The 72,089-nt window shown below is 40.2% G+C and overlaps 2 pseudogenes; one reads left to right on the top strand and one right to left on the bottom strand.

The window, feature by feature from the left end:
- Mug4-ps (murinoglobulin 4, pseudogene) lies at window positions 20,180–63,559 on the bottom strand (annotated as a pseudogene).
- On the top strand, window positions 64,888–64,998 carry Gm44173 (annotated as a pseudogene).
- The last annotated feature ends 7,091 nt before the right edge of the window (window positions 64,999–72,089 follow it).

Below are 72,089 nucleotides of genomic sequence, written 5' to 3'. Positions count from 1 at the left end.
CTGTAGGTACACATGGGAGGCAGGAGCAGGGGGGAAGGTGTTAGATCAAGCCATTTGACCTCTAGTAACTGAAGAAAACGGGGAGATCTGTGACGCCATCAGCCACAGAAGGCTGAGCTGGCAAAGGTTCCTCTCTTAAAGGAGACAGAGGTGGTGTATGAGTTGTTAGATTAGCTGAAGGAGTATGGGAGATGGATTCTTTAAAAACTGCTCTTCCACTGATGGCAGCCATGGAAGAGGTGGAGAGGCAAATTTCTTAAGAAATCGCTCTCCCTCAGACACTAAATGCTGGAGATCTGGCCATTCAGGGTTGGTTCTAAGACTATCATTAATGAGTGAGTAGTAGCTAAAGGCAGTAACAGGTATCTTTATAGGTCCAAATGCTTCATAATAATATTTGAAACAATCACCAACTCTGCACCACTGTTTCTCATCAGTTGTCCACTCTTGAGGGAACATGGACAAATGTCTCCTACAGAATCTGAAACTTTTATTAAATCCTTTTTCTTAATCCTAGTTCCTTGTGATTTGAGTGACTCCTTGAGCCCTATCACAAAAAGGGACTGCTTAGAAAATACTCGTCCCGCCCAGGAGGCTTTTGCCTCAGGATCAGCAGAAGCCATCTTGGTTCAGGGACTCTACGGAAAGTAGTGTGCACAGGTGAGAGTGTGCACACAGAAGCGAACAGCTTCTGGGACAGGCGGGAGCCAAAGAGCTTCTGAGGCAGCGCCCTTTTCGGGCTCCAGACATCTGACCACCTTCCTGCCCAGAGGACAGGTGTCCGCCCAGCCCGGGAGGCTTTTGGATCAGCGGGAGCCATCTTGGTTCTGGGACTCTGCCGAAAGTAGTCTACACAGGTGAGAGTGTGGACTACAGAAGCTGACAGCTTCTGTGACAAGCCAAAGCAACACAGCTTCTGGGAAAGGTCCTGTTTTGGGCCTTCATCTTCAGCCAGGAGGGAGGTCCGAACACCAGATATCTGTGCACCTTCCCTGTAAGAGGAGAGCTTGTCTGCAGAGAGTGCTCTGACCACTGAAACTGAGAGGAGAGAGATAGTCTCCCAGGTCTGCTAATAGAGGGTAACAGAATCACCAGAGAAACAATCTCTAACCAGAGACAATTATAACAACTAACTCCAGAGATTACCAGATGGCAAAAGGTAAATGTAAGAATCTTACTAACAGAAACCAAGACCACTCACCATCATCAGAACCCAGCACTCCCACTTTGCCCAGTCCAGGGCACCCCAACACACCTGAAAAGCTAGACCCGGATTTAAAAGCATATCTCATGATTATGGTAGAGGACATCAAGAAAAACTTTAATAAATCACTTAAAGAAATACAGGAGAACACTGCTAAACAGGTAGAAGACATTAAAGAGGTAGCACAAAAATCCCTTAAAGAATTGCAGGAAAACACAACCAAACAGTTGATGAAATTGAATAAAACCATCCAAGACCTAAAAAGGGAAGTAGACACAATAAAGAAAACCCAAAGTTAGGCAACGATGGTGATATAAACCCTAGGAAAGAAATCTGGAACCATAGATGTGAGCATCAGCAACAGAATATGTGATACAGAAAATGTACATTTACACAATGGAGTACTACTCGGCTATTAAAAAGAATGAATTTATGAGATTCCTAGGAAAATGGATGGACCTGGAGGGCATCATCCTGAGTGAGGTAACCCAATCACAAAGAAGCTCACACAATATGTACTCACTGATAAGTGGATATTAGCCCAGAAACTTAGAATATCCAAGATATAAGATACAATTTGCTAAACATATGAAACTCAAGAAGAACGAAGACCAAAGTGTGGACACTTTGCCCCTTCTTAGAATTGGGAACAAAACACCCATGGAAGGAGTTACAGAGACAAAGTTTGGAGCTGTGACGAAAGGATGGAACATGTAGAGACTGCCATATCCAGGGATCCATCCCATGATCAGCTTCAAAACGCGGACACCATTGCACACACTAGCAAGATTTTGCTAAAAGGACCCAGATATAGCTCTCTTTTGTGAGACTATGCCGGGGCCTAGCAAACACAGAAGTGGATGCTCACAGTCAGCTGTTGGATGGATCACAGGGCCCCCAATGGAGGAGCTAGAGAAAGTACCCAAGGAGCTAAAGGGATCTGCAACCCTATAGGTGGAACAACATTATGAACTAACCAGTACCCAGGGCTCTTGACTCTAGCTGCATATGTATCAAAAGATGGCCTAGTTGGCCATCACTGGAAAGAGAGGCCCATTGGACTTGCAAACTTTATATGCCCCAGTACAGGGGAATGCCAGGGCCAATAAGTTGTAGTGCATGGGTAAGGGAGTGGGGGGGGGGTATGTCGGACTTTTGGGATAGCATTGGACATGTAAATGAGGAAATACCTAATAATATATATATATAAAAGAAAGAAAATACTTGTCCCACATCTTACCGTATTTCTCCTAAGATCTGTGCCATTATATTTTTTCCCTCTGGACTGTGTCAGTACAGGTTGGACCTAGGAATCATGATGAACTACAGTCGCTCTCTGATGCTTCTCAAGATAAGTGGGTAGGCATACCCTCCAATGATGAACAGCATTCTCTCCTCTCTAATCTCCTTGGGTTTCTGTTGGGGCGCCAGTTTGTCCCAACCCAGAGTAAAGTCAAACAGGGTCTGAGGAACCACCTCTGTAGAGAATCAGGGACAAGAAACACAAAGAACAGACAGCATGTATAAGGTAGGACTATTAGCCATGCCCTGTGGGAGGACTGTCCATTGATATCTCTTCATGGGTTCCTTAAAATTTACAGAAGGAACACTAAAAGCAAATCTTTCACAATCCTTGGGATACAAAGGAATAGTAAAGAAACAATCTTTCAGATCTATCACAATTTTATAATATCCTTTAGGATATTATACTACTGGGGACAGAAGCCCAGGTTGTAAAGGTCCCATAGATACCATGGTCTCATTAACCTTTCTTAAATCTTGTAATAATCTCCATTTACCAAATTTTTTCTTGATAATGAAAATAGGTGTATTCCAAGGGTACTGAGCTTCTACTAATGTACTGCCTCTAGTTGCTCCTGCACTATCAAAGAGGCAGCTTCTATCTTTTCTTTTGGTAAAGACCACTGATCCATCCACACCGGAATATCCTTAAGCCATTTAATTTTATCAGCGTGGGATGCAGGCAAGATAGTGGCCACTACTGAAAAGTCCTCAAACCTCTAGTGTTAGAATGAGGCTTAAGATCTTCAAAATTCTTAATTCCTTGTCCCTTCTTTTTTAGCCCATGACCAGGCAAAAGTCCCTGTTGAGCATCTGCTTAGTCATCATCTCCTTAGGACTGCACATTATAATGCCCATCTTTGATAGGTTTACAGGCAAATTTGACATAATATATGGCTGAATTTGTCTGGATTTGCCTTCTCCATCTCTCCAGGTTAGCAATTTGGAGCTTCGTTTTAGGTTACTAGCATAACCAATTCCTTGAATGTGAGTAAGTGTATCAGTCACAGGCCAAGCTGAAGGCCAATCCTGTCCTCTAATAATTGGCACATCAGCTCCAGTATCTATTAATCCTTCAAAGCTTTTTCCTTCAAATGTCAATTTAAGGTTCGTTCTTTGACTAGTAATAGATTGGACCCAATTCACATCACAGGAGTCAAAGCCACCTTGTCCTCTCTCATTCGTAATGAATCTAGACGATGGCTGATGTAAAGGGACAAGTTGAGCAATTCTTTGATTAGTGTGTACAATTATGACACCATGAGGGGAAGCAGCTATGATATTAATTTTCCCCTCACAATCATTATTTATAACTCCTGGATAAATCTGCAGATCTCTTACAATAGAACTGCTTCATCCTAAAAGAAATCCACAAGTTTCTGCAGTTAAAGATCCAATGACTACAGTAGGCAGAGTTTGAATTCCCATTTATGGGGTTAATACTGCGTGGGTGGTGGAACAGAGGTCCAATCCTGCACCTCCCGGGTTTGACATGACAAATTCGAAAACTGATCTCTTTGGCTGGGCATCAGGTTCATTGCCCCATAAGCTGTTTGCTGTGGGTAGGTCGGGGCCTTGGGCTGGACACTCCTCTCATTTCCCACAACGGATGGCCCAGAATGCCTGGCTTGGGTTTGCATTGCTTAGTCCAATGATTGCCCTTCCTGCACCGGGGACAAATTCCTGGGACACAACCTGCTTGCACACTCTCGGCCTCTTTATTCTTATGACAATTTCTTTTAAACTGACCCAAACTTCCACACTTAAAACATGTATCATTCCCTCGTTTCCATGAGAACATTGCTTGTACAGTGGTCCCTTGCAAAGTGGTGCCAAAAGCTAAACCCTGATTATATGATGGCCCGATATCTGCACAAAGACAGACATATCCCACTAAATCTGTTCGTCCTTTGTGCAGCTGGGTAGCAGTGCAACACATTGTGTTAGCATTCTCATAAGCCAATTGTATAATGAACGAATTCCCGTGTCAGATTTTCCAAGGATTCTAGTAGCTTCTATTAATAGCCTATCCACAAAGTTCTGGTAAAGCTCATCAGGACCCTGCTGAATGCTGGCTTCTCCCACCAAGATCCCCTCTAACCGGTAATTGTCTCCAACCATGGTGGGCAGCCGCCGCATTCTGCGTGTACACTCCAGTGGGAAAACCAATCTTATTAGCCTGGCCTTCGTAAGGACCTTCTCCCAGAAGCATGTTACTATCCCAGTCTGGATTGCCTGTCTGACCATTTAAAGCAGCACTTTTCTTACTGGCATCTCAACATTCAGCATCGCAAAGCAAGAAATCTCCTCCTGACAAGGTAGCCTTATATAGTCTTCCATTCTAGGGAGGTTAAGTGTGACTCCATGACCATATCCAGTAATGCTTGTGTGAAAGGAGCTGAAGGACCACATTGCACAACAGATGTTTTTAACTCCTTAATCAATTTGAAATCCAAAGGCTGTTATTGTCTGAATCTAGTATCTTGCTGATCAATTACCTTGACCACATGAAAGGCTAGGATATGAGACATATTCTGTCCTCTCCCATGAGCCTGACTCACAGCTCTTTCTAGCGGCACTTGGTACACTTCAGAAGAGTTACTCCTCCCGGTATCTGACATTTTTTTTAGCTCCCAAAGCTTATTAGTCAGCTTCTGCAGCCTAATTTCAAACTCTAATTTGCTTAATTGTGTGTCCCTTTGAGTAGCATCTCCCATGGTGGAGCGGGAGACTTGCAAGAAGGCCAATCCTCAATAAAATATTTGGCAGCTCCTCTTTCTGAGTGATCTTCTTTGTTTAAAATTAGCTCATCTTCAGAGTCTCTATATTTATCAAATTTAGAGTTGAGAGGACCCTTTTCTGAGAAGGCCCTCTCTGATAGTTGCTCTTCCTGAGATTCTACAAGCTCTGCCTGGTTACTGTCTGATCCCTTTGAGATCACCTTTTCAATAGTATCTTTTACGAGTGCCCAGAGGCAAAGGCTGAAATTATCTGCCTGAGTGATGTTCAAGGCTTCACCAATTTTCTCCCAGGTTCTGATATCTAAAGTTTCTTCTTCCTTGAACCGTGGGTAACAAGAATCTATCCTATCTAAAAAATTTTCTACCAATTGTACTTCAAGCCCTACTCCTCTTGCCTGAAGCCGCTCTTAGAAGCTGTGGACAACCGCCTGATTCATAACTTCAAACCCTACTTCTCTCACCTGAGACAGCTCTTGAAAGCTGCAGACAACCAACTGATTCCAGTTTCTAGTTCAGAATAGTTCGCTGCTGACCTAAGTGAATCCAGTGTTGGGTTAGCTCTGATTCAAGCTCAGTCCATATCCTTCTGCACCTCCAGCAACATTTTAAAAAATGAAGTTTTAAGCTAGTGCTAGCATGTGTACCTGTTTGTTGCTCTGATGCCCAATATGATCGATCCTTTTCTCTGATTCTTTCCTTCCCTTGGAGCTCCACAGCAAGCAGTGTTCCTTCAGCGTCTTCCTGCCATCCCTGTTTCAAACAAGTTGTGGAGGAAAGGGTTTATTCAGCTGACACTTCCATACTCCTGTTCATCACCAAGGAAGTCAGGAGTGGAACTCAAGCAGGTCAGGAATTAGGAGCTGATGCAGAGGCCATGGAGGGATGTTCCTTACTGGCTTGCTTCCCCTGGCTTGCTCAGCCTGCTCACTTATAGAACCAAGACTACCAGCCCATAGATGGTCCCACCCACAAGAGGTATTTTCCCCCTTGATCACTAATTGAGAAAATGCCTTACAGTTGTATCCCATGGAGGCATTTCCTCAACTGAAGCTCCTTTCTTTGTGATAACTCCAGCTGTGTCAAGTTGACACAAAACTAGCCAGTACAATTGACTTCTTGTCAACTTGACACACAAACACATCACTAGTAAGCCTAAACCCTTACATTCTTATTCATCCCCAAGGACTAAATAACTCTAAACTTCCCACAGTCTTTACATATTCTTAAATTTTCAATCTCTTTAAAATATCCATCTCTTTTAAAATCCAAAGTCTTTTTACAATTAAAAGTCTCTTAACTGTGGGCTCCACTAAAATAGTTTCCTCCTTCAAGAGGGAAAATATCAGGGCACAATCACAATCAAAGGCAACAATCAATCTCCAACCATCTAATGTCTGGGATCCAACTCATGATCTTCTGGGCTCCTCCAAGGGCTTGGGTCACTTCTCCAGCCATGCCCTTTGTAGCACACACGTCCTCCTCTAGGCTCCAGATGCTTGTACTCCACTGCAGCTACTCTTCCTGGTTATCTCATGGTACTGGCATCTCCAAAACATTGCATTACCCCTTCAGTCCTGGGCCATCAATTGCAACTGAGGCTGCACCTTCACCAATGGCCTTCCATGGCCTCTCAAAGTACTGAGTCTCAGCTGCTCTGTGTGACCCCTTCATGCCTTCAAAACCTGTACCACCTGTATGACCCTTACACATTACCAAGTCCCACTGCAGCAGGAGTAAAACCTTGGCAATCTCTGGAACACAGCCTCTTTGAGCTTTCAGAAAACTCTTTCCAGAAGATGTCACCTCAACGATGCTGGTCTCTTCTTAATCACCGCTAATTTCTTAGCTCCAGCTAACCAGCATCAATAGTTCCAATAATGCAAAGGTTTTGCTTTAGTAGTTCTGGTGTCTAATCACAGCTGATTCCTCAGCCCCAGCTAACCAGAACCACAGAATAATCAAGCTCCAAAATAGCAATGGCCCTGAAAAGAGTCTGAATAAACCCTTTCCTCCTCAACTTGTTTCTTGGTCATGATGTTTGTGCAGGAATAGAAACCCTAAGACAGATGTGTTCTTGCATTCGATTTGCAAGAATTTTATTGAATATTTTTCATCAATATCCATAACGGAAATAGTCCTGGAGTTCTCTTTACTTGTTGGTTTTTTGTGTAGTTTATGTATCAGAGTAATTTTGGCTTCATAGAATGAATTGGGTCGTGTTCTTTCTGTTTCTATTTTGTGGAATAATTTGAGGAGAATTGAAATTAGGTCTTCTTTGAAGGTCTGACAGAACTGTGCACTAAACCCATCTGGTCCTTGGCTTTTTTTTTTTTTTTTTTTTTTTTTTGGTTGGGAGACCATTAATGACTGTTTCTATTTCTTTAGGGGATATGGGAATGCTTAGATCATTTATCTGATTCTGATTTAACTTTGGTATCTGGTATATGTATAGTAAATTTTCCATTTCATCCAGATTTTCCAATTTTGTTGAGTATAAGCTTTAGTAGCAGGATCTGATGATTTTTCAAATTCTCAGGTGAGAATTCTTTGTTCAGCTCTGAACTCCATTTTCTAATGGGGTTATTTGATTTTCTAGAATCCACCTTCTTGAGTTCTTTATATATATTGGATATTAGTCCCCTATATGATTTAGGATAGGTAAAGATCCTTTCCCAATCTGTTGGTGTTTTTTTTGTCTTATTGATGGTGTCTTTTGCCTTGCAGAAGCTTTGCAACTTTATGAGGTCCCATTTATCGATTCTCGATCTTACATCACAAGCCATTGCTGTTCTATTCAGGAACTTTTCCCCTGTACCCATGTCTTCAAGGCTTTTCCCTACTTTCTCCTCTATAAGTTTCAGTGTCTCTGGTTTTATGTGGAGTTCCTTAATCCACTTAGATTTGACCTTAGTACAAGGAGATAGGAATGGATCGATTCTCATTCTTCTACACGATAACTGCCAGTTGTGCCGGCACCATTTGTTGAAAATGCTGTCTTTTTTTCCACTGGATGGTTTTAGCTCTTTTGTCAAAGATCAAGTGACCATAGATGTGTGGGTTCATCTCTGGGTCTTCAATTCTGTTCCATTGGTACTTGTCTGTCACTATACCAGTACCATGCAGTTTTTTTTTTTTTTTTAATCACAATTGCTCTGTAGTACAGCTTTAGGTCAGGCATGATGATTCCACCTGCACTTCTTTTATCCTAGAGAAGAGTTTTTGCTATCGTAAGTTTTTTGTTATTCCAGATGAATCTGCCAATTGTCTTTTCTAATTATTTGAAGAATTGAGTTGGAATTTTGATGGGGATTGCATTGAATCTGTAGATTGCTTTTGGCAAGTTAGCTATTTTTACTATATTTATCCTGCGAATCCATGAGCATGAGAGATCTTTCCATCTTTTGAAATCTTCTTTAATTTCTTTCTTCAAAGACTTGAAATTCTTACCATACAGATCTTCCACTTCTTTAGTTAGAGTCACACCAAGGTATTTTATATTATTTGTGACTATTGAGAAGGGTGTTGTTTCCCTAATTTCTTTCTCAGCCTGATTATCCTTTGTGTACAGAAAGGCCATTGACTTGTTTGAGTTAATTTTATATCCAGCTACTTCATTGAAGTTGTTTATCAGGCTTAGGAGTTCTCTGGTTGAATTTTTAGGGTTGTTTATATATACTATCATAACATCTGCAAAAAGGGATATTTTGACTTCTTCCTTTCCAAATTGTATCCCCTTGATCTCCTTTTGTTGTCGAATTGTTCTGGCTAGGACTTCAAGTACTATGTTGAATAGGTAGCGAGATGGTGGACAGCCTTGTCTAGTCCCTGATTTTAGTGGGATTGCTTCATGCTTCTCACCATTTACTTTGATGTTGGCTATGGTTTGCTGTAGATTGCTTTTATCATGTTTAGGCATGGGCCTTGAATTCCTGATTTTCCAAGACTTTTATCATGAATGGGTGTTGGATTTTGTCAAATGCTTTCTCCGCATCTAATGAGATGATCATGTGGTTTTTGTCTTTGAGTTTGTTTACATACTGGATTACATTGATGGATTTCCATATATTGAACCATCTCTGCATCCCTGGGATGAAACCCACTTGGTCACGATGGATGATTGCTTTAATGTGTTCTTGGATTCAGTTAGTGAGAATTTTATTGAGTATTTTTGCATTGATATTCATAAGGGAAATTGGTCTGAAGTTCTCTATCTTTGTTGGATCTTTCTGTGGTTTAGGTATCCGAGTAATTGTGACTTCATAGAATGAGTTGGGTAGAGATCCCTCTACTTCTATTTTGTGGAATAGTTTGTGCAGAACTGGAATTAGATCTTCTTTGAAGGTCTGGTAGAACTCTGCACTAAACCCGTCTGGTCCTGGGCTTATTTTGGCTGGGAGACTATTAATGACTGCTTCTATTTCTTTAGGGGATATGGGACTGTTTAGATTGTTAACCTGATCCTGATTTAACTTTGCTACCTGGTCTAGAAAGTTGTCCATTTCACCCAGGTTTTCCAGTTTTGTGGAGTGTAGCCTTCTGTAGAAGGATCTGATGGTATTTTGTATTTCTTCAGGATATGTTGTTATGTCTCCCTTTTCATTTCTGATTTTGTTAATTAGGATGCTGTCCCTGTGCCCTCTAGTGAGTCTAGCTAAGGGTTTATCTATCTTGTTGATTTTCTCAAAGAACCAACTCCTCGTATGGTTAATTCTTTGAATAGTTCTTCTTGTTTCCACTTGGTTGATTTTACCCCTGAGTTTGATTATTTCCTGCTGTCTACTCCTCTTGGGTGAATTTTCTTCCTTTTTTTCTAAAGCTTTTAGATGTGTTGTCAAGCTGCTAATGTGTGCTCTCTTGGGTGAATTTTCTTCCTTTTTTTCTAGAGCTTTTAGATGTGTTGTCAAGCTGCTAATGTGTGCTCTCTCCAGTTTCTTCTTGGAGGCACTCAGAGCTATGAGTTTCCCTCTTAGAAATGCTTTTATCGTGTCTCATTTGGGTATGTTGTGGCTTCATTTTCTTTCTTTCTTTCTTTTTTTTTTCATTTTTAAAAGACTTTATTACAGGGTGTGTGTGTGTGTGTGTGTGTGTGTGTGTGTGTGTGTGTGTGTGACGAGCAGGTGTCAAGGTGGTGGGAATTGGTCAGACCACAGCTTTTGAGAGTGTTCTCTACTTCTAGCAGGTCCTGAGGATTGAACTCAGGTCATCAGGTTTTGTGGCAAGCACCTTTACCCCCTTAACAGACTCACTGGCTCTTCAGGCTAAGATCTTGAAGTCTTATCTCCTAGGCATATCTGTATCAAATTTTCAGGTCCTGCATGAAAATCTTTGATCGATTATTTCAGTTGACTTTTGCACAGGCAAGGGATATGGGGTTAGTTTTGATTTTCTATTTGTTGACCTCTCATCACAGGACACCTGCTCTCTTTTGATCGGCAGCACCTCTCCCTGTCCTACATTCTTTTTTTTTTTCCATTTTTATTAGGTATTTAGCTCATTTACATTTCCATTGCTATACCAAAAGTCCCCCATACCCACCCACCCCCACTCCCCTACCCACCCACTCCCCCTTTTTGGCCCTGGCATTCCCCTGTACTGGGGCATATAAAGTTTGCAAGTCCAATGGGCCTCTCTTTCCAGTGATGGCCAACTAGGCCATCTTTTGATACATATGCAGCTAGAGTCAAGAGCTCCAGGGTACTGGTTAGTTCATAATGTTGTTCCACCTATAGGGTTGCAGATCCCTTTAGCTCCTTGGCTACTTTCTCTAGCTCCTCCATTGGGAGCCCTGTGATCCATCCATTAGCTGACTGTGAGCATCCACTTCTGTGTTTGCTAGGCCCCGGCATAGTCTCACAAGAGACAGCTACATCTGGGTCCTTTCAATAAAATCTTGCTAGTGTATGCAATGGTGTCAGCGTTTGGATGCTGATTATGGGGTGGATCCCTGGATATGGCAGTCTCTACATGGTCCATCCTTTCATCTCAGCTCCAACCTTTGTCTCTGTAACTCCTTCCATGGGTGTTTTGCTCCCAATTCTAAGGAGGGGCATAGTGTCCACACTTCAGTCTTCATTGTTCTTGAGTTTCATGTGTTTAGTAAATTGTATCTTATATCTTGGGTATCCTAGGTTTGGGGCTAATATCCACTTATCAGTGAGTACATATTGTGTGAGTTCCTTTGTGAATTTGTTACCTCACTCAGGATGATGCCCTCCAGGTCCATCCATTTGGCTAGGAATTTCATAAATTCATTCTTATTAATAGCTGAGTAGTACTCCATTATGTAGATGTACCACATTTTCTGTATCCATTCCTCTGTTGAGGGGCATCTGGGTTCTTTCCAGCTTCTGGCTATTATAAATAAGGCTGCTATGAACATAGTGGAGCCTGTGTCCTTCTTACCCGTTGGGGCATCTTCTGGATATATGCCCAGGAGAGGTATTGCTGGATCCTCCGGTAGTACTATGTCTAAAAAGTCTTTAATTTCTTTCTTTATTCCTTCGTTGACCAAGGTATCATTGAGAAGAGTGTTGTTCAGTTTCCACGTGAATGTTAGCTTTCCATTATTTATGTTGTTATTGAAGATCAGCCTTAGGTCATGGTGGTCTGATCGGATGCATGGGACAATTTCAATATTTTTGTATCTGCTTAGGCCTGTTTTGTGACCAATTATATGGTCAATTTTGGAGAAGTTCCTGTGAGGTGCTGAGAAGAAGGTATATCCTTTTGTTTTAGGATAAAATGTTCTGTAGATATCTGTCAGATCCATTTGTTTCATAACTTCTGTTAGTTTCACTGTGTCCCTGTTTAGTTTCTGTTTCCACGATCTGTCCATTGATGAAAGTGGTGTGTTGAAGTCTCCCACTATTATTGTGTGAGGTGCAATGTGTGCTTTGAGCTTTACTAAAGTGACTTTAATGAATGTGGATGCTCTTGCATTTGGCGCATAGATATTCAGAATTGAGAGTTCCTCTTGGAGGATTTGACCTCTGATGATTATGAACTGTCCCTCCTTGTCTTTTTTGATAACTTTGGGTTAGAAGTCGATATTATCGGATATTAGAATGGCTACTCCAGCTTGTTTCTTCAGACCATTTGCTTGGAAAATTGATTTCAAGCCTTTCACTCTGAGGTAGTGTCTGCCTTTTTTCCTGACATGAGTTTCCTGTATGCAGGAAAATGTTGGGTCCTTTTTGTGTAGCCAGGGTATTAGTCTGTCTTTTTATTGGGAAATTCGGTCCACTGATATTAAGAGTTATTACGGAAAAGCAATTGTTGATTCCTGTTATTTTTGGTGATAGAGCTGGGTTCTGTTCTTGAGGCTATCTTCTTTAAGATTTGTTGAAGGATTATTTTGCTTTTTCTAGGGCATAATTTCCTTCTTTGGATGGAGTTTTTTTCTTTTTTAGCCTTTGAAAGGCTGGATACTTGGAAAGATATTCTGTGAATTTGGTGTTATAATGGAATATTTTGGTTTCTCCATCTATGGTAATTGAAAGTTTGGCTGTGTATATTAGCGTGGGCTGCCATTTGTGGTCTCTTAGGGTCTGCATAACATCTGTCCAGAATGTTATGGCTTTCATATTCTCTGGTGAAAAGTCTGGTGTAATTCTAATAGACCTGCCTTTATATGTTACTTGACCCTTTTCCCTTAGTTCTTTTAATATTCTACCAGTATTTAGTGCATTTGTTGTTCTGATTATTATGTGTCGGGAGGAATTTCTTTTCTGGTCTAGTTTATTTGGGGTTCTGTAGGCTTCTTGTATGTTCATGGGCATCTCTTTCCTTACCTTAGGGAAGATTTTTTCTATAATTTTGTTGAAGATATTTGCTGGCCCTTTAAGTTGCAAATCTTCAGTTTCATCTACTCTTCTAATCTGTACATTTGCTCTTCTCATTGTGTCCTGAAATTCCTGAATATTTTGGGTTAGGAGATTTTTGCTTTTTGCATTTTCTTTGATTGTTGTGCCCACATTCATTATGGAATCTTCTGCACCTGAGATTTTCTCCTCCATCTATTGTTTTCTGTTGCTGATGCTTGCATCTATGGTTCCTGATTTCTTTCCCACGGTTTCTATCTCCAGAATTGTCTCCCATGGGTTTCCTTTATTGTTTCTACTTCCATATTTAGGTCTTGGATGGCTTTGTTCAATTTCATCAGTTGTTTGGTTGTGTTTTCCTGTAATTCTTTAAGGGATTTTTGTGTTTCCTCTTTAAGGACTTCTATCTCTTTAGCAGTGTTCTCCTGTATTTCTTTAAGTGAGTTATTTCTGCTCTTCTTAAAGTCCTCTACTAGCATCATGAGATATGATTTTAAATCTCAGACTTGCTTTTCAGGTTTGTTGGGGTATCCAGGACTTGCTTACGTGGGAGTGCTGGGTTCTGATGATGGTGAGTGGTCTTGCTTTCTGTTAGTAAGATTCTTACATTTGCCTTTCATCATCTGGTAATTTCTGGTGTTAGTTGTTATAGTTTTCTCTGGTTGGAGTTTATTCCTCCTGTGATTTTGTTAGCTTCTGTCAGCAGTCCTGGGAGTCCAGCTCTCTCCTGAGTCTCAGTGGTCAGAGTACTCTCTGCAGGCAAGCTTTCCTCTTGCAGGGAAGGTGCACAGAGTTCTGCATTCAGACCTTCCTCCTGGCTGAAGATGGAGGCCTGAAACAGGGAATGTCCCAGAAGATGTGTTGCTTCTTCATTCTGCATGCTCACCTGCACAGACTGGTCTCTGAGGGACCACAAGATCAGGAATTTCTTTTCTGATCCAATCTATTTGGAGTTTTGTAGGCTTCTTGTATGTCCATGGACATCTTTTTCTCTAGGTTAGGGAAGGTTTCTTCCATAATTTTGTTTAAGGTATTTACTGGCCCTTTAAGTTGGGAATCTTCATTCTCTTCTTTACCTATTATCCTTAGTTTTGGCCTTCTCATTGTGTCCTGGATTTCCTGGATGTTTCAGGTTAGGAGCTTTTTGCATTTTGCATTTTCTTTGGCTGTTGTTTGAATGTTTTCTCTGGTATCTTCTGCACCCAAGATTCTGTCTTCTATCTCTTGTATTCTGTTGGTGATGCTTGCATCTATGACTCCTGCTTTTTCCTAGGTTTTCTACCCCCAGTGTTGTCTCCCTTTATAATTTCTTTATTTTTTTTCTATTTCCGTTTTTAGATACTGGATGGTTTTGTTCAGTTCCTTCATCTGTTTGTTTTGTTTTCCTGTAATTCTTCAAGGGATTTTTGTGTCTCCTCTTTATGGTCTTCTACATGTTTGCCTGTGTTCTCTTGTATTTCTTTAAGGGATTATTTATGTCCTTCTTAAACTCCTCTGTCATCATCAGGAGACATGATTTTAAATCAGAGTCTTGCTTTTCTGGTATGGTGGGGTTTGCTGTGGTGGCAGAACTGGGTTCTGAAAATGCCAAGTAGTCTTGGTTTCAGTTGCTTATGTTCTTCAGCTTGCCTTTTGCCCATCTGGGTATCTCTGGTGTTAATGGTCTTGCTGCCTCTGACTTTGTCTTCTCTCTTATGCAACCCTGTGCCTCAGTATTTCTGGGTGACCAGTTATCTCTGTTATAGAGTAATTTGGGTATGGTGAGTTGTGGTACATATTCAGCTCTGGGGTGCAGAGAGAGGCCAGAAGGATTCAATCCCTAGCTTATTCTTGGTTTTTGTGTTCTGATGGCTTTATGAGACCACTTTAGGGCCAAGAAATTGAAGAAATTGAAGTGGTGGTCTTACTTGTGCCTGCAGGTGTGTAGGCACTCCTTGGAGACCAGCTCTCTCATGCTGGTATTAATGTATGTAGCTCTGTGGCAAAGGATCAGCTCTGGTGCATGCAGAGGAAGACTGAAGTCTCCCATCCTATGCAGCCCCTTGGTAACTGTGTCCTGAGGTTTCGGAGAGGGTTCTTCTGAGCAGCAGCAGTGGTCCTACCTGCACTCATAGGCTTGTCTGAGTTCCTCAAGAAAATGCTTTTCAGTGTTAGTTTGTGTGTGTATCCTTATCTAGTTTTGGTGTCAGGGTAATACCAACTGTAGAAGTGTTTTATTGGAGCATTTCCTCCCATTCATGGGAGTTTAGGAAGCATTTATTCCTTTTCTCTTTAGTTTATGGGAATATGTGAGAGATATTTATGTTAGTCCTTTTCTAAAGGTTCTAGGGGATTCAGAAGTGGATCTATTAGGTCTTTAGTTCTTCTTCTGGGGAGATTGCTACTGCTTGGTTTGCATTCATTGCTCATTTTACCAAAATCACTAGGGTGATACCATCTTGCCCTGGCTCTGTTTTGTTCCTACCTACACACTTCTCACACTTCTCCTTCCCCTACTGCCAAGTAGCCACTGTCTCCTTGTCAATACTTTTGAGACTGTCTATGACTATGGTCCAGACCTGTTAACATAAATTATTAATGTTTGTGCTGGCTAAAATATAAAACCAAAATAACTAAGAGGAAGTGTAAGCCAAAAAGAATACTCCTGTGGTGTCTGGAAAATACCACTGAGCTCTGCAAAAAGACCTATGTTGCTCTGACCACATCAAACACCAATATAGTTATGGTTTTTGGTTTTTTAAATGTAAGCTGTAGCCCAAGAGACTTTGAAATGTGAGTCCACTCTTGGTCACTTGTTAATAAAGGATTCACATATTTTTTGCTTAATTAGCATGCCTTTCAAAACTGTCTTCTGTACATCATTAGTTCTGTTACACTGTTGATGTTCCTTAGTCTATATCATACATATGTCAAGAAATGTATATGATCTACTCATATGTATGTCAAAAAATGTAAATACTTTATTAGTCATGTACATGATTAGAAATTTATTATTTACTACAGACTTTCTGGTTACTACAGTTTAAACTTTTAAAATAATTCCCCTTATCTCCTACAACTAGTAACCTTTCTTTTGACTGGGGGGCTACAGTGGAATTAATTCAATGTAAATGAGTCCACTTATTCTCTAAGAATCTAATTACTGCTTTCTTTTCAGTATACACTTACCCTGATACAGGTCCAAGGTCCCTTTAGGGAAGAAAGTATTGAATGTACATGATTGGTACCACAGAGTGTCTTTCCTCAAGGAATTCAAACCTTCCTTCCCTGTAAACTGGCTCAGGTCTGGGAATTGGCTTTGACAGTTTTGTAATTCAGTCCAGAGTTTTATGTATTTGGCTTGAAAGTTTTCTGTTTATAAAGATCAAGTGAGAGGAGTCAGCAGGCTTACCTGTTTTATTTGTGGTCATAGTCACTGATTAGCCAGTTCACTATTGTGGGTCTGTGTGAGTCATGTAGTTCATTCTGTCATGTTGACCCTTCTGTTGATTGTGATAACTGAGTCACCACAGATTCAATGGTTCTGACCATTCAACATTTGCAAATCCTCATTCCCAATATGGTGCTATTTAGAGATGGGGACTTTTGGGAAATTATGAGATTATGAGGGTGGATCTTTCACCCACATAATTAGTTTCCTTCTAGGAGAAGTCCAGAGACCGAGTTCGAGGGTCAATCGGTTATACACTTCACCAGGTCTGCTTGTCAGCAAAAGTCATGGAGAGGGGAGGATTATTTTCTGAAGCTTTGGAGCCTGACCCTTGTCCAACAATGCCATGGGCTGAATTGGTGCTCCATCATGGAATTTAGTTCTTCATTCCATATGGATCTGAACTTGAGTTGGGGCTGTGGCTTTGATGGGTTAAATGGAACGGAATATCATGTTGTATATGTTACTTTTTTATTTTGCCATGCTAAATTTCTACAGTTATTTTTCTTTCCCCCAAATCTCTTCCTTTTGGCCATTTTTTTTCATTCTGTGATCATCTTCCCCACCTCATGTTCTTCTCCCAACTTCATCTTTCCCTTCTTTCTCCTTTGTCATGCACTGAGTCCAATTACAGCTGTTTGTCTGCATTTGGTATAGGGCCCCCCACTGGAGTATGTTCACAATTTCTTATTTTTTCATGGTTTTAATAAAATGATAGTACTTATATTTTTATATTTTGCTTCTACCATGTGGTAATCTAGACATATACATGTCTAGAACTTTATTTAGCTATCCTCTAATTATTCTCTCCTTAAAACATTAAGGAGATAATTACTTATATATTTGTTATATATATTATATTCATATATAATATGTATTATGCATTACATATATTATATATGCATATTTTTGTTATATTTTGGTGGGAGAAATACATTTACTGCACTAGACATTTTTGAAGTATACAGCTACCTCTAACAAAAGCAAAAACCACTGTAAAACTTTACTCCTTTCTGTATTGGGCAAGTGGGGGGCAGAAGGTTTCAGCTCTTTTTGAGCAGAACAGGAACAAACATGCACACATTAAATAACAAACAGCAGCACACAGAATATGAGACACACATCTAGCACTGTCCTCTGTCTCTCATAATAGTATTTATACTTTAATATCCCACTGATTAACTTAATTTGAATAGTCTCCTGTTCTTAATTCCATTTCAAAATAAGATATGTCCCACCTAGGGATCCATCCCATTTGCCTTGGACTGAGCCAAGGGGTCCCAGTAGAAGAGCTAGGAGAGGGACTGCAGGAGCTGAAGGGGATTGCAACCCCATAGTAAAAACAATATCAACTAAGTGGACCACCCACAGTTCCCAGGGACTAAACCACCAAACAAAGAGTATATATGGAGGGAGCCAGGGCTCCAGATACATATGTAGCAGAGGATTGCCTCATGTGACATCATGGGAGTAGAAAGCAGCTTGATGCCCCAGCATAGGGGAATGCTAGAGGCATGAGGCAGGACTGGGTGAGTGGGTGGAGGAACACCCTAATAGAGGCAAATTGAATGGGGTAGAAGGGAAGTAGGAAGAGGGGGTTTGTGGAAGGAGAACTGGAAATAGAGAATATTGTTTGAAATGTAAGTAAATAAAATGATTAATAATTAAAAAAGATACACACCAGGCTTGGTGGTGCAAGCCTTTAATCCCAGCACTTGGGAGGCAGAGGCAGGCAAATTTCTGAATTCCAGGCCAGCCTGGTCTACAGAGTGAGATCCAGGATAGCCAAGGTACACAAAAAAACCCTGTCTCGGGAAAAAGAAAAGAAAAAGAAAAAGAAAAAGAAAAAGAAAAAGAAAAAGAAAAAGATACACAAAGATTCAAGAAACGTGTTTTCTTTACCTAAAAATGGTCTAATAAATTTGCATAGGAAGCTGGGTCTAGTCTTCAGAAACATTCCACTGTTAAAATCTCTTAGGAGACTTTCATTTTGTCCTAGAACTTATTGTATGGGCTGAAACAATTTTGGCTTTCTGGAAAAATTACATAACAAATGTTCTAAAGAAGTTGAATATATCTATAACCAGTCTTTCAAAGTGTGAATGAGACAGAAATGTTGTACTCTTCCCACAACACCTCCTTTTGCCATTTGTTGCCCTCCAAACGTAGACATGATTACAGAGCTATGATAAAGACACTACCCTCTTGCTTCTGCTACAACAGCCTTTTCTTTACTGGTGCATGTGTTTGCCACAATCAACTTAGAAAGGGAAAGTTTTATTTTGATCAATTGATTGTCCCTGCTCCTTTAGGTTCTGGGTTGAGGGCACCCTGAGGCCAAAGGACACAGCAAACCAAAGCAAAATAAGTCAAGTTTTTACCTCATAGTCACCAAAGAAAAACAGTAAGCCAGTGAGGAGGAGCCTGGTATAGCCCTGTGAGGACAATATTCGGCTCTTAAAATCCCCATCATCTCTAAAAGGTTCACATTAACAACTATGGATTTTACAACTGGGTGCTTGTGTTCAAGTTTGCCCCTCAGTCTGTGGTGCTTTTGGGAGGTGGTGGAACTTTTAAAAGGGGCTGGCCAAAGGGCAACAGGTAGGTCACAGAGGGGATTATGGGACTCTGCACTCTGTTTTACCTGTCTTGAATTCCTGTCATTAAATGAGTTGATTCCCTCCCTATGACATGCTAACTAACAGGCTAACTAACTGATAGGGTTTGAATCTCAAATATCTCCATAGGCTCATGTGTGTAAACACCTAATCATCAGCTGATGGTTCCCAAGTCCAGAAAACCCAGCCTGTCATAGTGGGGGAAGCATAGTGGCTAGGAATGTTTATGTTCAAGGATGCAAATCTTGGGAAATGGATTCCTCACAATTCATAGGTCAAGAAGCAAACAGAACTTGGCTGGGTTAGAATTCTTAAGTTTCACCCCTACTGCCATCTAGGACCCAAATTTCAAAAATGTTACATCCTTACAGAACAGAACCAGCTTGGGACCAACCAACTGCTCAAACACCTGAGCCCACTCAGGACATTTTGCATTCAACCATTTCACCCTTCATTAGATAACTTAACAAATTTACCATTGAGGTCTTCAAAATGCCAGTCAGCAGAGCCATTTTCCTGGCACTGAAAGCCTCTTTTTTTTTTCCTTTGTAAAAAGTTTTTTTTTATTTGGCTGTATTACATCGACCACTTCCTCCTTGTGTTAGAAATTGAATCCACAGCTTGAAAATAGTCAAGTATTTTACCATGAAGCCATAATTCCTGCTTTTTGATTTTTTTAAGAGAAGGTCTTGTTATGAAGCCCAGGGTCATTTGGTACTTGGAAAGTAGCCTGGGTCACTTTTGAATTTGTGACCCTCCTATCTCATACCCCAGAAATGCTCTGAATGCATGCATGAATCACCATTTCTTGCTTGCAATATAGTCTTGCTACACTATTATACCCATCATGATTGCCTTATGGAAGTAAGGTTGCCATGGTGTTAAGCTTCATGTTTGGAGCTCTGTCTTCTTGAAGAAGTTGTAAAGTGTTCCCTATGTTCACAATGCATGCTTTTTTGTTTAAATGTCATTTCTGTCATCACAAATGTGAGGCTATCAGGCAAACACTAACTGAACATGGAGTAAATTTGGATTAAGTGAAGAAATAATGACAGATAGAGACTCTCAAAAACTAGGCTTTTATTTATCAAGCTTGTTCAGTAGTTGTATTTCAGAGACAAACACAAATCTCCATCTTGAAGGTTCCCGGGTCTGGGGATTCCAGCAATGCCTTCTCCACAAATAGGAGTTTCAAACATTTTGTTTGTTTGTGTATGGGGATAGAAGAAAACAACACATATGATGAGTATAATCTACCTTGGCACAGATAGCAGGGGTCTCTGCAGAAAAGCAAACTGGCAGTGATGGAGAATGGTTTCCTTCAGATTTTCCACTATAAGCTACCATACACTTTGGTAAGGAAGTTGGAGGATTCTCCCGGTGTGGAATGCCAATCCAAATGTGCACATTTCTGCATTTCCAGTCAGTGAGAATTGTCTGAGGTCATCTAACAAAAGTTGAGTGTGGAGAGCCGTGCCATGAGCAATAGCCATTATAAGATGGCGCTGGCTTTCTCTGTACCTAACTAGTAAACAAGCCTTGTGCGCTAGTGTGAGAGTGAATTCACGCCTAGTCACTGCCCATCTCGGGGTGTAGTAATGAGGTGATGGGCAAGCAACAAATCAGGAGCTGACATGCCACATCAGGTGCTGAAACGCCACACTGAGGGCTATATAAGCAGCACCATTTTCCGGGGTCTGGGTCTTCCCTTCTTAAGAAGCAATAAAGTTTGCCACAGAAGAATCCGGTTATCTGAGTGTGTTCTTGCCAGCGAGAATGATAGCTCGGAATAAGTGGCACCGAGAAACCCGGGAACTGCATACCATCACTGGTGCAAGGTAGATCCCCCGTTCGTGGGGCCGGTTCAGAACTGTGGGACAAGTAAGGCTCTGTAAGGTATGTTCGGTCTTGAAATTTCTCCAGTGTTAGAGGCCTTTTTGTATGTTTTCACGGGGCTCGTTTTTTTCTTTTGATCACGTACTGCTTCCACCACTGGAACTGCTGACTGGTTCTCAGTCGTGGTCAGGCACGCTTAGATAACAGGGCAGCGAGCAGTATGGGAACTTCCCACTCTGTAGTGACCACCTTAAGGTCGGTCTTGAGGCAGTGTGGCCTAAAAATCGCCACTAAGACTATAGAGGTTTTTGTTAAAGAGATAGATCGTGTAGTGCCATGGTATGCGTGCTCAGGGTCATTAACTATTGCCTCTTGGGAGAAACTGAAAGGAGATCTAGTTAGGGATCAGCAGAACGGCAAACTTAAAGCAGGGACCATGCCATTGTGAAAACTGGTAAGATCATGCTTAACAGACGAGGATTTTCAGCAAATGTTTGAGGCGGGGCAGGGGATACTGGAGGAGGTTCAAGACAGTCTATCAGAGACAGAGTGAGGAGAGAGAGTAAGAGTTGAAATGAAACAAGGTGCACCAAAGAATAAAGGCCTTTCCATGGGTCTTGAGCCCGAGGAAAAGAGAAATAAGGGAAAAAATGTCCTGGGAGAGCTTAGAAAAAGGGATGGAAAGGGAGAGAAGAAGAGAGATCGAGCTGGGGAGGCACATAAGGGAAGGAGCCTCTATCCGACATTAGACAAGTTCAAGGCACTAGCTGTTAGTAGCTCAGAATCGGATAAGGAACTTAGCTCCTCTGAGGAAACAGAGGAAGAAGCGGCTCGCTATGAGGGAGAAAGATATCAGCCAGATGAAGGACAAGCTAATCAGTCACAAAATAAGACAGAAGCAGCTAGAGACAACTGTCAGTTCGCTGCGAGGTCTCCGGGCCCTCAACCTCTGGGTCCTAGTGCACCTCCGCCCTATGTGCAGAGGTATCATTCAGACTCATTCATTCCAAAAGAGGAACAGAGAAAAGTGCAGCAAGCATTTCCAGTCTTTGAAGGCGCTGATGGCGGACGCGTTTACGCTCCGGTGGAGTATATACAGATTAAAGAACTTGCAGAGTCAGTCTGTAACTGTGGAGTCAATGGCAGTTGTACAGAACTCAATCCTTTGATCTTTATCCAGGGAGGAGCGGTTGGGAAGGCCTCTTTTACTGGCATCTCAAGATTTGTTCAGTATTGGGGAATAAATGTTGCCTCCCTGGACTCTGATGGATATACCGGATATACTAATTCCAGTGCAGAGATCACTGGGGTCAATAAAACTTTGGTAAACCAAATTAATTATCCACCTACCCCAGTCTGTGTTTACCCCCTTTTCTTGTTTATCCTTTCAAATGATTCATTTGAAGTCTGTTCTAATGATTCTTGTTGGATTTCTCAATGTTGGGATGCAACAAAGGACACCTGTGCCATGGTGGCCCGGATCCCACGTTGGATCCCTGTTCCTGTGGAAACACCCTCCACCTTATCCCTGTTTCGACAAAAAAGAGATTTTGGCATTACTGCTGCCATGATCATAGCAATTTCAGCCAGTGCCACTGCTGCTATAGCTGCAGGGTATGCTATGCCTAGGACGGTCCAAGCAGGCACAAAATTAAATCAGCTTTCAGTTGATCTGACTGATGCCATCAATGTCCAAACTTCTGCTAGTGCCCAGTTGAAGGGAGGGCTGATGATTTTGAATCAGCGCCTTGATCTGGTTGAGGAACAGATAGGCGTCCTATACCAGTTTGCCCAGTTGGGTTGTGAAAGAAAATTGGGCGTTCTGTGTATTACCAGTGTCCAATATGAAAATTTTACTCGTGCAGCTAATCTGTCTAGACAGATCTCCTTGTATCTTGCAGGAAATTGGTCCGAGGGGTTCGATGAGACTCTTGAGGTCCTGAGGGCAGCAGTTTTAAGGATCAACTCAACGTGAGTGGACCTGTCATTGACAGAGGGCCTCTCCTCCTGGATTTCATCTGCATTTTCTTATTTTAAGGAATGGGTGGGGGTAGGTTTATTTGGTACTGCCATCTGCTGTGGACTTGTGTTCATGCTCTGGTTGGCTTGCAAGCTCAGAGCCCAACAAACATATGACAAGGTCGTGATAGCTCAAGCACTTGCTGCCATAGAGCAAGGGGCCTCCCCTGAAATTTGGCTATCTATGCTCAAGAATTAGTCGGCATTTGTCATTTTTTGGCTGGCCTCTTTTGTAGAGTTCGCCCTAGGTCATTTAGTAGTTACTGTCACATAGCACTGCGGTATCCAGGCACAGGCAACTTTCCTCATGCACAGACCAACCTAAGACATGGGGCCCGGTGGCGATAGGGTTACCCTATGACAGGAAAGGCTGTGACATTAGAGGAATGACCTAAGACAGGAGCCACAGCAGATGGACATAATTACACAGACCTAGTCCAGCCTCATTTTAATAAAACAAAAAGGGGGAGATGTGGAGAGCCGTGCTGCGAGCAATCACCATTATAAGATGGCACTGGCTTTCCCTGTGCCTAACTAGTAAACAAGCTTAGTGCACAAGTGTGAGAGTGAACTCACGCCTAGTCACTGCCCATCTTGGTGCGTAGTAATGAGGTGATGGGCGAGCAACAAATCAGGAGCTGACATGCCACATCAGGTGCTGAAACGCCATGCTGAGGGCTATATAAGCAGCACCATTTTCCGGGGTCTGGGTCTTCCCTCCTTAAGAAGCAATAAAGTTTGCTGCAGAAGAATCCGGTTGTCCGAGTGTGTTCTTGCCGGCAAGAATGATAGCTTGGGACAGTTCAGGTTAGTGTTGAGGGGAAAAAGGTCAGAGAAAGGCTTGGGGTAGGCATGCTGGGTGCTCACCTGAGCTGCAGGGACTGCTGTATTCAGCAAAAGCCACTTCATCTGAAAGACATGGGATTCAAACTTGAGAATGGGAGGTTTTGAGAGAGGAGGTTGTAGAGGGTGATCTGTTAGGACTGACCACTTTCCTCAATCCAGACCTGGATGATTGCTTAAAAGTCATCTCTCTGGGGACATCAGACAAACCAAACAAGGGAATTTCTTCCCTTGAAGCTACTGGTTGATACTTTTACCCTGGGCCAGCAAGATAGCTCAGTGGGCAAGAGTGCTTGCTGACATGCCTTATGACCTTAGTGAGTTCAGTCTTCAGGATCCACATGGCAGGAGAGAACACATTTATCTCAATGGCCCTCAGACTTCCACAGGCACAGTACTGTGCCAGCCTCCCACAGAATAAAGAATCAAACATATACCAATACTGGAATCATTTACCCTGTGGAGAAAATCCAAGTGTGCTTCTTCTACAGTATTTGAGTAGAGTCACAGCTGGGGTAATTTTACACGTACATCCTTTCAGATTCTGTGCTATGTTTCTGTTTTTCCTTCAAGATTTCTTGAATTATTCCAGTCTGAAACATTTGGTATATCTCTTCACTTGATAGGAAATCCCCCCATTTAATTCCCCAGCTCTGGCTTTGCTGTATATCTTTGGTCACCACTTTGCACAGAGACTACAATTCTCTCTCTTCTTTTTATTCCTTCTGTAATTATTTGTACAATTCCTCATCTTCCCATTGCTGTGTTAATAGGAAGTGTTGTGTGTCTTTCAACCTAGTGGCCCTATTTTGTAAAATGTTTGGTCCCTTGAGTTATGTGAACATGTTTGATCTGACATGGTTGCTTGGACAAACAGGAATAAGGCATCAGTAGATGAATAAACTCAAATTTGATAAATGGTTGTCTTACCTACATAATGGGTCAGTGGTTAAAAAATTGCTTTTAACAGTGGGTATGATGTTATATTCCTGAAATGTAAGCATTTAGGATCAAGAGGTCTGAGAATTTGGGCCAGCCTGGTCTACACAGTGAGGAACTGTAAATAAAACAATACCACAAGGGTCCATCACCTTATCTTGCTCACCTGTCTCATAGTAGTCATAGACTTTCACAATGGCAGGCTGCAGGTTCCTTACTGGGATGTCTTGTTGAATGATGAAGGAGAAGGCCAGTGTCTGATTGGTCACCTGGGAAAGAGAGGAAAACAATCCAGACTCACAAGAGGGACCAGTGTTTTTCTTTAGTTTTTCATTGGGTAGCAGTTAACCTCATAGTCAAGGTCTTCTTTAACTGCCCACCTATGTGGATGGTGATATGGTGATATGAATTTCAGACTGGGGACTGGGGAAACTGAAGTAGAGGCTCTTGCGTGTATAAGAATCTTTTCCAGTCCATCAAACCATTCCAAAAGTCCATATTCCTCCTTAATGTATTAGATTTGACTTTGTCCATTTTAAGAGGCAGTAAACACTTTCATTTGCTGACTTGAGATCCTATATGAGGTTCCAGGAAAGCCAGCAATGAAGAAATAATATTTAAAGATTTTTATTTTTGTTATAATGATAATAATTATTATTGTTATTATTATTTTTTTGTGTGTGTACTGATGGATCATACAAGAAGGAATCAGATCCCCTGGACAAGAGTTACAGGCAGTTGTGAGTTGGTATCGATTCTGGGAACTGAATACTTGTCTTCTGCAAGAGCAGTATATGCCCTAAACTGCTGAGTCATGTGTCCAGGCCAGAGAATAAGAAATCAAAATATCATGTAGTGTGAAGTATTGAGCCTGTAATTTTAAAGGGTTCCTTTAGAATTGCCTCTCTTCTCCTCTGTGTTTCTCACATAGACTCATTATTAGAGAAACCTCACCTCGGCATCTGTAGGAAGGTGGGAAGGACCCTTACCTGATCCACATAGAACAAGGACTGTCAACCTCAACATGTCTAGGGAGGCAGGAAGGAATCATACCTGATCCAAATATAATAAGACATTGTTGTTGCTCACTTCTGTTCTGCTCACGTGCTCTAATCTTTCAAGCTGAAAATGAGAGAAAACCCCCATGTTAATGAAAAAGCAAAGGCCTTTGAGTGGGAGTGAGAGAGGCAAATGAACTGTTGAAGTGAAGGTGTTAGAAAGGTGATGTTACTGAACTCATTTTAAGGAATGGGAAGAAACTTTTGCAATAAGAATGAAAATATATCTTCAAAATTGTGAATGCTACTCTACTAAAGGCCCAACTGAATATGATATGATGTAGTAGTAGGTATTTTTGACTTCATTTGAACATAAAAATAGTCACCCATTTGGGAGTACTTACCCTATATTCTCTGTGCTCTGCTACTGACTTTAGCTTGTTGTTAATTTTCATAGTTCTTCAAACATTTAAAACTACACCTAAAATTCTGACGTTTAATAATATTTTCCCGTGAATCACTACTGAACAGGATTATTACACTTTAAAAGTTATTGTTAGTTTGGTTGTGGACTCAATGAATTCAGAGACCTTTCTTATGTTTCTTGTGCTGACTGTTATCACCAGCCATAACTATATCAGCATTTTAACACCATCCAAGTGTGTTAAATTAGTGTTAACATTGCTTTGACATTGATGGGTTGACATAATTCTGATGGTGTTGGCAGGCTCCTAATCTGTGGATATAGAGAATCCAAACATCTCATCTCTGTTTACCTTTTTCACTGTTGGTTTAAATGGGATGAAACCAGATAGCATCTTCACATCAGCAATCACCATGTTGGAGGCTGGCCGGCTGCCTGTGTAACTACAGACCAAAGAAATGGACAGAAGGAGTCATCTTAATAGTTTCAATCTTGTCTTTTTAAAGTCCCAGCAGTAATTCTTGATATAGCCTGTGGGATTTTTTTCATATTTTATAATACATGGCCTTTACTATTAATATAAATAGACTGCATAACAATATCATCTGGAGAGTGCATTAAAATGGCGGTGACTGTCAAGCATGCTGGCTCACCAGCAGCATCTGCTTAACCAGTAAGAGACCTCATATCTAAAACAAGTATGTATGGAACCGGAGGGCTGATGGCTGACATTGTCCTTTGACATACTCACATGTGCTGGCACACATACTCCCTCCCCCCACAATCCCACACACACACACTCAAACACACATTCACACATATACACTCATACACACACACACTTGTGTATGTATGATGATAAGTCACTCTGTGGATGTCTTCTTTCCATCCAAGATCCCTGTGGTTTCTGCAGTCAGACCCTGTTGCTGGTTATATTTTGCACAAAAATTTTCACAAGTGCCAGAAGACCTGAATATCTTTTTTCTCCTAGAAAAATGGAATCTTAAAAGAGCAGGAAGGCTCTTCTTTGTTGGTGAAGAAGAATAATATATGCTAAGGTCTCTTGGAAAAGAATAATGTATTATTTTATTATCATAGTGGGTGAGAAAGGAATCCTAAAAGTAGACTAATTAGAAATCATAAATCTACAATTCTTCATTGTTTACTTTGAAGTCCAGTATTCTTAATTTTTTACACTTAAAACAAAATGATAATGAAGAGACTCATTTTAGATATCTTTGAACCTGTTACATGAAAAGTTCTACAAAAACAGCCTCATTGTAACTGATAGACAGATACAGAGACAGATGTTCATACAGAGACATATGCACATACAGAGACAGAGACAGGTTCACACAGAGACAGACACACGTGCCTATCTCATACCTGATTTCTAGTGAGATCTGGAAGCTGTTGTGGCCTTTGGGGTTATTACAAGTTAGAGGTACTGTCTGTACCCATATAGCAAATGCAGACAGCTGCTTCTCCAAGTGCATGTTGTATCTCAGCATAGTCTGACAAGTAGTGAACAGAAATATTTCACCTCCATTGCACTGTGTCCTTGGATCAATTTTTCCTACTTTGATCATAATGTGTGCAGGTAGGCAAAGTCAGACTTTCCATTTTGGGGAAGAAGGCTCACAGCTGTACACCCATAACTTCCCAGCATCTTACCTGAGCATGCACACATCCTTCCCCTGACACACTGATGGTATAGTCCCCAGGAATGTCTGGTAATGGGACCTGCTGTAGTAACAGGCGATTACTGTTCTCCACTTGGAACTTTTGGGAAAATGACCCTGTAGATTGGATGGTCACCAAAGTAGTTTTCTGCCTTCTGGAAAAAGTCACTGCTCCATGTTTGGACAGAGCATCGAGGGCCACCACAGTGTCCTGATGGGAATGAATAAATACATTAAGGATAGCATCCATTTGGAAGGTTTTGAGCTCTTTGTTTGTTCTGGCTGTCACAAGCTGTCATGAGAATTTTTTCTCTAGTTATTTGAGCTCTAGACATTATTTCAGGCTTTAATACAGAATACATTTGAAAGTCAAAAATATTCACATGGTTTTCCTCCTTGGAGCACTGTAGCCACTAAAAAATATAAATACATAATAGATTTTCTCCTGACATTCATTGTTTTTCTTCCTTTGTCCCTGGTTCCCTTGTTTATACCCTCCATAATCCTACAAAATCACAACCCTGCACTCCTCGATAAACTTGCTTCTGTCCTTACTGGGCCATCAGGACACACAAACAGCATGGCCAAGTGCCTGTCCTGATTCAGTCTTATTGAACAGGGAAATATATGTTCTATTGTTGTGTTTCACTGCCTTGCTCCTCGGTGGCATACTCTGGGGAAGTGTACTTCCTGCTACAGAAAGGATCTCTGTCACATGATCCTTCCCTATCCAGAGAGGTCCAGATGCTACCCTGAGAACAGAGCCCAGCCAGAGAGCAGAAACATGTAGTGAGAGTTTTACTGTCACAACAGGGACAGTCTATTGAAAGGAAAGATGGAAAGAACTGAACTGCAAAACATGATGTCTAGTATCACAGAAATTTTCTTTTGTACATTGTATTTCCCTTTTTTGAGGGCCCTGCCATCTCGCTATATTTCTCTGGAAATAAATTCTGCCATGTCTGCCCAGAATACCTGGAGTATAAATTATAGTTATTGTGTTAGTTGTGCATTTCCAGGGATGTGAGATATTATCTCTTGAGACTTTTACTGACTAGATGATAAATAGAATAGTTTACAGTCCTGGTCATTTCCAAGAAGCAGGAGGTTAAGAAGGGCAGCAGGACTTCCTCCTGGCTTTGAGAAAGCCTGAGAGTAATCTGTCTTTACTTAAGATTAGGAGAGTCTGTCAGGAGAAGGGAAACAGCTGTACCTAAGGTCAGTAGGGAAACAGACATGTTGGTTTGGCCTTAGGTCTCCACATACTGTCCTAGGGCACAGAAGCTATGTCTATGATTGTGTATAGTCTATGATATTTGACATTGTCTTATAGTAAGAACTGGATTTGGATTACAAGTTCTCAGTACCATTGGCCTGTTTCAGTAGCCATGGTATGAAGAGAATTCCTGTGGATGGGCACAGGAACTATGGGAATTTGTTACAGGATATATCTTCCATCACTTCCTACTGACAGAAAATATCCTAGACTAATATGTCCTTGTTCTTCTCTCCTTTTCATCTTTTTACTGTTTTGTGTCTCTTGTTCAAATCTACTAACCCCATGGGGACTCTAAAAGGAAACCACCAACCTGTGTGGAGGAGAAGCCACCATTGGAATTCTGCTGCTTTGTGAGCCACGTGATGGTGCTCATTGACAAAGTCAGATCCTCAGGGGATGGGGCTGGCTGGGCAGTGAGGCGAGCCAGGACCACATAGGCATTCATTTCTACTTCAGCAGAGGAAGCCTGGGGTTTGTACAAATGGTGTTCGGATTTCCTGGGTTTCTGAGTTCTTTCCCAGTGGATGGAGTTGTCTTAGGGTTAAAAATAGAGAAATAATTTAAAATATGAATGGTCAATGATTTCAAGTCCATATGTAGAAAGAAGGAATTATAAAAGATTGTAGAGGGTTTCAAAAATTTCACTCCCAGTATGCCCAGATTTGCTAATCCTCAGTAAAAATCTCCAGTTGGTGTAATGGATTGTGATTGAGAAAGCCCATGAAATAAATGTGTAAGTTATTAATTAAACCACTCCTCAATGGTGCTCTAGCTGAGGAGACAATGGCAGACATAATTATTTTACTCCTTAGCTCCCTCACACCGAACAAAATGTTGCTTGTTCAGTGTTCAAACCAAATGACTTAGTAAAGTTTCCCAGTAGGTTTAGAGTTGCGATTGAAAACCTCGATGCATCTTTCCTCTTTGTGTTTTTCATAGTCTTTACTGCTCCGGGTAGGTGTATCCTTAGCAGAGAGAAAAGCTACGCTTTAACTACATTCACCTTTGACACCTAGTTAGACCTGTGTGCATTCTACTATGATAGTATATTTGCTGATTTGGTCACACTGTCAGAAAATACCAAAGAGAAGGCTGTTGTGTAGAAGGAAGACTCATTTCTTAATTGGGCATTCCAAGGAGAAACCTCAGCATGCCAAAGAGTCGGGACTAACAGCGCTATCCATGCTCCATATGCTCACCTGCCTTTCTTCATAGGAGCTAAGTAGAGAGGAAGTTGAGAACACAGTCTTACCTTCTTTTATAGCTTCCTCATCAAGTGACTTCAGGATTTCATCTCTCTTATCCCAGTTCCCGGCCAGAGCGAAAGCATAGGCCATCAGTGCCTTGGTGTATAGAAAGCTGGCATTTTGTCCTTGTTCTATGGTCTTCCAGGAAGACTCCAGGCAGCTCAGGGCTTTGGAGACAACAGGATGCTTTTGGGAGAAGAAGGTAAACTGAGCTACATGAAAAAAAGGGTCCTAGCAGGTCCTGGGACAAGTATTGAGGCTTTAGGAGATAATGCTTTTCAAATCAATACTCCCTCCCTATCCTTCCCTTCCTTCTCTTCACTCTGTACCTCCTCCCCATTCTTTCTCAGTATCTCCCTCACATTCCCCTACTTCTCTCCCTGTTCTTCCCTCTCTGTCTCTCCCTTCCTTTCTCCTTCCTTCCCTTACTTCCTCTTCTCTCCCAACCTCTCTCCTCACTCCCCCTTTAACTCCCTTCCTCCTCCCTCCACCCATTCTTTCTCTTTCTCCTTCCTGCTCTCTCTCTCTCCCATTCTCTCCCTCCCTCTCCATCCTCCCCTCTCCCTCTCTCTCCCTCTTCCCCTCTTCCCTTTTCCCCTTTATCCCTTCCTTTCTCCCTCTGTCCCTTCCTTCCTATTCTCTCCCTTACCCACCTTTCCTCCTTCCCTTCTTTATTTCCTATTTTCTTCCTCTCATTGGTTATCTGTCTTCCCTCTCCTCCACTTGTTGGGAGCCATTTCCTTTTATAAACTATGTTCCATTTAATATACAGACAAATAGGGCTGTGTTTTCAGGTTGATTTTTGGGACAGATACAGGATTTCATTGAGCAGGTTGATGCTCATGGATGCACTCTGACAAATGCATAGCATTGTAAAACAAAAATGCTGCCACTTGGCTTTAGAGAGGATAAAAAGGCACAGACTTTCACCAGTTTGGGATACTGGCACCTACCGTGGTTGGGAGTGAACTTTCCAGAAGGGCCATGGTTATGTAGGCAGAGAGGGTCATTTCATCATCTACTCCACCCTGCAAACAAGAAAGAGTGAGACCAGCATAATATACATCAAGCAAACCATCCAAGATGCCTTCCCTGCTCATGGCCAATCCATGTGTTCAATGGAAGTTCCCATTCATATCCCCATTATGAAAAAGTACATTCCCATCCTAGAGGCTTATTCCTCCCCATGGTAAGTAGTACGGCCTGACTTTAAGGGGTTATTAGGTCACCATTCTTATAAGCATTTCAGAAAACATCACCTTCATGGCATTGTTGAACAATGATCCAGAGCTTCGGAAGCAGCCATTGTCCTTCTGCTGCTGGGAGAGCCAGGTGAGGGCGTGGGTGATGTGTGATTCATCGATGAAGATGAAGGCTCGAGCTTGGGCAAAAGACTTGAGCACAAAGGCTGTGAGCCTGATGGGGGAGGGAGAGTGGGGAGATGAATCCTTTGTTCTGAGGCAGTACCTACAAACATGGGTTTTCAGGGGCCCAGTCCAGTCTCATCAGCAATGAGTCTAAGGGTCTCTAACAAGAACAGCTGGGCAGTGTCTCTGGCTACTCCAAAGTATTCCTCCATTCCTTGGTCCACTTGAATGGGCAAGCAAATGTGTACAGAAAATATGGTACATTTACACAATGGAGTACTTCTCAGCTATTAATAACAATGAATTTATGAATTTCTTAGGCAAATGGATGTATCTGGTGGATATCATCCTGAATGAGGTAACCCAATCACAAAAGAACTTACTTGATATGCACTCACTGATTAGTGGTTATTAGCCCAGAAACTTAGAATACCCAAGATATAATTTGCAAAACACATGAAACTCAAGAAGGAAGACCAACGTGTGGATACATCATTACTCCTTAGAATAGGGAACAAAATACCCATCGAAGGAGATACAGAGACAAAGTTTTGAGCTGAGACCAAAGGATGGTCCATCAAGAGACCTCCCCAACTGGAGATCCATCCAAAAATCAGTCTCCAAACACAGACTCCACTGCATATGCCAGCAAGATTTTGCTGAAAGGACCCTGATATAGCTGTCTCATGTGAGGCTATTCCAGTGCCTGGCAAATACAGAAGTGGATGCTCACAGTCAGCTCTTGGATGGAACACAGGAACCCCAATGGAGAAGGTAGAGAAAGTACCCAAGGAGCTAAAGGGTTCTGCAACCCTATAGGTGGAACAACAATATGAACTAACCAGTACACCCTGAGCTCCTGTCTCTAGCTGCATATGTAGCAGAAGATGGCCTCGTCGGCTATCATTGGGAAGAGAGGCCCCTTGGTCTTGCAAATTTTATATGCCCCAGTACAGGGGAAAGGTAGGGCCATGAAGTGGGAGTAGGTGGGTGGGGGAGTAGGGCAGGGGTGGTATAGGGGACCTTCGGGATAGCATTTGAAATGTAAATGAAGAAAATATGTAATAAAAAAGTGAAAATACAAAGAGTAATCTCCTTTCCTGAAAACCCACATGTTTTCTGCCTCAAAAATTAAGGCCATCTTCTACGTTTATCTCTGGTTTATGCCAGTTTCTTTTTTCTTTGTCACCTGTTGATCATTTGTCTGTGTGATTTTTCTAAATAACATAGTCTCTTTGTTTTGTTTTGGGTTTTTAAGTATAGGGGTAATTAAAAAAAAGATTCATTTCTTTATTTTATGTATGTGAGTACACAGTTGCTGCCTTCAGACACACCAAAAGAGGATATCACATCCTATTAGATGGTTATGAGCTACTATGTGGTTGCTGGGATTTGAACTCAGGACCACTGGAAGAACAGTCAGTGCTCTTAGATGTTGAGCCATCTGTCCAGCCCTCAGTAATACATTCTCATATAATGGGAGTTCACATGAAGAATGGCAAGACCTTTTTGAGTCTCAGATATGAGCATCTCTGGATGCTCAGCAAAATGTAGCCAGACATTTGATGATGAATATTCCTGGAGAGAAATGAGAAAGCCAGCTTCCTGAAGCCAGGAAAGCACATGGTACAGAGTCTAAACAGATGAGAATTGCGGGAATCTTAGTTCTGCAGTTTATGGTTTGCACTACCTCAAACACGTCTGTCTCAGGCCCAGACACCTGCTAGACTTCCATGAAATAAGATGCATGTATAGCTCATGTGAGGAACAAGAGTTGAACAAGGCCTGGCACAGAGTGAACTCTTCTTACCAAGTGTTTCCTTCTCTCTCGCCAGTTTGATCCCCAAAGGCACTGTAGGAGCCATCCTTGTGTTTGTACTTCAGCTCTCTCTGATAACCTGGAATAGAAGGCTTTGGGTGTGTTCTGAAGAAAGGGATACATCAGAGAATGGCAGACTGTAAATATGAAGTCAGAGAGGCCCTCACATATCATGGCTTATAGGACTGACAGAGAACAGTGCTGTGCTCTCCCCTCCAATGCTAAGCCCATTTCTAGACATTTCTAGAGAGAACATTTACAAAAACAAGGAGGAGTTTCTGTGCCATACTGACCAGCTCTCAGGAAGCCAAGAGCTTTAGTCTTGATCGTCTGGGTCAGCTGTTGGGTTTCATTCAGATATTTCAGTATGTAGATGTTGGGAGCAAAAAGGACCATGTTCTGCTCCCCACAGCCATAGGGCATTTGGAGAAGACTTTGTGTGTTTTTTATGGCTGAACTCAAGATATCACCTGGAAGTGAGAGGCATTACATCAGAATGGCCAGTATCTTAAAGAACAAAGTATTGTCTTCCAAACTTATTATGCCACAGTACAGGGAAACACTTCGACCAAGAAGTGGGAGTAGGTGGGTAGGGGAGCAGGGCAGGGGGAGGGTATAGGTGACTTTTGGGATAGCATTTGAAATGACAATGAAGAAAATATCTAACAAAAAAATTTAAAAAAAGAAGAATACCTTTTCAGTGATGTGAAGGAATTTTATGGGTGATGTGTGCTGGAAGACAGTGGGAATTGAGGGGTAAAGACAGAAGAAGGATGTTAAAGCGATCAAGTGTAGTAGTTTGGAATCTACATTTGGAATCATGGTGGGGGGCAGGCTAGTGGTAGTGAATATTGTTCCAAGTCCCCCAGGGATGGATTGACTCACCCATCACAGAGAAATGGGCTCTTGCTGAATCTTTCACCACTGTTGGTGGGAGGACCAGGGACAGTTTTTCAGATATCTCAGCATCTTAATAAGCAAAAGAAAGGGGTAGATGATCATCTCTGTACTCTGCATATCTACAGAGTCCTAAGTTCAGTGTCTTCAGAGCTACATTCTTGCTTCACTAGAAAAGTGATTTTGAGGTAAATATCACAAATCCATTTTTCCTGGTACCAGAGGTTTGTCAAGCTCCAAGCATGATCTCTTATCAACCATTGCCTTGGAACAAAGCATCTTTCCAAAATGGAACATCTGTGCCTCTGTGATCTGTGTTCTACTTTTATTAATGCTTTAATTAGTTTCAATAAACACACAAAAATGCATTATTGGCTGAATTTTGGTGTAGGAAAATCCTGTGTGTGTATGTGAACTTTTACATAAGTTAGAGTTTTTTGGGGGAGTGGGGAACCTTTATTAAGAAAATGCCTCCCTAACACTGGGCTGTGAGCCAGTCTTGAAGCTCTTCTTTTTCAACAATAGATTTGGTAGGTCCTGGCCCAGTGTACAAATTCTGTGGAGTATAAGAAAGCAAAAGGAGCAGGGCCAAGCAAGCTAGGAAGCTGCACCCCTTCACAGCTTCTGCTTCAGTTCCTGTTTCTGGATTCCTGCCCTGCCTTTGCCTCATGATAGATTGTGAGCATGTAACATGGTCAGCTCTCTAAGTTGCTTTAGTCATGATGTTTTATCTTAAGAATAGAAATCTAGAACCAAGCAATGTATGCATAAACATTCAGTGTGATCACATAAGTGAATGGAGAAATCCTGAGCGACCTTTTGCTCTTCCTGGTCCCTGAGCTGCTTGGGAAGCTCTCTGCTCCCATGCAGCTGTCCCAGATGGCTTTCCTATGGCAGATATGGTGGGTGGATTACATTGTAATCAGTAGCTATGAGGGGAAGCAGAGCTGACCGGTGGAAAGAATATGGCTTTTGTTATCCCATCTTTGGCTTAAAAAAATTATCTCCAGCGACCCTCTTCGCACTCTTTCTTTCATGGAAAACATTAAAAGGATTTTGGTATTATATGGTGATTTTCTTCCACCACCTGTATTAGGAGTTGCTACAGTGGTTTATCTGCCTTACAAAAAAGTTTGCATTATTTCCTTTCTTTTGTTAACTTTCATATAATAATGGATTTGACATTAAATTAAATGTAAATTCTTTATTCTTTTGACAAATATGGTTTGAGTAGACACTACCAGGACTTGCTAACAGAGGTGCCAGCTTTGGAGTCATTATTGTGAGTGGACAGTCCCTGACCTTATGCTTGTCCCTCATAGGCAACAGCGAACTTCCTCTTGTGGGATACGTTGCAATATTTTCTCTGTAATAGTTAGCTTTCAGTGAGCAGCAGGGATAAAGGAGCAAGTCATAAAACAACCACTGGAGAAAAATGTCATGCTAAGTACACACCATGATTTTGCTTGGCTCATGTATGAAATTTTACAACCATATAAATCTTTGTTTTTATTTATGGTCTAAACGAAGAACACATATGGTTCTTCCCAAGATATTCTCTATATTCCCACCCTTCCCCTGCTTTAAAGAAAAGTTCAGTCATGAGCTCATCTCAGTTATTCCATATGTACACTTTCTAAGTATTAAAATGGATGAAGAGGCTCCTGTATATTAAAGAAGAAAAGGCTACAGTCAACCGTGTAGTCCCAGGGGAACTATACTCTTGAGAGCTGCTTGGGGTAAGTGATGATCTTAATTTACAAGACTTAGTTTAGTGTTTTAGGGGTATAAGGTAGACAGTATTCTGATTTTTTTTTGTAGGAATTTTGCAAGATCTCTCAGTAGGAGACTTAACTTACTGTCTAATTCCCGTATTGAAAGGTTCTCACCTGATGCGCAGAACAGTGAGCTGAAGGTATGCTCTTGCTTGATTCCTTCAGGCTTGGACAAAAAGATAGGAAATCCAGATGTGAGAAATCAAACACTGAGTATGCAAACACCAAATGTGCAAGCACAGAATTGTTGCAGGCAGTTTTTGTTTGTTTTGTCTTTTGAGAGACAGCTTTACTTGTGAGGCTATGGGCTGGAATGGCTTCAGCATGTGAGAATCTGGGCATGCCAGGTCAAAAAGAAGGAAATAGGGAAAGATAACAAAGACAAAGGGGTGGACATAATCAGAAGATAGCAGTATAACCTTAAGAAGATAAACTGTCTTAGATTATCCTCCTTGCCCCCTAAGCTTCAGTTAAAAGCCTAGGAATGGAAAAGAAAGCACAACACATATCTGTTTAGAAGAATGAGCTTGCCAGCTATGAATTATCTCAAGGTCACATGATATTATCTTTTAATTTTCATCTATATATAGTCAACACTGCTCCATTTTCTAGACTCAGCACACTACTGACCAGGAAGGTTTACTCACCTCAACTATCAGGACTTTGACTACTGTGTCCTTTCTTCCAGTTTCAGGAACTGTAGCCACCTCAGAATCACAGGGCTCTGGGGACTTTTGTGCTTCCGCAGACACAGAGAAATTCACATTCCCTGAAACAAACAGTTCAGAGAGCTGAGATCAGATCTTCCAGGAACCTGTACTTACAAAAGCCCCTAATTTGCAGGGCATCCTTGGTTTTAGGAGTGGTCCAAGAGCTCGTCTTTTATTGAAGGTGGTAAGTATAAACCAGATGCAGTAATGCCTGGGAGCTTCCTCTTAGGGACCCAATGAGAAGAAAGTAACTGAAGAAACCTCCCTATACTTACCTTTTCTGGGTGGGTAGATCCCCCTCACAAAATTTTCACTCACCTAAAGATTTGGGAGTTACCAGCCAGGATGAGGTGTGCCTCCCATTGGCACTGAGGCAGTAAGAATCTTGGTCATCTCCCACTGGTACAGCTGTGAAATCAGGAGAGGCTTCCAGCTGCACACTCATCTGTGGCCCAACAGGGAAAAAGAAGCAGCAAAATAAATAAATGAAAAGAAAGATGTCACCATGGAAGGACAGCATGTTATGTATGGTAGTAGGTAGGCCAAAGTCTTACGGGGATTTGTGTTAGAAATAGAAGAGAGATGATGTGTTTGGAAAACATACCTAAAATGTCATGTAAGTTCACACAGAAGGCATGCAAAGATGTCATTCGCACATGCATTTCTAGAGTGTTAGTTAGCTATCATCTATGTATTATCTACACAAACTATTTAGCAGATAATTATATATCTGTCTACTTATATTTGTTTATTTTGATGGCAGAAGCACATTAATGTACTAGATTTTTAACTAACAGTTTTTAAGTATACACCTCAATCTAATGAAAGAAAAATTCATTGTAAAACAATATATCATTTTATCCTGACAACAACTTCATACATATATATGGACCATGTCTTTCGAGTATATACAGAGGCTACATGCAATATCTTCTCTCTGTTACTATAGTATGTGCTGTTTAAATACTGGCAAAACCACCTAATTTTATGTCAGGTTCATACTGTTAAACAACTCTTTGCTGTGTATATATAGCTAGAGTATGGGAATTGTTTAAACATTGGGCACTACTTGCTGACCAGTCCAGTACAATCTCTTCCCCACTTTGTTTATTCTCTTCATTTAAGTCTTAGTTACAATCTACACACACTAATCGTCCCCTCTGCTCATGCTGAATGCACAAATGTGTTCACCCGCATGCTTGTAGGAAGGTAGTTCATCACAGTGGCTTTGAGCATGAAGACTTCTCCATGGACCACAGAGTAGGGCAATGAGACTTCCACAAAGAAGGGCTGGAAGACTTGGAGAGGTGCCACAGAAGAGAGGCCGAGGCCAGTGTCATTGGATAGGCAGAGGGCTCCGGCCTTCCATTCAGTGATGGTGTCAGGGACTGTCATTTCCACTTCAGCTACTCCTGTGGAGCTGGGAGAAGGAGAGCATAAAGCACAGAAAGTGAGCCCATGAATTAGTTATCTCTGAGATTGTGACTCTGAGTGTGACAAGACACCATTCCTTTAGTCCTTAAAGGGTGTGATAGGGAGGGAACAGAGTAACAGGGACTCCAGATGGCAAAATGAAAGGTCTTTCAGCAGTCTTGTTTTTCCAACTCAAGTAATAGACCCATAACATCTCAAACTTCATATGTTTATGATAATCTAAACATAGGTTTGAAGTATTCTCTGAATTCCCATCTTCAAAATATCATTTAAGAGATGTATGACTTCTATGGTCTACTGCATGTCGCAGTCCCATAATCTGCTCCATGTAAGACTGCCCCACCTACCACTCAATATGGTGAGCCTGAATAGTTTTACCTATCAGGCAGGTACTTGGTAGTTTTTAATGTGCATTTTCTAATATATGTATTTTATACTGGATGGGTTGATATTCTATTTTCTAAATGACCAATTTCCTTTGTTCATGACAAAATTAACTAGAGAAATATAAGAAAACACAGAAAAATTATATCCAGCTCAAATAATACAAATGGAAATCACTTACTTTACTGTGACTATATCCCAGACCCAGGTTTCAGGAAAATATTTTCGAATGGTCTCGGCAAGTGGATCTTTAGGTGGTGGGTCTTTAAGTGGTGGCTCTTCAGGTGGAGGTCTTTCACTTGATCCCATTTGCAATCTCCCAGAAAGTTCACTGCTAAATGCAAGATCAAATTCCCCACGAGGCCCTATGAAGTTACAATGGAAGAAATGAACATAGTACTTGAATTCAATGGAACATAGTGGTGTAGTGTAAATGTAGCTTAATTTTCAGTTTCTTCTTGACTGTTAACACTATAACCGTGATGCATTGAATCACTCATTTTGGAGGAGACTGGGTAACATCTTTGTCATAGGTGAAACCTTACCTACAGTAGTTCAAGTTGGAAGGAACCACAATGCATATTTTCTTGGGTTGGATATTGGATAGTTAGTGAATGCCTACAGATACAATGTGTCCCCTAGGAGGAATGAAGATGCATAATATGATCCTAGGCAACAGATCTCGTGACAATGAGAATCATTCCAGACAAGAGCTGAATGATGTCTGCATTATTGGCAGAGATATTCTTGCAATGTTTTTTGTTTCTTACTATCTGTAGCTTTAACCCAAAGTTTTGATAGGTTTTCAATCTGTATAAAAACTGCAAGAGGTATAAGTACAAACTCGGGGTTAGAAATAGGAAGTTTATTACTCAGGAATTATATCATTGGCTTGGGTTTGTACTGGCAAGAAATGTAGGATTTAAAGTTGGCGATGGAGGGTCTGTACTCTGTATTTTTTCAAGGACTAGTATACACACTGATTTAGTCAGGGCTTCACCTAAGTATTTCCCAGCTGATTTCTAAGCCTAGAACATCTTTCCCTATTTTTTAATTCACATACACACACAGAGTTTAATTACTATAGATACTTTCCTGTGATAGCCACAAACTTTAACCTGACTGTGGTCTTTATATTTGCCTTCAAGAACTAAGTATTTTCTAGTGTTTTAAGTTCTTCACCCGCTACTTTAACAGCTACAGGGATAGTTCCCCAATTATTCCATTGTCTAGAGTAGACACAGTGCCTTAGGTCCTCTTGCTTTTAGAAATGTGTGAAGACATTTCAATTTCCTTTCAAATCATTATGAGGAAAATTAATATAGTCCAGTCAGAATAATGTTTTATTTTATGTTAGCACAGATATAAAAATAAAGTTTAATGTTTAGAATATAAATAATGATAAAGATAGGGTTTCATGACTTTAAGTTAAATTGCAGCGGTATAGGAACAAAACCTGCATGGTAATGGCATAAAAATAGAAATGAAGATCAATGGATCATAAGAGAAGACCCAAACACACTCATGCAATCACAGGCATCTGATAGCTGACATAGACGTCAAAACATAACCCATGGGATAGACAGCATCTTCGACAAAGGATGCTGGGAAAACTGGATGCTCACAAACAGAAGAATGAATGTAGACCTATATGTATGACTCTGCACAATAATCAACTCCAAATGCATCTAAGACCTGAACATGAAACTTGAAACTGCTGGGGGAAGAACCATAGACCGCAACCCTATAAAATACACGAGTAGGAAAAGACTCTGAATGAGCCCCATTCACTTAAAAGTTAAGGTAAATACTGGACAAACGGGGACCTCACAAAACTGAAATGGTTTTTGTACCACTAGGGAACAATCAATTGAGTGAAGTGGAAGCCCAGAGAGTGGAGAAAACCTTTGCTAGCTATACATCTGATAGAGAATAGATACCTCAATACATAAAGGACCCTAAAAACAAAGAGTCAAGAAAACAAACACCCTGACTCAAAGAATGAGGTGTGAATCTGAACAGTCGTTTCAAAAGAAAATTTAAAAGTTAAGACACATCATTTATCAGTGATTTTTATGCTAGCAATTTGAGAAATGTAGATTAAAACAACCCAGATTCCATCTCATCCCATTTAGGATGGCCAAGGTCAGCAAAAGGACTGACAGTAAGTGCTGGACAAGACAAAGGGAAAGGGAGCCCTCATTCACTGTTGGTGGGGTTGCAAATGGTGCAGTCACTCTGAAAACGACTCAGATGAGAGGAGGAGGAAGATTAAGTGGTTCCTTGGTTAATATATATGTATGCATGCACCTTTTCACACTTCATGCAATGATCCTATATCACAAAAATGATTGCATTTTGTCTTATTTTAACATTGAAGGAAGGACCTCCAGCTTTTAACGTCCTTGTAGTAGCATATATCTGGACACATTTTGCGCTAGTAAGCTTGCATTCTTTTTCTCTTACTGGGATGCCATACACGCATTGCAATTTTATTTTACAAGCTTTGATAAATAATTCACACATATTTTGTTCTGAAAATACTGATTTGTTATTTAACCTGATATTGGTACCATACCATAATTAAAACAATATGTAGGATATTTGATCTTCAAGTTGGTGAATGCTGTTAAACCCATGTCCTAGAAAGAAAAGTATTAATCGATTAAAATAGCTCAAACTCCCAAAAAAAGTGTGTATAAATGTTGCAATAAATATTTCACATATAGTTTTGCATGTTCAAGTAAGATTCCTATTCAAATTGTTTGCCTCCTACTTGTTAGGGAGCACAGTGATGGCTATATAATTTATAGTGAGGCATATGCAGGTCATCTTTCTGGTACAATACTGTTATTTTTAGAAGTCATTCACAGCCATGCATGGTAGTGTGCGCTTTAATCCCAGTACTTGAGAGGCACAGGCAGACAGATCTCTAGGAATTTGAGGCCAGCCTGGTCTACAGAGCTACATAATGAGAGACTTTCCGCAAAATCATTAATAAAATACTACTACAACTACTACAACTACTACTACTACTACCACTACCACTACCACTACCACTACCACTACCACTACCACTACCACTACCACTACCACTACCAGTACCACTACTACCACTACTAAGTCAGTCCACCAGTCTATGCCTGTTTCCTCAATAGAGAGAACAAAATAGTCTAGACTGGGCACTTTGTAAAATGTAGATTTTTGGCATGCTTAGGATTTGAACCCATAAACCACCACATGCAAGGTGAGTGGTTTGCCAGTGACTCATATCTGTGGCCTGAGCCTAAACTTCTTTACTAATATAGAGTTTCATTAAACCTAAATCATTTATAGAGCATCATGTTGATATATAATAGGGCTTACCTCCACGTAACTGTAGACGTCCTTTTCTCCTCTATGTCGTACTGAGTATGTGTGCTTCTTAAAGATCCATGATCTGTATGGTATACAGTCTTCTAGGTCTTCAGACAGGTGGGAACTTGAAATGAATTTGTTGTGCTGCATACCTGGCAGATTGTATATCTGTAAGAAACAGGAGATGAGGTAGGGCATGTGGGGAGCACCTTCCAAGTTAGCTTTGCATAACATTGTGGTTCCTGAGTTGATTGACTGGTTGGTTCTGGCAGGCCTCTCTTTCTTGGAACATACGAACACCCCTTTCCGCCCACAAAAAACCAATGTGAGGACTACAAATATCTGAATGTTCAAGAAATAGCTGTTCTCCTCAATAGTACAGGCGCCCAAAGCACAGAAAGGACAGGGTATGGGGAGGAACAAGGGAACTCCATCCACCTTTAAATAACCCTTGCATTTTAAAAAGGAATTGCCAGTATTTGTCAGCTAAAAACAACTCTTCAAGAAATCTCTGTAGAAGAAGACCAAACCTACAGATAATAGGATTTGATGAGAATGAAGATTTTCAACTTAAAGGGCCAGCAAATATCTTCAACAAAATTGTAGAAGAAAACTTCCCAAACCTAAAGAATGACATGCCCATGAACATACAAGAAGCCTACAGAACTCCAAATAGACTGGAACAGAAAAGAAATTCCTCCCGACACATCATAATCAGAACAACAAATGCACTAAATGAAGAGAGAATATTAAAAGCAGTAAGGGAGAAAGGTCAATTAACATATAAAGGCAGGCCTATCAGAATTACACCAGACTTTTCACCAGAGACTATGAAAGCCAGAAGAGCCTGGACAGATGTTATACAGACACTAAGAGAACACAAATGCTAGCCAAGACTACTATACCCGGCCAAACTCTCAATTACCATAGATGGAGAAACCAAAGTATTCCACGACAAAACCAAATTCATACATTATCTTTCCACGAATCCAGCCCTTCAAAGAATAATAACAGAAAAAAACAATACAAGGACAGAAATCACGCCCTAGAACAAGCAAGAAAGTAATCCTGCAACAAACCAAAAAGAAGACAACAACAAAAACAGAATGCCAACTCTAAAAACAAAAATAATAGTAAGCAACAATTACTTTTACTTAATATATCTTAATATCAATATACTCAATTCCCCAATAAAAAGACATAGACTAACAGACTGGCTATACAAACAGGACCCAACATTCTGCTGCTTACAAGAAACCCATCTCAGGGAAAAAGACAGACACTACCTCAGAGTGAAAGGCTGGAAAACAATTTTCCAAGCAAATCGTCTGAAGAAACACTGGAGTAGCAATTCTAACATCTAATAAAATCAACTTCCAACCCAAAGTTATCAAAAAAGACAAGGAGGGACACTTCATACTCATCAAAGGTAAAATCCTCCAAGAGGAACTATCAATTCTGAATATCTATGCTCCAAATGTAAGGGCAGCCACATTCATAAAAGACACTTTAGTAAAGCTCAAAGCACACATTGCACCTCACACAATAATAGTGGGAGACTTCAACACACCATTTTCATCAATAGAAAGATCATGGAAACAGAAACTAAACAGGGACACAGTGAAACTAACAGAAGTTATGAAACAAATGGATCTGACAGATATCTACAGAACATTATATTCTAAAACAAAAGGTTATACCTTCTTCTCAGCACCTCATGGGACCTTATCCAAAATTGACCATATAATTGGTCACAAAACAGGCCTCAACAGATACAAAAATTTTGAAATTGTCCCATGCATCCTATCAGACCACCATGGACTAAGGCTGATCTTCAACAACAACATAAATAATGGAAAGCAAGCATTCACGTGGAAACTGAACAACACTCCTCTCAATGATACTTTGGTCAAGGAAGGAATGAAGAAAGAAATTAAAGACTTTAGAGTTTAATGAAAATGAAGCCACAACATACCTAAATACATGGGATACAATGAAAGCATTTCTAAGAGGGAAACTCATAGCTCTGAGTGCCTCCCAAAAGAAACGGGAGAGAGCACATACTAGCAGCTTGACAACACATCTAAAAGCACTAGGAAAAGGAAGAAAATTCACCCAAGAGGAGTAGATGGCAGGAAATAATCAAACTCAGGGGTGAAATCAACCAAGTGGAAACAAGAAGAACTATTCAAAGAATTAACCAAACGAGGAGTTGGTTCTTTGAGAAAATCAACAAGATAGATAAACCCTTAGATAGACTCATGAGGGGCACAGGGACAGCATCCTAATTAACAAACTCAGAAAAGATAAGGGAGACATAACAACAAATCCTGAAGAAATCCAAAACACCATCAGATCCTTCTACAAAAGGCTATATTCAACAAAACTTGAAAACCTGGACGAAATGGACAAATTTCTAGACAGATACCAGGTACCAAAGTTAAATCAGGATCAAGTTAACGATCTAAACAGTCCCATATCCTCTAAAGAAATAGAAGCAGTCATTAATAGTCTTCCAGCCAAAAAAAAAGCCCAGGACCAGATGGGTTTAGTGCAAAGTTCTACCAGACCTTCAAAGATGATCTAATCCCAGTTCTGCACAAACTATTCCACAAAATAGAAGTAGAGGAAACTCTACTCAACTCATTCTATGAAACCACAATTACTCTGATACCTACACCATAGAAAGATCCAACAAAGATAGAGAACTTCAGACCAATTTCCCTTATGAATATAGATGCAAAAATATTCAATAAAATTCTCGCTAATGGAATCCAAGAACACATTAAAGCAATCATCTAACCTAACCAAGTAGGTTTTATTCCAGGGATGCAGGGATGGTTTAATATATGGAAATCCATCAACGTAATCCATTATATACAGAAACTCAAAGACAAAAACCACATGATCATCTCGTTAGATGAGGAAAAAGCATTCAACAAGATCGAACACCCATTCATGATAAAAGTTTTGGAAAGATCAGGCATTCAAGGCCCATAATTAGAAGACCGAAGAACGAAGACCAAAGTGTGGACACTTTGCCCCTTCTTAGAAATGGGAACAAAACACCCATGGAAGGAGATACAGAGACAAAATTTGGAGCTGTGACTGAAGGATGGACTATCTAGTGATTGCCATATGCAGGGATCCATCCCATAATCAGCTTCCAAACGCTTACACCATTGCATACACTAGCAAGATTTTGCTGAAAGGACCCAGATAGAGCTGTTACTTGTGAGACTATGCCGGGCCCTAGCAAACACAGAAGTGGATGATCACAGTCAGCTATTGGATGGTTCACACGGCCCCCAATGGAGGAGCTAGAGAAATTACCCAAGGATCTAAAGGGAACTGCAACCCTATAGGTGGAACAACAATGTGAACTAACCAGTACCTCGGGCTTGACTCTAGCTGCATATGTATCAAAAGATGGCCTAGTTAGCCATCACTGCAAAGAGAGGCCCATTGGACTTGCAAACTGTATATGCCCCAGTACATGGGAACCCCAGGGCCAAAAAGGGGGAGTGGGTGGTTAGGGAATTGGGTGGGTAGGTATGGTGGACTTTTGGGATAGCATTGAAAATGTAAACGAGGAAAATACCTAATAAAAAAATTAAAAAAAAAAAACGATCCAACACCCATTCATGATAAAATCTTGGAAAGATCAGGAATTCAAGGCCCATACCTAAACATGATAAAAGCAATCTACAGCAAACCAGTAGCCAACATCAAAGTAAATGGTGAGAAACTGGAAGCAATCCCACTAAAATCAGGGACTACACAAGGGTGTCCACTTTCTCCCTACATATTCAACATTGTACTTGAAGTCTTAGCCAGATCAATTAGACAACAAAAGGACATCAAGGGGATACAAATTGGAAAACATGAAGTCAAAATATCACTTTTTCAGGTGATATGATAGTATATATAAGTGACACTAAGAATTCCACCAGAGTACTCCTACACCTGATAAACAGCTTTGATGAAGAAGCTGGATACAAAATTACCTCAAACAAGTCAATGGCCTTTCTCTACACAATGAATAAACAGGCTGAGAAAGAAATTAGGAAAACAACACCCTTCTCAATAGTCACAAATAATATAACATATTTTGGCGTGACTCTAACTAAGAAAGTGAAAGACCTGTATGATAAAAACTTCAAGTCTCTAAAGAAAGAAATTAAAGAAGATATCAGAAGATGGAAAAATCTCTCATGCTCATGGATTGGCAGGATCAACATTGCAAAAATGGCTATCTTGCTAAAAGCAATCTACAGATTCAATGCAATCCCTATCAAAATTCCAACTCAATTCTTCAACGAATTACAAAGAGCAATCTGCAAATTCATCTGGAATAACAAAAAACCTAGGATAGCAAAAGCTCTTCTCAAGGATAAAAGAACCTCTGGTGGAATCACCCATGCCTGACCTAAAGCTTTACTACAGAGCAATTGTGACAAAAACTCTTCTCAAGGATAAAAGAACCTCTGGTGGAAACACAATGCCTGACCTAAAGCTTTACTACAGAGTAACTGTGATTAAAAACTGCATGGTACTGGTATACCGACAGACAAGTAGACCAATGGAATAGAATTGAAGACTCAGAAATGAACCCACACACCTATGGTCACTTGATCTTTGACAAGGGAGCTAAAACCATCCAGTGGAAGAAAGACAGCATTTTCAACAAATGGTGCTGGCACAACTGGTTGTTATCATGTAGAAGAAATCGAATCTATCCATTCCTATCTCCTTGTACTAAGGTCAAATCTAAGTTGATCAAGGAACTTCACATAAAACCAGAGACACTGAAACTTATAGAGGAGAAAGTGGGGAAAAGCCTTGAAGATATGGGCACAGGGGAAAAATTCCTGAATAGAATAGCAATGGCTTGTGCTGTAAGATTGAGAATTGACAAATGGGACCTCATGAAACTCCAAAGCTTCTGCAAGCAAAAGACACCGTCAATAAGACAAAAAGACCACCAACAGATTGGGAAAGGATCTTTACCTATCCTAAATCAGATAGGGACTAATATCCAGCATATATAAAGTATTCAAGAAGGTGGACTTCAGAAAATCAAATAACCCCATTAAAAAATGGGGCTCAGAACTGAACAAAGAATTCTAACCTGAGGAATACGGAATGGCAGAGAAGCACCTGAAAAAATGTTGAACATCCTTAATCATCAGGGAAATGCAAATCAAAACAACCCTGAGATTCCACTTCACTCCAGTCAGAATGGCTAAGATCAAAAATTCAGGTGACAGCAGATGCTGGCGAGGATGTGGAGAAAGAGGAACACTCCTCCATTGTTGGTGGGATTGCAGGCTTGTACAACCACTCTCGAAATCAGGCTGGCATTTCCTCAGAAAATTGGACATAGTACTACCGGAGGATCCAGCAATACCACTCCTGGGCATATATCCAGAAGATGTCCCAACCGGTAAAAAGGACATATGCTCCACTATGTTCATAGCAGCCTTATTTATAATAGCCAGAAGCTGGAAAGAAGCCAGATGCCCCTCAACAGAGGAATGGATACAGAAAATGTGGAACATTTACACAATGGAGTACTACTCAGTTATTAAAAAGAATGAATTTATGAAATTCCTAGGCAAATGGATGGACCTGGAGGGCATCATCCTGAGTGAGGTAACACATTCACAAAGGAACTAACACAATATGTACTCACTGATCCCAAAACCTAGGATACCCAAGATATAAGATACAATTTGCTAAACACATGAAACTCAAGAAGAATGAAGACTGAAGTGTGGACACTATGCCCCTCCTTAGAATTGGGAACAAAACACCCATGAAAGGAGTTACAGAGACAAAGTTTGGAGCTGAGACGAAAGGATGGACCACCTAGAGAATGCCATATCCAGGGATCCACCCCATAATCAGCTTCCAAATGCTGACACCATTGCATACACTAGCAAGATTTTATCGAAAGGACCCAGATGTAGCTGTCTCTTGTGAGACTATGCCAGGGCCTAGCAAACACAGAAGTGGATGCTCACAGTCAGCTATTGGATGGATCACAGGGCTCCCAATGGAGGAGCTAGAGAAAGTACCCAAGGAGCTAAAGGGATCTGCAACCCTATAGGTGGAACAACATTATGAACTAACCAGTACCCCGGAGCTCTTGACTCTAGCTGCATATGTATCAAAAGATGGCCTAGTCGGCCATCATTGGAAAGAGAGGCCCATTGTACACGAAAACTGTATATGCCCCAGTACAGGGGAATGCCAGCGCCAAAAAAATGGGAATGGGTGGGTAGGGAAGTGGGGAGGAGGGTATGGGAGACTTTTGGGATAGCATTGGAAATGTAATTGAGAAAAATATGTAATAGAAAATATTTTAAAAAAAACTGCATGGTCCTGGTATAGTGACAGACAAGTAAACCAATGGAATAGAATTGAAGACCCAGAAATGAACCCACACACCTATGGTCACTTGATCTTCGACAAGGCAGCTATAACCATCCAGTGCAAGAAAGACAGCATTGTCAACAAATGGTGCTGGAACAACTTGTCATTATCATGTAGAGGAATGCGAATTGATCCATTCCTTTCTCCTTGTACTAAGGTCAAATCTAAGTGGATCAAGGAACTCTACATAAAACCAGAGACACTGAACCTTATAGAGGAGAAAGTGGGGAAAAGCCTCGAAGAGATGGGCACAGGGGAAAAATTCCTGAATAGAAGAGCAACGGCTTGTGCTGTAAGATCGAGAATTGAGAAATGGGATCTCATGAAATCGCAAAGCTTCTGCAAGCCAAAAGACACCGTCAATAAGAGAAAAAGTCCACCAACAGATTGGGAAAGGATTTTTACCTATCCTAAATCAGATAGGGGATTAATATACAATATATATAAAGAACTCAAGAAGGTGGACTCCAGAAAATCAAATAACCCCATTAAAATTGGATCTCAAAGCTAAACAAAGAATTCTCACCTGAGGAATACCAAATGGCTGAGAAGCACCTGAAAAAATGTTCAGCATCCGTAATCGTCAGAGAAATGCAAATCAAAACATTCTTGAGATTCCATCTCACACCAGTCAGAATGGCTAAGACCAAAAATTCAGATGACAGCAGATGCTGGCAAGGATGTTGAGAAAGAGGAACACTCCTCCATTGTTGGTGGGATTCCAAGCTTGTAAAACCACTCTGGAAATCAGTCTGCCAGTTCCTCTGAAAATTGGACATAGTACTACCAGAGGATCCCGCAATACCTCTCCTGGACATATATCCAGAAGATGTCCCAACTGGTAAGAAGGACACATGCTCCACTATGTTCATAACAGCCTTATTTATACTAGCCAGAAGCTGGAAAGAACCCAGGTGCGCCTCAACAAAGGAATGGATACAAAAAATGTGGTAGATTTACACAATGGAGTACTACTCAGCTATTAAAAGGAATGAATTTATGAAATTCCTAGACAAATGGTTGGACCTGGAGGACATCATCCTGAGTGAGGTAACACAATCACAAAAAACTCAAACAATCTGTACTCACTGATAAGTGGATATTAGCCCAGAAACTTAGTATACCTGAGATATAAGATACAATTTGCAAAACACATGAAACTGAAGAAGAATGAAGACCAAAGTGTGGACACTTTGCCCCTTCTTAGAATTGGAAACAATCACCCATGGAAGGAGTTACAGAGACAAAGTTTGGAGCTGAGACAAAAGGATGGACCATCTAGAGACTGCCATATCCAGGGATCCATCCCATAATTAGCCTCCAAATGATGACACCATTGGGTACACTATCAAGTGTTTGTTGAAAGGACCCTGATATAGGTGTCTCTTGTGAGACTAGGCCAGTGCCTAGGAAACAAATAAGTGGATGCTCACAGTCAGCTATTGGATGGATCCCAGTGCCCCCAGTGGAGGAGCTAGAGAAAGTATCCAAGGAGCTAAAGAAATCTGCAACCCTGCAGGTGCAACAACATTATGAACTAACCAGTTCCCCTGAGCTCTTAACTCTAGCTGCATAAGTATCAAAAGATGGCCTAGTCTGCCATCAGTGGAAAGAGAGGCCCATCGGACTTGCAAACTTTATATGCCCCAGTACAGGGGAATGCCAGGGCCAAAAAGTGGGTATGGGTGGGTAGTGGAGTTGGGGGGAGGGCATGGGGGACTTTTGGGCTAACATTGGAAATGTAATTGAGGAAAATAAGTAATAATAATAATAAAAAGAAATCTCTGGAGAATAGATTTGGGGAAAGTACAAATAAAAAATGAAAACATTTTAGCAGGATACTTCCCAAAGCATTTTCTGCATAATCTTCACAAAATCTCACGATTTAAATTAAATATTGGTTCAATTAACATGTTAGTTTAAGACTGGTAATTTTCCATCATTATTAGGATTAAAGATTTCTGTTGTTATAATTACATATCTACGGTACATTCTAAAACATACTATTAGCCAGTGTCAAAAATAATTTTTACACTATTAGAGTGATCATATTATTATTCCTAATAAATCCTTTTTTTAAAATTCAATAAAAGAATGAGTTTTACTGTTATTATCTTGGGCGAGACACCTGTAAATAGTGTATGGTTTCATTAGTGCTTCTGAGAATTTTCAAAACAAATTGAGAACTTTGCATTTTAAAATTTAAAAATTTTAAGTCATTCTATTCTTTTTTCTTATTTGCATAACTCTTGAGACTGTAAGATTCTACTTCTGTAAACAGTTTCATTTGGGTCCCACATGCAGCGTGACTCTGAAAAGCTCCACCAAGAGCATCTGAAGGGGACAAACCACTCCTGGGGCACGACAGGTATAGTAAGAGCACAGAAGTCTCTGCAACTCAGAGAGCACCTTATTTCCTTCCATGTCTTCAGTTTATTGGTTAAAGTTTTCTGACCCCTTATTCGGGATTTTACAATGAAGAGCTCCCTTACAGAAGCTGTCAGTAATTAAATGCAGTATTTTTACACTCAAGATCCCTATTGTCTCAACAATCACTGTTTTATCAGAGTCAGGGTCACTTCTCATCTCTGTGGATGGTTTTTGGACAGAGACAGAAAGGGACTCACCCAGGAAGGGGAGAGCTCAGCCTCGGGCTTCAGGAGCAGCACACTCTGGTCCACAGCTCTCAGGCCACAGAGGGACTGGGGAGAAGCTGTGACCTGCAGATGGGTTTGTGAGGTGGGAAGACTCTGAGATGAGCTGAAGCTCAGGTCCACCTGTGAGAAAGAAAACCAAGCTTAGCGGGGGAGGGTAAGGTGTTCCTGCTTTTGCAGCCCTGAAACCGGCCAGGCGAAGTCACCCTGGATCTCTGTACACACATCAGTTTTTCCAGATTATGAATACTGTCAGAAGCACAACTGAAGTCCTTTGCTCCCCCTTTCTCCCCTGGGATTTATTTAGGAAGATAGGAAATGTGTCAGTCAAACTCCAAAGCAACAAAAGGATGATATTGGCTCCCTGAAATTCTTGTAAATAGCTCATTTTTGGTGTATGTGCACATGTATGTGATTGTGGTGTAATGCACACGAGTGTGCAGGTGTATACACCCGTGCACCAATCAGAGACCATAGGAGGATGTGGGTGCCCTGCTACCACACTCTGCCTTATTCTTTATAGAATGTCCCTCATAATCTTGGAGCTAAATTGGCAGAAGGAAGTCCTAGCAATTCTCCTGCCTCTAGCCTCCACAACACTGGGGTTGTAAGACCCTCTGATCATGCCTGGCATTTACAAGAATGCTGGAATCAGAATTCAGTGTGCCAAGTGCTATTACCTACTGAGCCATCTCTGCAACATGGAAGGTACACACCCTCTCCATCATCTCTCCTTTTTTTCCTACCCCTCCTCTCCCTTTTCCCCTCCCTCTCTCTTTCCATCTCTCTATCTCCATCTTTGTGTCTCTCTGTCTTTGTCTCTCTATCTTTCTCTTTTTCTGTCTGCCTATGTATGTCTCTGTTTCTCTCTCTCTCTCTCTCTCTCTCTCTCTCTCTCTCTCTCTCTCTCTCTCTCTGTGTGTGTGTGTGTGTGTGTGTGTGTGTGTGTGTAGTCCTTGCTGTCCTGGAACTCATTCTGTAAAACAGTCTGGCCTTGAACTCAGATCTGCCTGCCACCTCCGTGTTTGGATTAAAGGATCATGTCACAACCACCCCACATATTTACTGTTATTGTAATTGGAAATACATCTACATCTGCCTCTCTGTCTGGCTATCGGATTATCTGCCATTCACCTTCATCTCTCAATCCTTCCCATTTCATTTTAGGGACAGAATAAAACTGCTGAAGACTGGGGTGTATTGAAAGGGGATGATGAAAGCAGATCAGAGGTGTCCTTAGCTACTCTAGAGTAAGAAAAGCGCAGATGCTCATCAACAGACATTGTTTCAGCTGCCCAATGTGACTAGGAACTGATGATGTGTGATATAGCACACACTCAATATGCTGTGTCAAAATTTAATACTAGCAAGGGCCTTATGTTCTTATCACACCTAAGAAAAATCATAACAAAAAACTGGAAGGAAAATAAATATCCTAACAATTGGTAGGCCTGGATCCAATGACTGGTCTTGCATACAATTATATGACATTAAGGATCTATGAGATGGACCAGTGGGTAAAGGTGCCTCCAGACAAGCCTTTTGACCTGAGTTTGACCTCTCAGACACATGAGGAAGAAGATCACAGACTTGTAAAACTTGTTCTCTTTCCTTTACATGTGCGCATTCACATGCACATGTGTACACGCAGATAAATAAAAATGTAAGTTATACAACTTTAATGTAGTTACTAAGGATTTGGTTCTCCTCTCTTCCTCTACACAACCTTGTTTCCTCTCGCTTAACCCTACAACCACATGTGGGGTTCATAAAATGAAATCAGGCACTCAGGTACTGTCCTCATCTTTGCCATGGAGGCACACACCAATGACTGGGTTTAGCATATTTATCTGAAATCCCTGTCCTTTAGATCCCCCCTTTTAAAAATAGAAATTATAAGTAATAAATCCCTCACTTTGTTGCGGAGACACTTTTCAACTTCAAAGTTTACAGAATCTGCAATCACTTCTCCATCAGGCAAGATGGTGTAGATGAGCATTTTAGCCATGGGGACCATGCTGAACTCCACAGGGATCTCCAAGGCAAAGTTGCCTTTTACTGGAGCTGGGGTAAGAGATAGTTATGGGTCAGACAACTGACAGGAAACACCAAGTAACTGAACACAGGGATTTGGAGGTCAGTCTAAATGTGGAAGACAGTCTACCTGTCCTGTGGTTAGTTGCTTGCATGCTAATGATCTCAGGAGAATATCACAAAGATATCTTCCACCAAGGTGTTCACTGTCAAAAGTTATATTGGTTATTTATAGCTAATCATATGCTAACCTCTTATCTCTTTTATCCCTTAGCATCCCAAACAGCATGCTATATTTTATAAAAAGGATTGAGACAACCTTGACTGATGTCCCATTTATTATTCAGATAAAAGGAAGACTAACAGAGAGGAAATCCTGGTAGTCAGGGATCTGAATATTAATAATCATTCAGAGGAGCAAGCCACACTTGGCAATAATAAGCATATCTTTGGTATTAAACTGTTTCTCAATACAATGTTCACAGTGTTCACATCTCTTGGGAGAAAATGATATCTCTCTCTTATTGTTGCTGGTGAACCTGAGGGGATTCATAAGCTTTCTCATGATGGGTGCTATGACTCCCACTTAATGTTTGTTGAAGAACCAATTGCATAATTTATCAAATAGCTAAATAGTTTTTACAATTGATCAATGGCAAGGAAGCCTCTTTTCAGTAAATTTGTTGAACATTCACTGAGTATCTACCACTTCTAGAAATGACTTGAAAGATATCTATGACTGCATAGAGAAAGCATGTTTATATCTAAAACTTGCTATTAGCAACTGTCCATATAACTTTTAAGCTATTAGAGTGATTATATAATTCTTCCCAGTAAATCCTGTTTTTAATTCAATGTACAAATAGTTTTACTGTCATTGGCTTGCATGAGACTCATAAGTAGTGTATGGTTTCAATTGTGCTCCATGCAGTCATTATGACCATGGAGAGAAATGAATAAGAAAAGGAATATTGTAGAACATGGGTTTGCATGTGGTAAGTGCTCTTTTGGAAGGAAAGGATGGCAAGAACATAAAATTGACATTACCAGGATTCAGTGGGTACTTGGATTTTAAAAAAAGTGGGTGCAAGAGGCCCAAATAAGGGAGTGGAAAGGGAGTCACATTTTGGTAGAATCGAGCAAATATCACCAGAAGATGACAAGGTGTCTTCACTCATAAAGTCACAGCAGCTATGATTCCCTGCCCTTGACCTTCACAACAGCAAGCCAGTCAATATTCCAGCATGGAAGGGGAGGCGTTTGTGAAGACCCACAATTAGTTGAGGAGCTATTGACAGTTGAGGGCTACTGAGGGGAGGAATAGTCAGATCTCTTCAGCAATGTGGCCCCTTGTAGACTGTCCATATTTCAGGGGCTTGTCCAATACCTTTTTATGTATGGATAGCACGAACTGAACTCAATAGGTTGAAAAAGAGATATAGAATAGGGAAGGGGCCTGGTGAGTCAGTGAGGAGTCTGGGGATTAGTGGGGAGAGGGTCTGGTTATAATACACATAAATATATGTGACTTTTAAAGAATAAAAAATGTCTTTATAAGTAAAAATAAAGAGCTGGAGAGATAATTCTGAAGTTAAGATCGGTTGATGCTCTTCTAGAAGACCCTGATTTGATTTCCAGCACCCACACCAAGATGCTCAGAACTGTAATTCTGTCTCTAAAATATCCATGGGATCTGATGCTTCTGGGTGTACTGACTTGCACCTCACACATAATTTAAAAATAATAAAAATACATGAAAATCAGTGTAGTTAGAATGTTAAGGATGAATCTGATTTCTTCCAGATTTTTTTTTTTTTGACCAACACTAAGATAACTCATTTGCCTTCTTGGGGATTATCTGTGTGTTAGTGCATAAGTTCCTCATGTAGATTGTATCTTGGAGTACTTTGTGTATTCAGGTGTTACATATGCAGAATAGATATTTCACCATGTTGAATGATGGGACCCTGGGACTCTCCTGAACGTCATGGTATGATTGAGAACTGACATTGGATGGCAATGCCATGAGTTCCCACTGTGGAGAGTGTTTATGGAGACACACACCATGACAGCACTGTTAGTTGCTCCGTGGTAAGATTCCATTGGTGAGTATGTGGACACTGAGTTGGGGAAATATTACTTTGTGGGGAAACACTTACCTTCTCCTGGCTCCACCTGGTGAGTGTGGTTTCCAGTCTGGATGATGCTGCCCTGGGCCATGACCTAAAATGGAAAGTATTTTCCAAGCTTACATCTATATTTTACAAGGCTTTATTCTAACTATGTTAGAAGAAATAGATGAATCTACTGTATTTCAGGAAGAAATACTCAGTCTAGAACCTAATGTGTAAAGAGAGACATGGTCAATAGAGGAAAGAATTCTGTGGTTTTGTTTTCTTCTGTTTTTTTGTTTGTTTGTTTGTTTGGTTGGTTGGTTGGTTTTTCAATTTGGAGCCAGTACTCACCAGGTAGTAGAAAATGAGCTCTTTCAGCACTCCCAAGTCCCCCTTCAGAATAAAATGTGCCTGAACTGTGTGAATCTGGTTGCAGGGCAAGATGCTGCTGGTCTCTGTGTCAAGGTAGATGTAGCTGTCGCTTAGGGAATAAACAGCATAGGCCACATGCTTTGCACTACCATGTCGTTCCTCCAAGCAATAGAAATAGGGACATAATTGTTCCTCTTTTTGGTTGACCTGGAGAAAGAACAAAATACTATGCTGTAGATTGCTAGCAGACAGAATATCTCTTCTGTGATTAATCAGTGGATTTTCCCATTTCATTTAATGATTGAATATTTTGTACATCTTATTAAAAATGGAGGGAATTTCCTTAAATGGGCTGATGTTTAACACCCTGAATTTTCAGAATTGAAGCAAATATTTATACCAGGGAAGAGGGAAAACAGAAGTGTCTTATTTTTATCAGACAAAGGAACCATTTATAGTGCATCTAATATATAATGAAAAAATTTACATATATAAATTTTAGTGAATAATGAATGTACAAAATAATGGTTTAACAGTAATATTTTCTTATATTAATGTAGTGTACTCTGAGCATCTTCATCCACCTTACAATGAAATCTTATGTCTCCTGCTGGCTCCCTTCTTCCTTAATTGACCCTCTCTGCTTTCATTTCTCTGTTTCCCCAGGTTCCACATATGGGGGGGGGCTTATGGAGATAATTTCTCCTAGTCTCATACTCTTTTCCTATAATGACAATGTACAAATCATTCATTTCTCTATAGACAAGATTACTCTCTTGTAAATATATGAGTAAAAGTCCAATGTGCACATATTTACAATTTTCTCTATCCATTCATATAACAGTGGGTTTTTCCAAATGTGCCCAAGTTCATAAAAGTATGACTGCAAGAATGAATTATTCAATTATTCTGTTTATTCTTTTCTGTTGGTTACCTCTCAGTTTGGGGCAAATCTCTCACACCTAACTCTACCCCAGAAATTCTCTCTATACCTGAACTTCCACCTCCCTGTTTCTTGCCGAAGCTATTAGGCCAACGACATTTTATTGATAGGTGATGCTTCCATAAATTGCCCAAGAGATTCTCTGTAATCCACCAATAGGCATTAAAGTTGCCTCCATTTCCCAACACTGTTGAGAACTGCTGAGACTGCCACAGGGATGTAGATTTCTCTATTATATATTAGCTTTGATTCATATGAGTTTGTATATGGGTGTCACATACCTGTACTCTATACTGGTTTTATTTGGAGTTTTGTTGAATCTCTGAGCTTAATTGTCATAGTAATTTAACGTCACACCTGCTGTACACATAGGTTCTTTTGTTTTCATAACCTGCAGTTTATTGAGATCCATCTGTATTGAGCATCTTTGTGTGTTTCTTGACCTTTTGTAACTGGTGTCTTGAAAACTGACTATTTGTTGGTTCTACTGAGATGACCATGTGGTTTTTAACTCTTGACTCTATTTTAACTCTTGACTCTCTTATGCTATTTTACAGGTGTCAGCTTACAATTGTGAAACCATCCATGTATTCTTAGTACAAAGTCAGTTTTATCATGGTATATGATTTGCTTAATGTGTGGTTGAATTTGGCATGTAAGAATTTCAATGTGGTCTTTCTCTTACCACTCATTGGTAAATTAGTGTGAAGAGTTCTTGTCACTGTATCCTCATCTACTTTTGGTCTCAGGGTTGTTCTAGATTCATAGCACAGCTTTGTACAATAATATTTTACAATAATATATACAATAATATTTCCCATTTGAAGTTTGTTTCTATTCAAAATTGAGTTCTTCCCAGTCTCAGATCTTATTGTTCCAGGTCTCTTTAATTATTTCTTCAATTCTATTACTCATTGCCAATCCATTCAGGTTTTTCATATCCTTTTGGCTCACGTTTGGTAGAATATAAATATCCAGAAAATCATTTGTTTCTCCTGGATTTTTTAATTTATTGGAATGAAACTTTTCAGATCAAGAAACCCATGGATTTCACAGTGTGTGCTGTAATAGTAACCTCTATTGGCTAATTTGGGTTTTAACTCTCTTTGGGTTTAGATGAGGGCTAATCAATTTCACTTGTCTTTGTGATTTTAGAATCACCGTTGGTTTCTCTGGACCTTTTTACTGTTCCCTTTGGACTCCATCATTAATTCTGCCATATTTATTATTTCCTTCCTTTTATCAATTTTGAATTTGGCCTGTTCTAGTGGTCCTAACAAATTGAGGTACAGCATTAGATATATTACTAATTTGATATCTATGTGATTACATAGTGCAGAATTTCATCCCTTGTAGACTGTACAAAATTCTTTCTTTTTCTCAGACTTCCTTTTCTGCTACTTTAGTAATAAAGCTTCTCTCTATTTTTAAACCTAACTGTTTAAGTTACATTGTATTTTCCACTTTGTATCCATTGGAACTGGGGGTATAGTGGCTGTTTTTAATTTTTAAAATTATATCCATATATCTGATTTGCTTTGTTGTTGATGAATTTACTGAAAATTTTTCTTTGTTCCTGGGATTTGTCTTTCAAAGAGAGCTACTCATTATGAAAATTTTCTTATAATGGCAGATGTTTTATAGCTATCACTACAGATGTACAAATTAAAACATCAAAGTCGGTGAAATATGAAAAAACATAACTTACCATAAATCTCTTAATTTTTCTATAACTGAACTCAAAGCTATTGAAGCATATGAAATATTATGTAAATAATATTACAAGTCTAACCCTAAATATTATTGACAAAATTGGGGACACACGCACGCACACACACACACACACACACACACACACACACAGAGAGAGAGAGAGAGAGAGAGAGACATACACAGCCCAGTGTAGCAAATAAGAGATTATATATTTTACCCAAAATATCAGCAAACAAAAATTCTGAAATAAGTTTTAAAAATTGCAATCTGAGAAATAAACTGATCATTAAGCTAAATAAAGTTAGTGGAAGATTTCACTAATAGATTAGATACAACGGAAGAAAAATACCAGGGATTAGAGATATTAGAAGGTTATTATTACACGTAATTAAAAAATTCTTGCCACAACTTTCAAGGCCTCTGGAACCCTGTTAAGATACAAAGTGTGAAGATGTTGCTGTCCCACAGAAGTAAGAATTTGAAGATACACAGCAACTATCCTTGTATATAAAGATAGAAATGGACCTTTAATCATTGTTCTACATGAAGGTCCTAACTTGAGGTATTGAAAACATAAATAAAGCAAAAGATACAATGAAATAAAAATTGTGTTAAAATGTTTGCAATGTATGCTTGTACTTTTATTAATAAACAGAAACTTTTTGTGCTTTTCCATAAAATAAGAGAGTTTGGCATGTTTTTTTTTTCTTTTTCAATTAGGCTACATACACATTATTGACTTAAAGCTGTTGCAAAGCCTTGCCTTGTGTCTTTTATCTTCCTCATTTCTGACTTACTTCGATATGGAGTAAAAAGCCTGAGATGTCAGCGGTATCTATGGAGAAATTTGCCAGGCCATGCTGATCAGTGGTAGCAGCTCTGGTATAGTCAACTTCTTGTACTTTGATGAAGACATGCTCATTTGGGATAGGGTCTCCCTTGATATCCACTAGGCGGACCTAAGTTGAAAAAGGAAGAAAAGTATAGTCTAGGCATGGAAATACGGCAAAGAAGAGGAAACCCTGTTTCAGTATTATACGAAGATTCCAAAGATGCACCAATTAATTCAGCACATGCAAAAACTGGTTCCAGAAAATCTATACCAGCAGCACTAGTGATGCTGTGAAAGTATAGAGATTGAAGGTATCATACTCTTAACACAATAACAGATGCTTTATAGATGCTTTCTACTTTCTTATTATTCATAAGAAATCATCATTGATTTCTTTGTGTAAAGTACAGGAAGCAGATGCTCTGTCAATATCACAAGAACAACTTGTGAGGGCACAGAGACTAATGGAGAGTGTAGATCTGTTATGAGTATGTAGCATGTGCTGCTTCACCAGTGAAACACAGTGACACTTTGAGGTGTAAGGTTTTCAGGAACAGTAGTTATAAATAAAAATTTTCTAGAGAGATACCAGGTACCAAAGTTAAATCAGGATCAGGTTAATGATACAAACAGTCCTATATCCCCTAAAGAAATAGAAGCAGTAAGTAATAGTCTCCCTATCAAAAATAGCCCAGGACCAGATGGGTTTACTGCAGAGTTCTATCAGACCTTCAAAGAAGATCTAATTCCATTTCTTCACAAACCATTCTATAAAATAGAAGCAGAAGGTACTCTACCCAATTCATTCTATGAAGCCACAATTACTCTGATACCTAAACCACAGAAAGACCTAACAAAGATAGAGAACTTCAGACCAATTTCCTTTATGAATATCGATGCAAAAATACTCAATAAAATTCTTGCTAATGGAATCGAAGAACACATCAAAAAAAAAAATCATCCATCCTGACCAAGTAGATTTCATTCCAGGGATGCAGAGATGTTCTAAAATACGGAAATCCATCAACGTAATTCACTATATAAACAAACTCAAAGACAAAAACCACAGGATCATCTCGTTAGAGGCAGAGAAAGCATTTGAGAAAATCCAACATCCATTCATGATAAAAGCTTTGGAAAGATCAGGAATTCGATGCCCTTACCTAAAAATGATAAAAGCAATATAAAACAAAACAGTAGCCAACATCAAAGTAAATGGTGAGAAGATGGAAGCAATCCCACTAAAATCAGGGGCTAGACAATGCTGCCCACTTTCTCCATACCTATTCAATATAGTATTTGAAATCCTAGCCAGAGCAATTCAACAGCAAAAGGAGATCAAGGGGATACAAACTGGAAAGGAAGAAGTTAAAATATCACTTTTTGTAGATGATATGATAGCATATATGTGACCCTAAAAATTCCACCAGAGAACTCCTAAACCTGATAAACAGCTTCAGTGAAGTAGCTGAATATAAAATTAACTCAAACAAGTCAATGGCCTTTCTCTACACAAAGGATAAACAGGCTGAGAAAGAAATTAGGGAAACACCCTTCACAATAGTCAAAAATAATATAAAATACCTTGGCATGACTCTAATAAGGAAGTGAAAGATCTGTATGATAAGAACGTCAAGTCTCTGAAGAAAGAAATTAAAGAAGATCTCAGAAGATGGAAAGATTTCCCATGCTCATGTATTGGCAGGATCAGCATTGTAAAAATGGCTATCTTGCCAAAAGCAATATACACATTCAATGCAATCCCCATCAAAATTCCAACTCAATTCTTCAACGAATTAGAAAGGGCGATCTGCAAATTCATCTGGTATAACAAAAAACCTAGGATAGCAAAAATTCTTCCCAATGATAAAAGAACCTCTGGTGGAATCACCATGCCTGACCTAAAGCTTTACTACAGAGCAATTGTGATAAAAACTGAATGGTACCGGTAAAGGAACAGACAAGCAGACCCAGAAATGAACCCACACACCTATGGTCACTTCATCTTTGACAAGGGTGATAAAACCATTCAGTGGAAAAAATACAGCATTTTCAACAAATGGTGCTGGCACAACTGGTGGTTGTCATGTAGAAGAATGTGAATTGATCCATTCCTATCTCCTTGTACTAAGGTCAAATCTAAGTGGATCAAGGAACTCCACATAAAACCAGAGACACTGAAACTTATAGAGGATAAAGTGGGGAAGAGCCTCGAAGATTTGGGCACAGTAAAAAAATTCCTCAATAGAATATCAATGGCTTGTGCTGTAAGATCGAGAATCAACAAATGGGACCTCATAAAATTGCATAGCTTCTGTAAGAAAAAAGACACCGTCAATAAGACATAAAGGCCACCAACAGGTTGGGAAATGATCTTTACCAATCCTAAATCAGATAGGGGAATAATATCCAATATATATAAAGAACTCAAGAAGGTGGACTCTAGAAAATCAAATAACCCCATTAAAATTGGTTCTCAGAGTTAAACAAAGAATTCTCACCTGAGGAATACCGAATGGCTGAGAAGCACCTGAAAAAATGTTCAGCATCCTTAATCATCAGGGAAATGCAAATCAAAACAACCTTGAGATTCCATCTAACACCAGTCAGAATGGCTAAGATCAAAAATTCAGGTGACAGCAGATGCTGGGGAGGATGTGGAGAAAGAGGAACACTCCTCCATTGTTGGTGCGATTGCAAGCTTGTACAACCACTCTGTAAATCAGTCTCCCGGTTCCTCAGAAAATTGGACATAGTACTACCGGAGGATCCAGCAATACCTCTCCTGGGCATATATCCAGAAGATGTACCAACCGGTAAGAAGGATACATGCTCCACTATGTTCATACCAGCCTTATTTATAATAGCCAGAAGCTGGAAAAAACAGATGTCCCTCAAATGAAAATGGATACAGAAAATGTGGTGCATTAACACAATGGAATGCTACTCAGCCATTAAAAAGAATGAATTTATGAAATTCCTAGGGAAATGGATGGACCTGGAGGGCATCATCCTGAGTGAGGTAACCCAATCACAAAAGAACTCACATGATATGTACTCACTGATAAGTGGATATAAGCCCAGAAACCTAGACTCCCCAAGATACAAGATATAATTTGCAAAACACATGAAACATAAGAAGAACAAAGACCAAAGTGTGGACACTTTGCCCCTTCTTAAAATTGGTAACAAAACATTCATGGAAGGAGTTACTGAGACAAAGTTTGTAGCTGAACCAAATCATGGACCATCTATGGACTTCCATACTCAGAGATCCATCCCATAATCAGCCTCCAAACCCTGACACCATTGCATACACCAGCAAGATTTTGTTGAAAGGACCCTGATATAGCTGTCTCTTGTGAGGCTATGCTGGTGCCTGGCAAACACAGAAGTGGATGCTCACAGTCAACTACTGGATGGGCCACAGGGCCCCCAATGGAGGAGGTAGAGAAAGTACCCAAGTAGCTAAAGGGGTCTGCAACCCTATAGGTGGAACAGCAATATGAATTAACCAGTACCCACCAGAGCTAGTGCCTCTAGCTGCATATGTATCAGAAGATGGCCTAGTTGGCCATCATTGGAAAGAGAGGCCCATTGGTCTTGAAAAATTTATATGTCCCAGTACAGGTGAATGCCAGAGCCAAGAACTGGGAGTAGGAGGGTAGTGGAGTGGGGGAGAGGGTATGGGGGACTTTTGGATAGTATTGGAAATGTAAATGAAGAAAATACCTAAATAAAAAAAATTTGCAGCCTATGTTTTAGATTCAGAGCCTCCAGATAACCTAAGTCTTTACATACACTTGGGCATAAGAAATATACAGTCCACCACTAAGCTGCACTTCTTGTGTTGTAATCAATGATGTTAGACACACTTAATATCTAAAAGAATGGCTTTGGTTTTGAAGTGCCACTCTACAGCTTAACCAGCTATGAACCAAAAATTACCTTACTTTCACAAAAAATGGAATCCCACTTCTGAAGTGTGAATCTGCCTTCAGAAATATGAGCTTGTTTGTGATTCTTTCAATTTTAGTTGTTCCATATCCACTGAACTCCAGTCCTGAAGAAGAAATTAGTGACAACATTGAAAGCCTAAGTTGGTTAGAGAGTTGCTTGCTTTCTGTGTCCTTTGAACCACCATCTCAGTGTGAAAAGGTGTCAGTTTTCACAGCTTCATCGTCTATATTCTTTGATTACCCACATACCTGTCCCTTCTTCTGTAACAGTTGCATTCACATGGAAAAGCTGAACCCTGTGATTTCTTTTCTTTGATTGGAGCTCAGTGATGTTCACCTCTTGTGTGCTGCAGCCATTGTTGTCTAGCTGAAATGTAAGATAAAAGCAAGGTAACATGGTACACTGCTCAGGTCAATGGTCTACTCAAATTCACACATGAGGATTTCTTTCAGAAAAATAATAGCTTAGTACATGATGTTCTGGTTATAAGCATGGGACTCAGCTCAAACCCTGGGCTCCTGTATGCCATGGTCATGATCAGTCCCAGTGTTGTCTTGGCTTAGTCATCTATAAAAATATTGATTATCTATAAAGTACTAAATGATATCTACTAAGGAGTATTAGGTAAACTCACAATTATAATGTCTGAAGCAATTAACTTGCATGCTATTAGGATTTAATACTTCATTTCTATTATTATAATAGCAACCCCATGCATGGATATAGCCCAATGGTACATTTTACTAGCAGGCATGACCCTATTGCCTTGATACCTAGTGGCAGTAAGTCAAATGAAGTCCATTCCCAGAGTGAAATGGTGTTTAGAAAAGTCTTCATAAGAAAGAATTGACATTATTCTGAACTGTGAAAGACTCACCAGAATCATTGTTTTGTTCTTAGTTAAATTTTACCTTGACTGCTTACTTTTTTTGCCTTTTTCATCATTACAATTATTGTTGGCTTAGTAGTATACTTTATTTTATTTAGATTACATTGCTCAAACAACTTCAGTTTTCTGCTGTTGTGGCACTTTGTCTGGATCCCTTTTCCCTTTCTGTGCTGCCTCATCTGCCCAACCTCCATAGAAGAGGTGCCTAGTCTTACTGCAACTTGATATGCCAGGGCAGCTTGATACCCATGAGAGTCCTTCCCTTTTCTGAGGACAAGGGGAGGAGCAGTGGTTGGGTGGGGTGAGAAGAGGTGAGAAGGATGGACTGGGAGGAGAGGAGGGAGGAGAACCTGTGAGCAGAATATAAAATAAATACATTATTAAAAAAAGAAATACAGGAAACACGACCAGCAGGGAATCAGGACATGTACAAAGGGCACAGCTTTTCACTAACTGCATCCTAGGATACACGAATTGTCACAGTGTTGGACAAATAAACCAATAGTCTAGTTTTGGAAATGACTAGGACCCCAAGAGAATTTAAACAAGTAGATGAAGATATGAATGCTATCAATTCATACAAGCCTGAGAAACCCAGCAACAGATGTGATGGTTAATAAAAGATAAATAGCATGTGAACCAACTTGAACAGCCAATACAGAAATAGGAATAAACACAGAATTATCAACAATAACCCTAAGTGTAAATGATTTTTAACTCTTTAATTTAGAGTCCTAGGCCAGGGTTCTTGCTGCAGCAATGCAAGTGGGAGAACCTGGAGTGCGAGCTGGGGACTCCATGGGTTGGAAGAAAATGGCAGGTAAGCTGGCCTTGGGGGAAATCGCAGGCTTCAGTCAGGCCAAGCTGAAGAAAACCAAGACTCATGAACAGGATAACCTGCCAACCAAAGAGACCATTGAATAAGAAAAGAGGACTGAAATTTCCTAGAAGCCTAGTAGGATTTCCCCACCCATCTCCGTCCTCTCTGAGACCCCTTCATGATGTAGAAGAAGGAAAGTAAAACACTGCAGAAAAGCATCTGGAAGACATTCAAAGTGAGAGAGACATAACTAGTCCTGAGGGCTGCTGAAAATGAAGAAAAAATAGAACAGAAATAAATGATGTGATAATATAAATCAAAGATTCAGAAAAAAGAACAAACAATCCAAACTCTGAATTAGTAGGTAGGAAGAAATAATAACCACCAGAGCAGAAACTAGTGGAGCAGAGAAGAAAGAAAGAATACACAGAATCAATGAGTCTAAAAGACAGCTCTTTAAGAAGATATGACCAAGAACACTCTTTGGCACAATTGACCAAAAGAAAGAAATAAAAAGACCTAAGTTAATAGAATCAGGAATGTGCAGGGTAGCATTACACAGAAATTAAAGAGATTTGGACTAGTGTAAAAGAATACTTCAAAAACTTGCACTGAATTAATTTAGAAAACTTAAAACAAGTGGAAAGATTTCTACATTCGTGCAAAACACAAATGTTAAACTAAGAAGTAATAGATAATTTCAACAGTCACATAGACCTTTAGAGAGCAGCCTACTATTTCCATTTTCCTTATTCAATATAGTACATGACTGTATCCAAAGAGGTATCGTTACAGATCATGTGGGTGTTACCTCACCAAAGAATCTTAGTTTTCAAGAGACAGAGACCTTTATAGTCATCCACAAACCATCAAAGTGCAGAGAATTGTTTGTGATTGCTGAAGCCAAACAATATATCTCCAACATAACTCCTACATCAAAGGATCAGGGAAAATCATGGAACATGGGTCAGAAAGATTGTTTTTTTTTAATTGGGTATTTATTTCATTTACATTTCCAATGCTATCCCAAAAGTCCCCCACATGCTCCCCCACCAACTCCCCCACCCATCCACTACTACTTCTTGGCCCTGTCATTCCCCTGTACTGAGGAAGATAAAATTTGCATGACTAATGTTTCTCTCTTTCCACTGATGGCCGACTAGGCCATTTTCTGATTCATATGGAGCTAGAGACATGAGTTCCAGTGGGATACTGGTTAGTTCATATTGTTGTTCCACCTATAGGATTGCAGATCCCTTTAGCTCCTTGGGTAATTTCTCTAGCTCCTCCATTGGGGGCTATGTGATCCATCCAATAGCTGACTGTGAGCACCCACTTCTGTGTTTTCTAGGCCCCGGCATAGTCTCACAAGTAACAGCTCTATCTGGTTCCTTTCAGCAAAATCTTGCTAGTGTATGCAATGGTGTCAGCGTTTGGAAGCTGATTATGGGATGGATCCCTGGATATGGCAGTCTCTAGATGGTCCATCCTTTTGTCACAGCTCCAAACCTTGTCTCTGTAACTCCTTCCATAGGTGTTTTGTTCCCAATTCTAGGAAGGGGCAAAGTGTCCACACTTTGGTCTTCATTCTTTTGAGTTTCATGCATTAGCAAATTGTATCTTAAATCTTTGGTATCCTAAATTTCTGGGCTAATAGCGACTTATCAGTGAGTACATACTGTGTGAGTTCTTTTGTGATTGTGTTACCTCACTCAGGTTGATGCCCTCCAGGTCCATCCACTTGCCTAGGAATTTCATGAATTCATTCTTTTTAATAGCTAAGTTAGGGAACTCCATTGTATAAATGTACCACATTTTCTGTACCCATTCCTCTGTTGAGGGGCATCTGGGTTCTTTCCAGCTTCTGCCTATTATAAATAAGGCTGATATGAACAGAATGGAACATGTGTCCTTCTTACCGGTTGGGACATCTTCTGGATATATGCCCAGGAGAGTTATTGCTGGATCCTCTGGTAGTACTATGTCCAATTTTCTGAGGAACTGCCAGACTGATTTACAGAGTGGTTTTACAAGCTTGCAATCCCAACAACAATGGAGGAGTGTTCCTCTTCTCCACATCCTTGCCAGCATCTGCTGTGCCTGAATTTTTGGTCTTAACCATTCTGAATGGTGTGAGGTGGAATCTCAGTGTTGTTTTGATTTGCATTTCTCTGATGATTAAGGATGTTCAACATTTTTTCAGGTGCTTCTTTGCCATTAGGTATTCCTCAGGTGAGAATTCTTTGTTTAGCTTTGAGCCCCATCTTTTAAGGGGGTTACTTGATTTTCTGGAGTCCACCTTCTTGAGTTCTTTATATATATTAGATATTAGTCCCCTATCTGATTTAAGATAGGTAAACATCCTTTCCCAATCTGTTGGTGGCCTTTTTGTCTTATTGACGGTGTCTTTTGCCTTGCAGAAGCTTTGGAGTTTCATGAGGTCCCATTTGTCAATCCTCAATTTTACAGCACAAGCCATTGCTGTTCTATTCAGGAATTTTCCCCCTGTACCCATATTTTCGAGGCTTTTCCCCACTTTCTCCTCTATAAGTTTCAGTGTCTCTGGTTTTATGTGAAGTTCCTTGATCCACTTAGATTTGACCTTAGTACAAGGAGATAGGAATCGATCGATTCGCATTCTTCTACATGATAACAACCACTTGTGCCAGCACCATTTGTTGAAAATGCTGTCTTTCTTGCACTGGATGGTTTTAGCTGCCTTGTCAAAGATCAAGTGACCATAGGTATGTGGGTTCATTTCTGGGTCTTCAATTCTACTCCATTGGTCTACTTGTCTGTCACTATACCAGTACCATGCAGTTTTTATCACAATTGCTCTGTAGTAAAGCTTTAGGTCAGGCATGGTGATTCCACAAGAGGTTCTTTTACCCTTGAGAAGAGTTTTTGCTATCCTAGGTTTTTTGTTATTCCAAATGAATTTGCAGATTGCTCTTTGTAATTCGTTGAAGAATTGAATTGGAATTTTGATGGGGATTGCATTGAATGTGTAGATTGCTTTTAGCAAGATAGCCATTTTTACAATGCTGATCCTGCCAATACATGAGCATGGGAGATCTTTCCATCTTCTGAGATCTTCTTTAATTTCTTTCTTCAGAAACTTGAAGTTTTTATCATATAAATCTTTCACTTCCTTAGAGTCACACCAAGATATTTTGTTATTTGTGACTATTGAGAAGGGTGTTGTTTCCCTAATTTTTTTTTCAGCCTGTTTATTCTTTGTGTAGAGCAAGGCCATTGACTTGTTTGAGTTAATTTTTATATCCAGCTACTTCACCGAAGCTGTTTATCAGGTTTAGTACTTCTCTGGTGGAATTTTAATGTCACTTATATATACTATCATATCATCTGCAAAAAGTGATATTTTGACTTCATGTTTTCCAATTTGTATCCCCTTGATCTCCTTTTGTTGTCGAATTACTCTGGCTATGACTGCAAGTACTATATTGAAGAGGTAGGGAGAAAGTGGGCAGCCTTGTCTAGTCCCTGATTTTAGTGGGATTGCTTCAAGCGACTCACCATTTACTTTGATGTTGGCTACTGGTTTGCTGTAGATTGCTTTTATCATGTTTAGGCATGGGCCTTGAAAACCTGATCTTTCCAAGACTTTTATCATGAATGGGTGTTGGATCTTGTCGAATGCTTTTTCTGCATCTAACGAGATTATCATGTGTTTTTTGTCCTTGAGTTTGTTTATATGATTGATTACATTGATGGATTTTCATATGTTAAACCATCCCTGCATCCCTGGAATAAAACCTACTTGGTCAGGATGGATGATTGCTTTAATGTGTTCTTGGATTCGGTTAGCAAGAATGTTATTGATTATTTTTGCACCGATATTCATAAGGGAAATTGGTCTGAAGTTCTCTATCTTTTCTCGATCTTTCTGTGGTTTAGGTATCCGAGTAATTGTGGCTTCATAGAATGAGTTGGGTAGAGTTCCCTCTATTTCTATTTTGTGGAATAGTTTGTTCAGATCTGGAATTAGATCTTCTTTGAAGGTCTGGTAGAACTCTGCACTAAACCTATCTGGTCCCGGGCTTTTTTTGGCTGGGAGACTATTAATGACTGCTTCTATTTCTTTAGGGGATATGGGACTGCTTAGTTTGTTAACTTGATCCTGATTTAACTTTGGTACCTGGTATTTGTCTAGAAATTTGTCCATTTTGTCCAGGTTTTCTAGTTTTGTTGAGTATAGCCTTTTATAGAAGGATCTGATGGTGTTTTGTATTTCTTCAGGATCTGTTGTTATGTCTCCCTTTTCATTTCTGATTTTGTTAATTAGGATGTTGTCCTTGTGCCCTCTAGTGAGTCTAGCTAAGGGTTTATCTATCTTGTTGATTTTCTCAAAGAACCAACTCCTCGTTTGGTTAATTCTTTGAATAGTTCTTCTTGTTTCCACTTGGTTGATTTCACCCTTGAGTTTGATTATTTCCTGCCGTCTACTACTCTTGGGTGAATTTGCTTCCTTTTTTTCTAGAGCTTTTAGATATGTTGTCAAGCTGCTAGTTTGTGCTCTCTCCAGTTTCTTCTTGGAGGCACTCAGAGCTATGAGTTTTCCTCTCAGAAATGCTTTCATTGTGTCCCATAGGTTTGGGTATGTTTTGGCTTCATTTTCATTAAACTCTAAAAAGTCTTTAATTTCCTTCTTTATTACTTCCTTGACCAAGGTATCATTGAGAAGAGTGTTGTTCAGTTTCCACGTGAATGTTGGCTTTCCCTTATTTATGTTGTTATTGAAAATCAGCCTTAGGCCATGGTTGTCTGATAGGATGCATGAGACAATTTCAATATTTTGTATCTGTTGAGGCCTGTTTTGTGACCACTTATATGTTCAATTTTGGAGAAGGTCCCGTGTGGTGCTGAGAAGAAGGTATATCCTTTTGTTTTAGGATAAAATGTTCTGTAGATATCTGTCAGATCCACTTGTTTCATAACTTCTGTTAGTTTCACTGTGTCCCTGTTTAGTTTCTGTTTCCATGATCTGTCCATTGATGAAAGTGGTGTGTTGAAGTCTCCCACTATTATTTTGTGAGGTGCAATGTGTGCTTTGAGCTTTCCTAAAGTGTCTTCAGTGAATGTGGTTGTCCTTGCATTTGGAGCATAGATATTCAGAATTGAGAGTTCCTCTTGGAGGATTTTAACTTTGATGACTATCAAGTGTCCCTCCTTGTCTTTTTTGATAACTTTGGGTTGGAAGTTGATTTTATTAGATATCAGAATGGCTACTCCAGCTTGTTTCTTCAGATGATTTGCTTGGAAAATTGTTTTCCAGCCTTTCACTCTGAGGTAGTGTCTATCTTTTTCAGTGAGATGGGTTTCCTGTAAGCAGCAGAATGTTGGGTCCTGTTTGTGTAGCCAGTCTGTTAGTCTATGTCTTTTTATTGAGTGTTGATTCCATTGATATTAAGAGATATTAAGAAAAAGTAATTTTTGCTTCCTTTTATTTTTGTTGTTAGAGTTGGCATTCTGTTCTTGTGGCTGTCTTCTTTTTGGTTTGTTGAGGGATTACTTTTTTGCTTTTTCTAGGGCGTGATTCCTGTCCTTGTATTTTTTTTTTCTGTTATTATCTTTTGAAGGGCTGGATTCGTGGAAAGATAATGTATGAGTTTGGTTTTGTCATGGAATACTTTGGTTTCTCCATCTATGGTAATTGAGAGTTTGGCTGGGCATAGTAGCCTGAGCTGGCATTTGTGTTCTCTTAGTGTCTGCATAAAATCTGTCCAGGCTCTTCTGGCTTTCATAGTCTCTGGTGAAAAGTCTGGTATAATTCTGATAGGCTTGCCTTTATATGTTACTTGACTTTTCTCCCTTACTGCTTTTAATATTCTCTCTTCATTTAGTACATTTGTTGTTCTGATTATTATGTGTCGGGAGGATTTTTTTTTTTCTGTTCCCGTCTATTTGGAGTTCTGTAGGCTTCTTGTATGTTCATGGGCATGTCATTCTTTTGGTTTGGGAAGTTTTCTTCTATAATTTTGTTGAAGATATTTGCCAGCCCTTTAAGTTGAAAATCTTCATTCTCATCAACTCCTATTATCCGTAGGTTTGGTCTTCTCATTGTCTCCTGGATTTCCTGGATGTTTTGAGTTAGGATCTTTTTGCATTTTGCATTTTATTTTATTGTTGTGCTGATGTTCTTTTTGGAATCTTCTGCACCTGAGATTCTCTCTTCCATCTCTTGTATTCTGTTGCTGATGCTCGCGTCTATGGTTCCAGATTTCTTTCCTAGGGTTTCTATCTCCAGCGTTGCCTCACTTTGGGATTTCTTTATTGTGTCTACTTCCCTTTTTAGGTCTAGTATGGTTTTGTTCATTTCCATCACCTGTTTGGATGTGTTTTCCTGTTTTTCTATAAGGACTTCTACCTGTTCGGTTGTGTTTTCCTGTTTTTCTTTAAGGACTTGTAACTCTTTAGCAGTGTTCTCCTGTATTTCTTTAAGTGAGTTATTAAAGTCCTTCTTGATGTCCTCTACCATCATCATGAGATATGCTTTTAAATCCGGCTCTACTTTTCGGTTGTGTTGGGGTGCCCAGGACTAGGTAGGGTGGGAGTGTTGTGTTCTGATGATGGTGAGTGTTCTTGATTTCTGTTAGTAGGATTCTTAAGTTTGCCTTTCGCCATCTGGTATTCTCTGGAGCTAGTTGTTATAGTTGTCTCTGGTTAGAGCTTGTTCCTCAGGTGATTATGTTAGGCTCTGTCAGCAGACCTGGGAGACTAGCTCTATCCTTAGTTTCAGTGGTCAGAGTACTCTCTGCATGCAAGCTCTCCTCTTGCAGGAAAGGTGCCCAGATATCTGGTGTTTGAACCTGCCTCCTGGCAGAAGTTGTGTTCCACTCACCAGAGGTCTTAGGATCCCGTGGCGGATCCTGTGTGGGTCCTTGCGTGTGTCCGGAGACTCCCCGGTCCAGGGACCCCGGTGCTGTAGTGGGCCGGAAGGGACTTGAGCCCCAGATCAGGCCGGGTTATCTGCTTCCTTAATTAATGCAGTTTCAGGTCCCGTGCGATTGGATTGGAGCAGGTGCTGTGTTCCACTCACCAGAGGTCTTAGTATCCCGTGGTGGAATCTGTGTGGGTCCTTGCAGGTGTCCAGAGATTCCCCGAGCCAGGGACCCCGGTGCTGCAGTGGGGTGGAAGGTATGTCTCCCTTTTCATTTCTGATTTTGTTAATTAG

This window comes from Mus musculus, chromosome 6 (genome assembly GCF_000001635.26).
Source record: "Mus musculus strain C57BL/6J chromosome 6, GRCm38.p6 C57BL/6J".
In the NCBI taxonomy this organism is placed as follows: domain Eukaryota; kingdom Metazoa; phylum Chordata; class Mammalia; order Rodentia; family Muridae; genus Mus; species Mus musculus.
The sequence above is the reverse complement of the archived record's forward strand: the minus strand, read 5'-3'. Positions and strand labels throughout refer to the sequence as shown.